Source organism: Pelobates fuscus, chromosome 11 (genome assembly GCF_036172605.1).
Source record: "Pelobates fuscus isolate aPelFus1 chromosome 11, aPelFus1.pri, whole genome shotgun sequence".
Classification (NCBI taxonomy): domain Eukaryota; kingdom Metazoa; phylum Chordata; class Amphibia; order Anura; family Pelobatidae; genus Pelobates; species Pelobates fuscus.
In genome coordinates, this window is record NC_086327.1 from 75,535,051 (window position 1) to 75,607,139 (window position 72,089).

The 72,089-nt window shown below is 39.0% G+C and overlaps 1 protein-coding gene across 2 annotated transcripts; it reads left to right on the plus strand.

Moving 5' to 3' along the window:
• The first annotated feature begins 5,333 nt into the window (after positions 1-5,333).
• TBCEL (tubulin folding cofactor E like) lies at positions 5,334-60,178 on the plus strand. 2 transcript variants are annotated; one of them, XM_063436301.1, is made up of 8 exons: positions 5,334-5,614; positions 20,638-20,779; positions 22,598-22,737; positions 26,694-26,875; positions 28,023-28,279; positions 32,079-32,205; positions 42,573-42,689; positions 58,330-60,178. In XM_063436301.1, exons 2-8 carry the CDS (start codon positions 20,647-20,649, stop codon positions 58,646-58,648), a joined length of 1,275 nt encoding a protein of 424 aa, XP_063292371.1. In that variant the 5' UTR covers positions 5,334-5,614; positions 20,638-20,646; the 3' UTR covers positions 58,649-60,178. The 2 variants fall into 2 exon arrangements, with proteins under 2 accessions (XP_063292371.1, XP_063292372.1); XM_063436302.1 differs by lacking the exon at positions 5,334-5,614 and adding an exon at positions 5,621-5,748.
• Positions 60,179-72,089: the final 11,911 nt, after the last annotated feature.

Here is a 72,089-nt window from a genome sequence, read left to right on the forward strand (position 1 = left end):
GTCCCCAACACTTTTGAATGGCCTTTTCCTGACAATCCTCTCCAGGCTGTGGTCATCCCTGCTGCTTGTGCACCTTTTTCTTCCACACTTTTCCCTTCCACATAACTTTCTATTAATGTGCTTTGATACAGCACTTTGGGAACATCCAACTTCCTTTGCAATTACCTTTTGAGGCTTTCCCTCCTTATGGACGGCGTCAATGATGGTTTTCTGCACACCTGTCAGGTCAGCAGTCTTCCCCATGATTGTGATTCCTACTGAACCAGCCTGAGAGACCATTTAAAGGCTTAAAAACCCTTTGCAGGTGTTATGGCTTACTTAGCTGATTAGAGTGGGACACTGTGAACCTAGAATATTTCACCTTTTCACAATATTCTAATTTACTGAGATTGTGGATTTGGGGTTTTCATGAGCTGTAAGCCATAATCATCGCACTTATGACAAATCACAGCTTGAACTATCTTGCTTTGCATGTAATGCGTCTATCTCATATATTAATTTCCCCTTTTACATTGCATTACTGAAATAAATGAACTTTTGCACAATATTCAAATTTTTTGAGTATCACCTGTATATATATATATATATATATATATATATATATATATATATATACACACACACACACATATATACACACACACATATATAATATATATATTTTTTATTATTACATTTTTTATTTTTGCAGTGCATATTAGGATAACATACAGGCATGTGGTACCACAAAGGCATTCCACTTGCGTAGTTCAAAACATAGGTAACAATGAGGTATATAGGAACAGTGCACAATTTTATACTTTTAATTACAAGAGGATCAAGTTTGGAGCATGCTAGGTAGGTATGTTTAGAAGTCACGAGTTTATATATAGTGAACATGCTAGTCAAACAGGTCAAACTAAGAACAACTGGCTATGCTATAAAGCGATGTGGAACAGTGGGGAGGCAGCGTCAACATCGCTTAAAATGTAGAATGAATGGATGATGGTCGCTTATTATAGTCTGAGTCTTAGGTTGTATTATGCGATGTACGGGCTCTATGTGTTGTGAGTAACGGGCTCCCTGTAGGTTGTGGGTAGAAATGGGAGACATCTGCGTAAAACATAGGCCTAAGCTTAACACAAAAATGATAATTACGGACATCTAGGTGTCGCAGAGCATGCTGGCCTCAATCTGCAGTGCAGGCTATAGTGGATTATTCAGGCAGTGTAGGTCTATTGGAAAAAAAATAAAAATAACTAGGTAGGCTTGTCTTAATTCACAAGAACATTACATTTCTAACCAAGGTAAATACTGATACAAGATCTAGGGTGAAATTGATAATTTCTTGGTGTGTGTCTAGTGGCGTTCTGAGCTATGTCCTGAGAAAAACTTATGATTTATGATTTAACAACCAAAGAAAACAAGATAAAACACATCCGTTAAGATATGAGTCCCTAGAACATGGCTGTCCTGTGTGAGGGGAGACAAGGGGCCTGCTAGATATGTCTGGCAATGAGGTGTGTCATACATTATATACTCAACCATGCTATAAAGTAGGCAACTGTAGGATTAATAAAAATAAATAGAAAACAATAGAACGCTAAATTCCCCTGGTTAAATATATTAGGCTGTTGCTATTGCTGGGTGAGTAGCTCATTATAGAAAAGGGAAACAACTCATAGATAGCATGTATTATGAACCATGAACTGTGAGAACAGCATTTGAACAGCTCAGCCCTGCAAGACATTGCATAATGTGTGGCGGGAGCCGGTATTGCAACCTTTAAGGCAGGTTAAAAGAACCTATGCAAGCAAATAAGAGTGTGCTCCTAGCGCTCTGCCTGTTAAGACCTGAGTGTATTACAGCGTAAAGGCAAACAAAGGGTACCCATTAGATATATATATTTTTTAATTTACATTTATTTTTTTACTTTTATTAACTTTTTTTTTTACCAGCAGGGAGACTGCCTGTCAGTTCATGCAGTCCCCCTGCTGGCAGCACTGTGGACACCTATGGGGGCCATGTGACCGCTCTATTAGAGCGGTCACATGGCCCTGGGTGTCTTAAATTGGAGAGGGGGGGACTCTCTGGGCTCAGTCCCGAGAGTCCCTCCTAAGAAGACCGATCGCCAGCCGGGGAACGGCGGCAATTAGTAAGTAGATGGGGAGGGAGAGTAGGGGTTAATATTTTTTATTTAAACATTTTTTTTAATTTAAATTGTACTATTACTAAGTGACTCGACCCCTCGAGATACTCAGTAAGGTAAGAGCATTGGAAGCCTGCTAAAGGCTTTCAATGCTCTTACCTACAATGCCGGACGTCACGTGTGGCAAACCCGTAAGTGATCGCTCGGGGGAAGCGATCACTCGGGTGCCCGGCAGTGTAGGGGGGTATTACACGATGCCTCGATATGCCAGCGCTCATTATGGCCGCGGACATACCTGGTATGTTAACCGTTTTTTGGCTGACGTACCCTGTACGTCCGCGGTCACGAAGGGGTTAAACAATAAAGATTGACTTTTTGCACTTGACAATTTATTTGTGGTGTGCATCCTTTTGCTTTTGTATCATAATAATACTGTAGACCATTAGTTTACACTGCATTAAATGTTATAATAAAATTATGAAAGTGGTGGAATGTGGTAAAAGGGACATTAGTTTTTAACTTACATCCCTAGACTAAGAGGGCTTTTTTTTTTTTTTACTAAAGTCTAAACGGCCCCGAACTGAATGTGTCAAAGCCATTCGGCTGCATCCAGGGCCAGACACCAAAATCCAGACACAAATTATGGAATTCCTCAATATCCAGTCACAGGGAGGCAGTCACACACACAAAGTTACAGACAGACAGTCACACACACAGTTGCAGGCAGTCTCACACACACACACACACACACACACACACACACACACACAGTTACAGGCAGACAGTTACAGACAGTCACACAAAAATAGTTAGTCAGTCACAGGCACAATTACATGCAGATAGTCACACACCCAATTACACGCAGTCACACATACAGTTACACACAGTTACAGATAGACAGCCACACACGCAGTTACAAGCACACAGCCACACACGCAGTTACAGGCAATCGCACACACATTTACAGGCAAACAGACAGACCGCCAAACACACAGTTAGAGACAGTCTCACACACACAGTTACAAGCAGTCACCTACAGTTACAGTCACACACATAGTCACCCACAGTTACAGACAATCACACACAGCTATAGACAGTCACACAGAGTCACAGACAGTCATACACACAATCACAGAGTCACAAACCAAGTAATTCACAGAGAAAAATGGTATGAAAAAAAGTGCACTTTGATTAGTAGAAAAATATATGTAGACTATAAGTACATGGTAGCAAACTGCCATGGCAGCCCTTATAATTACTACAGGTTGTACAGGTATGACATATCGTACAAACTACATGGTGTGTTGAAGTGGCATAGGTTTTCAAGTATAAGCAGCAAACCTAGGCAGAAAAAAAAAATGTGAAAAAATATATATGCGTTTCGCACCCCCTTGGTGCTTTCTCAACATTGTGCCACTTCAACACACCATGTAGTTTGTATAATATATGTCATACCTGTACAACCTGCAGTAATTAGGAGGGCTGCCATGACAGTTTGATGCATGTACTTCTAGTCTACATATATTTTCTACTAATAAAAGTGCACTTTTTTCATATTTCCGTTTTTATCTGTGACTTATTTGAGGGCTACCCATGTTTGTGTGGACTATTGTTTATCTTTTTTCTTCACCTTATCAATTCACTAATTTTCTGAAATTATCTGAACGAATGTTACAGAATCGATTGGACTGACTGAATCCTGACCACATTTGACATTATGAGAACTACCAAATTTTATCCATACGGACAAAAGCCGGTGTTTAGTGAATAGCCCTGTAAAAGTTACCAGCTTTCCAAGCGAAGGACAATTTGATTTGAAAATACCAGTTCCTCCAAACATGGGCCCACTTGGGAAATATAAAGCTGGCATTACATATATAAAGTTAACCTATGGTGTTATAACATGTACAACCTACTGATAAAATCATTAGAAAACCAACCAAATATTACAGGATTCCTAACTCTGTACCACCTGCAGGGCCAGTGCTACCAATTAAAGGACCACTATAGTGCCAGGAAAACAAACTCGTTTTCCTGGCACTAGAGTGCCCTGAGGGTGCCCCCATCCTCAGGGTCCCACTGCCGCCGGGCTGAAGGGAGAGGAAGGGGGTTAAACACTCTCCTCCTCCCGACGTCATTGGCTGAATGCGCATGCGCGGCAAGAGCCGCGCGCGCATTCAGCCAGTCCATAGGAAAGCATTCTCAATGCTTTCCAATTGAAGCTGGTGTCTTCTCATTGTGAAAATCACAGTGAGAAGCGCAGAAGCGCCTCTAACGCGGTCAATGAGACAGCCACTAGAGGCTGGATTAACCCTAATGTAAACATAGCAGTTTCTCTGAAACTGCTATGTTTACAGCAGGCAGGGTTAATCACTTGAGCTGAAGTGGTCTGGGTGCCAGCATAAGGCACACGGGCCTGCAGTACAATATCTGGATGACCAGAGGCAAGGGTGTGCACAGAGCTCCGTCTTGCCGCCAGTCACTCTCTGTAGCATGGCCTCGCCGTTTAGGGAGGTAAAAGAGCTTCTTCATTATCTATCAGGTCTTAAAAAAAAAAAAAAAAAAAAAAAAAAAAAAAAAGGAGCTCTTTTACCGGGATCCGCCAGACCAACTACAACAGGTGATTGGCTCCACAAAAGCAGGAGGAAACTGTAAGACACACTAAGTGTTTGCGGTGGTTGTATAAAACACTGGGAGAGTTGTAAGAGTAACAAAAATTAGAAAAGTGTAAGAGTCAAACTAAGGGGGTGTAAAAGACACTAAAGAGGCAAATGGTGGGATAAGGCACACTAATGTGGGATGAGACAAGACACTTATAAGTTGGATACACTATACACACAAAAAAAAACAGTGGTAAGATGTGAAAAAACATGGGTATGAGGGGCAAAATCGGGGTTAACAGACTGGCAAAATGCCTTTTAGTAACGATACAAAATTCATCTTTGCCTTTGGAGCCAAAAATCCTTGTACAGGCTCTGACTACCTGCTGGTCCGCTTATGGCACGATATTATCTGTTGTCAATCGTGTTTCAGGAGATTTGAAATTGGCGTGCTGTTTACAACAGTACAGACTGGCCGCTTAAATGCATTATAACCTAATTTAAATATGTATGTTCCACACTAGCCCGGTAGGGTACACTCTGGCAAAGGACAGTTCCAGCTGCTATTAACTTTAATCCCTAGAACGTTCAGGCATCCTAACAAATGTGGTAACCAATGGAGAAATAATACAGTGTTCGAACAGCTGCTGTGCCATCGCCAGACCGTCTCTCGCATACAACGTAACGAACCCGTCGCAATCCCTGAGACAATGACTACGCCACCTCCGGTTTTGTGATATGAGATGTGAGGAAGAGGAAGTGATGCTGTAACTGCAGAGAGCTACCAGTTTTTACTTTAGTGGTCGTTATGGCCATTAATGTTTTCCCTTACTGGCGTCCCGGGGCACTATTACGACGTTTAGTGCAGGAGAAGCACTGAAGCGAGGTAAGGGGAGCAGTGAGGTTGCACAAATACGAATTATTGTGTCCCATTTGCTCCTCTGTTACTTCTCCCCTTAGCCGTTCGCCCTTTACCTTTCATTTTGGGGTATCTCTTCTGTTTCACCTCAACAACCTAGGGTACATGACCTACTTTAAGCTTTACCCCTCCCCCAAGCATGAGAAGTGTTTTTTTTTTTGCATGTCGCCCCCACCCTCCGCATCGTCCCACATTTCCAACAAACATTTGTTTATTCCTTGCTGTATTACTATATCATATATATCTCATCTATTTGTACTACTTTAGTATTTATGTTTCGTCTATCTCTTTCTCTTTTTAAAATCATAAATATAGAAGTACTTTTGTGTTGAAAGAAACACTAGTAATGTGTATTCCTAATCTTTGGTGTGCTAGTCATTGTTTATGTCGCCACCTCCTTAAAGGGATATTATAGTGCTGTGAATACAAAGCTGTATTCCTGGCACTATCGCTCCTCCTGCCACCCCCCTCCCCACTCTGGTATAGAAAGGGTTAAAAACCATTTTATTTACTTACCTTATCCCAGCACCAATGTCGCTTAGCACGAAGAGCGGCCTCTAATGCGCATGCACGGCAAATGTCGCAAGCACATTAGACCTCCCCATAGGAAAACATTATTATTGGTATTTATATAGCGTCAAGTAATTACGCAGCGCTTTTCAATGTTATGAAGGGGGGAGTAATTTACAATCAATGAGTCAATTACACAGTGACACAGGAACAATAGGTAGATGAGGGCTCTGCTCAAACGGGCTTACAGTCTAGAGCAGGTGGGGTACAAATACACAATAGGGCAGCAAGGATGACAGCCCCCAAACGAGGTGGAAAAGTAGCAGAACTGGAGGTGAGAGTGGAGTGTGCCTCTTTATGAGAGCAAGAGACAGATATGGATAAGTATAGAGAAATTACTCTCTACTAAGCATTTCTGAACAGATGTGTTTTGAGGGACTTCTTAAACAATTGAAGACTAGGGGAGAGTAGGAAGGGAGCTGCCCGCGAGAAGCCCTGCAAAGTGAGTTAGTAGTAAGGGTGTGAGCAGCGGACAGGAGAAGGTCACTGGAAGAGCGGAGAGACCGAGAAGAGGCTTATCTATGAATCAGTGAAGAAATGTAGAGTTGGTTAAAGCTTTATAGGTAAGGGTTAGGATAAAGGAAGCCAGTGTAAGGATCGACAAAGGGGCTAGGTATGGGAGGAACGACATGTGAGAAAGATCATCCTAGCGGCAGCATTCATTACTAATTGTAGCAGGGCAGTTTGGCTTCTGGGGAGACCAACTAGGAGAGAATTGCAATAATCCATGCAAGAGATTATCAGAGCATGAACAAGATCCTTGGCAGCATCTTGTGTGAGAAAGGCAATTTTTTAAAGGTGGAATCAATGCTTTCCTATGGGTAAAAATCTGATGCTGGGTGTCCTCATGCAGAGTGTGAGGACGTCCAGTTTCAGATACCGGACCAAAGGTCTTTTTCGATCCAGGAAGCACCCTCAGTGGCTGTCTGGTAGATGTTTTTACATTGCGGTTTCTCTGGAACTGCATTGTTTAACATTTCTGCACTAAGTGCAAAAGGGACACTGTACCCAGACCACTTCAATGAGCTGGAGTAGTCTGGGTGGCAATAGTGTCCCTTTAAGGTTTTAAAAAAAAATTTTTACTCATCTTTTTTTTCTCGTCTCTCTCTGCGGTTTGCCCTGCTTTCCTCGGCTGAGATCAGCAATCTTGATCAGTCCAATACTTTCCCACCAATCAGATGGTCTCTATGAGACCATCAGATTGAAATAGCACATGTCTTTTTCATCAGAAGAGTCTCTAATGGCTGTCAGTGTGAATTTTTACTCTGCAATGTAAACATTGCAGGGTCAAAATGACGGGAGTATGGCACCCAGACCACATTGTTGAGATTAAATGTTGTGGGTACGATGAAGTGGTGTGGGTGCAATGAAGTGGTGTATGTGCCTATAGTGTCCTTTAAGAAGTAGACCATCTTAATTACACTTTATAAGTCATTTAAGAAACTGAATTTTCCACTGAGCTAATGGAAGTGGCAGGCACGCTGTCCTAGTATGCCTGCCACTCCCTTCCCCGTCATATTACCCTCTGAGTAATTCCACAGGGCTCATTGTGCCTCAGAGCTACTGGTACCTGCATCCTCCTTTGCTCCTTGCCTTTCCCTTGCACCAATGACCACTTTCTTGCTTGGGGTATATTTACTAAATAGTAACCCCCCTCCATGGTGTGTGTTTTTTTTAGTTTAACTCCTTCAGGACTGAGTCAATAGTACACGTTCTGATCAAAACAAAACGTAAACAAAAACTGGAATTTGCGCTATATGTCTGTTCACCCGTAGTTCCCCTCTTTCATATTATATGCACCCACACTTATTATATATCATTTTGTTCAGGAGAAACAGGGCTTTAATTTACCATTAACTATTCATATATGGAATATAATTTATTATGAATAAAATAAAAAAAACTGTGAGAAATTTATTTATTTTTTAAAAATGTGTAGTTCCGCCTCACATTTTTGCTGTAAATGTCATAATACTGTTAGGTTTTACTGCAACAAAATGCACATATTTGTAATCAGCGATGTCTCACGAGTACAACAGTACCCCCCATTAACAGGTTTTATGTTGTTTTGGAAAGTTACAGGGTCAAATATAGAACATTACATTTTCAAATTGAAATTTGCCAGATTAGTAATGTTACCTTTGAGACGGTGTGGTAGCCCAGGAATGAGAATTACCCCCATAATGGCATACCATTTGAAAAAGTAGACAAGCCAAGGTATTGAAAGTGGGGTATGTTTAGTCTTTTTTAGTAGCCACTTAGTCACAAACACTGGCCAAAGCTAGCGTTCATATTTGTTTTTGTGTGAAAAAAGCAAAAAACGAATATTTGGCCAGTGTTTGTGACTAAGTGGCTACTAAGAAAGACTGGACATACCCCACTTGCAATACCTCGGGTTGTCTACTTTTGCAAATGGTATGCCACCATGGGGGTAATTCTCATTCCTGGGCTACCATACGCTCTCAAAGGCAACATAACCAATCTAGCAAATTTCAATGTGAAAAAAATGAAACGCAAGCCTTATATGTGACTCTCTAACTATCCAAAACACCATAAAACCTGTTCATGGGGGGTACTGTTATTCTCGGGAGACTTCACTAAACACAAATATTAGTGTTTTAAAACAGTAAAACATATTACAACAATAATATAGTCCATAAAAGTGCTGCTCGTTTGTAAAAAATGCAAAAAACGTCACTTTTATTTAAAATATCATCGTTGTAATACAATTTACCAGTTTGAAACACTAATATTTGAGTTCAGCGAAGTCTCCCGAGTAAAACAGTACCCCCTATGTACATGTTTTATGGTGTCGTGGAGAATTACAGGGTCAAATATAGTGCTTGCGAATTAAATTCTCTGCACTTTCTCCCTGTGTTGTCAGGCATGTCAATCAAATTTTAATTAATCAAATCACATAATTATGTTAAAAGATTACTTAAATATACATGTAGAATTTTAATATATATACATATATATGTATTTAAATTCTACGTGTATACTAATGTAATCTTTTATGTAATTATATGTATTTATCTATATATATATATATATATTTGCGGTTATTTGTATTTTATATATAGATAGATATATATAGAATGTCATTCTAAGTGTATTTTGTTACCAATATATATATATTAATAACAAAATACAGTTAGAATGAAATTACATATGAATATATAATTTATATTAAATTTTGTTTCAATATTTTATTTATTTATTTTATTATTTTATTTATTTATTATTTTAATTATACGTATATATATATATATATATAATATATATGTACATCTATTATATATATAATATATATACATATTATATATATGTAACATCATTCTAAGTGTATTTTAATGCTAATATATATACTTATATTAGTATTAAAATTCACTTTGTATGACGTTACATATACATAATATGTATATATATATTATATATATAATATATATACATATTATATATATATAAAAATATTTTCAATTTATTTTTTAACATGTTTAATTTCTTTTTTTATACTTTCTTACCAGCAGGGGGACTGTCTGATATTTCAAACAGTCCTCCTGCTGGCAGATCCATAGCCAGCTATAGGGGGCCATGTGATCGCTCTTTGAGAGCGATCACATGGCCCCCGGGGGCCTCATTTGCCGTGGGAGGGCTGCCTGGGCTGTCAGGTAGCCCCCCAGAAGAGGATCGTGGCGGAGGTAAGTATAACTTACCTCCTGGGGCTCAAAGCCGTTACGGCGTTCCATGCCGCCGCAACTGCTTTAAAGCCCATTATAATGGGGACGGCATGGAACGCCGTAACGGCGTTAACGGGTTAAACCGACATGGGCCCAATGATCTAAAATAACTGTTTTTTTTTTAAATTGTCACATAATTGTAGTGGTTTACAATCTGAATTACAAGATTAAGGCAGAAATTAATAATTTTGAAAATTGCATCAAAACATCTGTAGCCACAGCTTGGCTCTTTTAGCCTACATATAGCCTAAATCTTGCAATACCATTTTCAATTCCTTACAGTTCAGTGTTTAGGAAATAAACCCTAATGTGTGTGTATCACAGTATGTAAACTAAACATTGTACTGATGGTGGGTTATTTATATATAAAATATATATAAACAGTAAATTTGGTATTCTGCTATCTACGGGTACTGGATATATCAAAATAAAACAAGATACTGATGTTATAGATAAAATGACAAATTGTCATATGGGATGATGCATAAAATAACCTGGAATAAACTATAACTAGCTTGGTGAAATATAATCTTAAGTGAAATATAAAACAGTTTGGGGTTTAGAGAGGAAAATGTACTTGTAAATAGAACACTTGAAATTCAAAACAGAAAGAACAGACTGGAGAAAGTGTTGATGTGGGTAGAAAAATTCATAACTAACAAATGAAAGCTCTGGTTTGTCAGACATATTATGAGGCAGATGACATGGTGACGGAGGAATGAAGCACATGAAACAGAAATAAACCTACCAGTAATATATTGTGTATTGGTGTATTACAGAACATCACTGCAATAATAGTGATACATTTTCAATAAAAGTGATACATGTTTTTGTTATAATATCTTATGTACTTAATACACCGCCCACATTAAATCCCATTGTACAGCACTACGGAACTTGCTGGCGCTATATAAATAATAATAATAATTACAGTGCCACACGGCAACAACACACACAATAATTAAGCAGTGCCCCTGTTGATATTGGGCACTGGATTGCCACTGGTGTGGACCAAGAAGCTGGGTGCTTTATTTGCCCATTACACTCTGAGATGTATTCCTTGATGTGTTCCCAAGTGCCCACATCTGTAAAAAAAAAATAGACCACACTTTGTGGGAGAAATAAAGCTTTATACACTTCTGCATGGTAATGACTTCAGAAGTAGCAGTTTTGTAGATTCAGTAGTGACACACCTGCTAGAGTAGGAAGAGCTCTGTGCCAGAGCAGTGTATAAAATACATTTGTCTTACCAATGAGACTTATACGAGATTTAGAGGGCTGTTTAATTTTAGCTGGTGTCAGCTGTGCTTTATATTTCTTTTTAACAAAATGTTCATTAAAGTTAAATTTTTTGTTAGGGGCAAGGTTTGTGTGTGTTGGTTTTTTGTTGTTGCTTGTTTTTGTAGATGTTGTTAGTTACTCATAGCAACTACAGAAAAGTATCCAATTTCTCTATTTTCTCCCAACTGTAACCATCAAGATCTCCAGGGCAACCTGGAAACTGTCAGTTGCATGAATAAATAAAGGCACTCACATTGTTTTAGTGTGGTTTACAATGTGGTCCTGGGCAGAGGTACTGACTTGGCAGATGGTAAGTTTGTGTTATATTTCTGTTATAACGTTAATAATTATATATATTTTTTGTAACACATGATTTATTCTTCTTTGCATCATTTACATTGTTTTGCATTTGGAAAGTTTGTTAGTAAAAAGTAATCTTTCTCCAGTAAATAGTTAAGCATCAGTAACTATGCATGATCTTTTATAGTGTATTGTATTGCACTTCCAATTTTGCAACAAACTAGGAAAAATTCCTTCTTGATCCCAGAACGGCAGTCAGATCTCTTCTTTAATCAAGAAACTATTAGCCAACAAATTACTTTGAATGTTATGTTTTTGCAAGTATTCATCTAATTGCTGTTTAAACATCTGTACAGACTCTTTAGGTCAACATGAATGAACAGAAAACACTTGTATTGGTGTAAAATTTTAATTTCACTTTAAATCCCTACCAATTGGCACTAAACAGGGTTATTCACTAAATTGAGAATTCAACACGAGTTTCAAATTTAATTTAATTTAATTTAATTCCTTACAATTAACTCATAGGTGAATGACTCTAAAAAGTCTACCTATTTATGATAAACTGTATAGTTTCTGCTTTGGGAGCTGTTATTGTGTTGGGGGAACCTGGAGGGCCTGGTGCACTTTAAATTAGCATAACAAAATAAGTATTCCTTGTTTCAAAAACAAACAAAACAAAACAGAATGTACAGAGCTGTTGTCCTGTAAAATAATGACACTTGTTACCAAGCTACTTAGTTCTGTATCTGCCCATGTTTTTGTTATTATGTAAAGGATTGTGTGACACAGCCTGCTTTCCCTCATCTGAGATATCTATACTGTATTTTGAAAATCTAATGTTTTGCTTTTAAAAGTGTAATTTAAAAAAAAAAAAAAAATATATATATATATGTATATATATATATATATAGAGAGAGAGAGAGAGAGAACGAGAACAATGTTGCATTTAACCCCTTAAGGACTGAGCCAAATGTACATGTTGTGATCAAAACAAAACGTAAACAAAACCTTGAATTTTACCATATGTCTGTTCAACCGTAATTCACTTCTTTCATATTAAGTGCACCCACACTTATTATATATAATTTTATTCTGGGAATACAGGGCTTTCTTTTAACATCAGATATTTAGCTATGAAATATAATTTAATATGAATAAAATATAAAAAAATGGGAGAAAATAAGAAATGTTGTTATATTTCTTTTAGTCTCACGTGTAAAACAGTACCCCCTATGTACAGGTTTTATGGTATTTTGGGAAGTTACAGGGTCAAATCCAGCATGTTACATGATTGGTTATGTTGCCTTTGAGACTGTCTGGTAGCCCAGGAATGAGAATTACCCCCATGATGGCCTACCATTTGCAATAGAAGACAACCCAAGTTAGTGTTAATATTTGTTTGTGTGTGAAAAATGCCAGTGTTTTGGCCAGTGTTTGTGATTAAGTGGCTTCTAAAAAAGACTGAAGATACCCCATTTGCAATACCTTGGGTTGTCTACTATTGCAAATGGTATGCTATCATCGGGGTAATTTTCATCCTGGGCTACCATACGGTCTCAAAGGCAACATAATCAATCTGGCGAATTTCAATGTGAAAAAACGGAAACGCAAGCCTTATATTTGACTCTGTAACTTTTGAAAACACCATAAAACCTGTACATGAGGGGTACTGTTATACTCGTGAAACTTAGCTAAACACAAATATTAGTGTTTCAAAACAGTAAAACGTATCACAACAATTATATCGTCAGTGTAAGTGCCATTTGTGTGTAAAAAATGCGAAAAATTAAACTTTCACTGACGATATCATCCTTACACAAATATTTGTATTCAGCAAAGTCTTCCGAGTAAAACCGTACCCCCCCCCCCCCCCCCCCCCCCCATGTACAGGTTTTATGGTGTCTTGGAAAGTTACAGGGTTAAATATAGTGCTAGCAAAGTAAATTCCCTGGACTTTTGGCCTGGGTTGTCAGGCAGGTCTCGCAAATTGTAATTAATAAAATTACCTAATTATGTAAAAATATTACATAAATATATACGTAGACTTATTATATATATACGTGTGTATATATATATAAAATACAAAATCCTGCGCACTCGCTTATTCACCAATCAATGATTTCAAATCTTAGAGATTGTAATAAAAGGAAAAAGAGCAGAGATAGAGCCAATGCTAGGTACACTGGAGAACAGGGGGTAACCCCAAATAGAAAGTTGAAAGGCAAGGATAGTGTACCTGAGGGAACTGGGATGGAAAGTGTTAACTCAGATGAGTGTCAAATGTTACTATAGAGAAGTTTTATCAACGGTACTGATCTCAGTACCTAGTTTTTGTTCACTGTTTGTACATAAGCACGTTTATATTTCTTTTGTTATAATGTGCATTTGACTTAATAACATTTATTTATTTTTTGCTTTTATTAGTTAAAGTACTTAGTCTGGAAGCGATTTTCCAGTAACATTTGACACTCATCTCTGAGTTAACACTTTCCATCCCGGTGCCCTCAGGTACACTATCCTTGCCTTTCAACTTAGAGATTGTAATAGTTTTATTTAAAAACACCTCACCTAGGCAAAAAAATAATGGGGGTTTAGTTACATTATATGATCATATATTGCATAAGCCTGCCACAACGTCAGTGTACCCCATTCTTGGCAGGTCCTAGTCTAGCAGCCTAGTGCTTGCTCTTATGAGATTAATCCACTTACTTAGGAAATACTTCCTTACTGGGACTCTCTGCAAGTCAAGGCTAAATAGGTTTCCTGGAATGAGGCACCTGTGACAGGTAAGGGTGCAAAACCAAGCAGTTGGCCTGGACTCCCAAATATATAAAAGAAACCAAGAGGGCTGCACTCACCTGAACACCTGGTTTCATATATGTATATATTGATGAAAAAAGGCTTGCGCTCACGGTCTTGTAACGATTAAATAAGCTTTTCTTTATTCTGAGTTATTCCATAAAAACATCAACGTTCACCCCTCATCCGGGGCTTTCTTCAGGATAAACTAACAATACATAACTAACATAGAGTACTGTGTTATATCGCCAATAAGAAAATAAATTGACTCACCACATATATATACATTAATAAATCTCCACGAAGAAAGGCACATGCTGGGCTTTTTGAAGAAAATTATTTGTCTTTAGTCATAACACACGGGTTACAGCAAATCGAAGTTTCAATCCATCATAGGACTTTCATCAGGATCCGGATCCATCCTGATGGATATTTATGTTATCCATATTTATTTATGGATATTTATGTTGATTTGGCTGAAAGAGCACCGTGGCACTTATACTACAAATGTGAGTGCGGGATCGTGGATTATATATATATATATATATATATATATATATATAAACAAAGAATAATCCAGGATGCACTCTCAGGACTTGTGAAAAACAGTGTTCCGTTTTATTTTAAATCATATGCAAACAGATGAACCAACGTTTTTCACAAGTACTGAGAGTGCATCCTGGATTCTTCTTTGTTTATATATTGAACGCATTACCGTTTGCACCCAGGCAGATTTACTGGATCACAAGTAAGGAGAGTGCCAAGCCACCTATCTTTTTATTTATATATATATATATATATATATATATATATATATATATTAAAATACACTTAGACTGTGTATTTGTATATATATATATATATATATATATATATACACATATACTTAGATCATATATATGATCTAAGTATATTACATTTTTTTAAAAACAGTTTTAAACTGTATTTTTTTTTTCAGGCAGCAGGGGGACTACCTGTCATTCCAGGCACTCCCCCTGCTGGCACTGCTATGGACGGCTATGACCTCGCGATCACATGGCCCAGGGGGGTCAGAACGGCAGCAGGGGGGCACCCTGGGATGCCAGGTGGGTCCCCCCACCGCGATTGCCAGCATGGGATCGCCGGAGAGCGGATAAGTACATAGGATGACGGGGACGTGCTATGCCGCCCGCCGGCGTTTAGAGCCAGCTCACCAAGGACGGCATAGCACGCCCGCCATCCTAGTTTGTTGCAAAATTGGAAGCGCCATAGACTAGGTTTTTTGCCTTCTTTTGGATCAACAGCAAAAACATATGTGAGGAAGGCTGAACTTGATGGACGCAAGTCTCTTTTAAGCTATGTAACTATGTAACTGGGTTTTGGAGAGGCCTGCTTGCCAGTCTCTTGCCCTGTGACTATGGCCCCTGGAGTGAATTGCCTTTAAAAAGCACTATTTGTGCATACGGGGACTTGGCACAATGCCCCTTTCAAACATGTGGCGTCGGCCATCTTAAATTGTCCAGCAGTGTTTTGTTGTTGAGTGTATTTTGGATATGTTGTTCACCCAGATCGGGTCTATCGGGATATGTTGTATTTTGGGGTACTTTTTGGGGCTTGTAAAAACATATGTTTTTTCTGCTTAGAGTTAATTGAGTTAGTCCATTGTCTTCGTTAATTATATCACAGGCAGAGGGGAGGGTTTGTGTACATTATCTGGGAGTGTCTAACTGTACAATACTGTTTTGATTGGTTTTGTGACTTTGTGTCCTGTGCGCCACAAGGTCCACCTGGGTGGTAACCTTGTGGGGAAAACTGTATAAAAGACAATAAACCCTCAGATCTGCTGAGTTCCTGTTTTACCCTCAACATAGAGCCTCGTCTCATGTGTGGGGGAGAAGGCTGCATCTATATCACTATACTCCCCAGGGATTATAATCACAAAGCTCTTTTAAGAGCTTGTTCCTGCTACTCTCTCTTGGAGGAGAAGTTCACCCACTGGTACCTGGAGCCTTGTCGTAGGTCCAGGGTGGGTAGACGACGGCGAGTTCCCAGCCAAGCTGCGGTGGTTCGTGGGATCTGCAGTGCTTATGGTGCCTGGTGTGGTGCTGATGGTTCTTGGTAAGCACTAGGAGCATCGATTGACGGAGGGTCCGTCACAGGGGTGATTGGGAGAGGTAAGTTATTAGTAATACCAGTAAATTACAAGAGCAATATGCTAAATAATTGGGAGATAATGGAAACCCTTTGCCGGTGCCAGAGATTTAAGACTCCAAAAAAAGGTGACCCATGTCATGTAAACCATAACTTGACAACCTACAGCACTGTAGGTGCTTGACAACCCACCATGGTGCTTGACAACCTACAGAGTTTTCAGCTCTACTAAAGCCTGTAGTGGAGGCAGGGAGAGGCGCCTGGCAGATACAAAGTAAAAAGTCAAACTATAAAAAAAAAAAAAAAGTTATGGTTCTTGGAACGTTCTTTTAATATTGCTAGTCACCAAGAGCTGACTTAGATAAAACAATGAAAAATATATAAATCTGTTTTTTCAATATGAAGAAAGAGAAGGCGGTACATGCCTCAGATCCAGAGTGTCTCCAGGGGAGTGAAAGGGAAGCATACCTACCTTTGGTTATTGTCCAACCCCACCCTCCATTGTACTTTTTATTGCTGGGGAGGCTTTGCATTTATCACACATTATGATGTGTTCATTTACTGTTGAACATTGTGTTCTATGTCACACAAACACAATCTATTTTAGCAAAGCTAATATTTCATTATACCCCTCAAACGTTGTGATATTTGTACTTTATATGTTGTAAAACTTGCATTTTTTTTTTGTCAATCAGTCGTACAGCCATGAATTTGAACCATTACTATCCTCAGGTAGATACTGCCTGAGGATGATGGGAGATGATGGTATGATACAGACCATCTGGTACTCAGAATGATGGGTTTGTCAGTTACCAATACACTATTTTTAGGATTAGCTTAACCTGACAGAAAGCGCCAGTCACTTTCAGGTTGTATGGCAACAACTTGATATCCCCAAGTTTTTTTTATGGCACTTAATGCAAATTTGTAGTTTCTTAGGAGTTAATGAATAACTGAGTTGTACAGTTGCAATACATGATATTGCTTTTTGAAAAGATCTGTTTGTTTTCCAACCTTTTTTAAATTACATTTTACTGCAAACTTATTGTACCATTAATTAATGAATGAGATAAACTTTTTAACTGAGCTTATATAGAATTTGTTTGTTCTCAAAACATTCCTTTTCACATTTGTTTTAAAGAGGGTTTTATTTTAAACGTTGCATGTTAACTTTATATAGACTTTGAACTAGGCTACACACCTTTGTATTGGAAAGATAACATAAAATGTATCAAAGCAATACACATGAAGCGGTGCTGAAGGATTAAAGGGCACCTAGACCGCTTCATCTCTATTTTTTTTTATACTCTGCAACAAAAAGAGGACCAGCGTGCCACGTCAATTAAAGCAAGTTAAACTTGTATTTTTTTTAAAACTTTGATGGGCGGGATGATGACACCTATAATGTTAGAATACATGTCTGTATGTGGGTATGCATTGGGCAACCTTTTAGTAGTACTGTGCCAAAACAAGATTTTGAAGTCTATTGGCGTGCCAAATCTCTTTTTGTTTAAACTGTGGTGTGTTTGATGCCATATTTTACTTGTGTTATTTATGGGTGCTGCAATTCCTTTGTAGCATTGTACTTGTGTGTATGTAAGCTATTATATTGTACGGTATAGGCTCATGAGTAGTTTGTGGTATTGTGTACGATACCTATAAATGTGGGCTGCTTGTTTAACCCCTTAAGGACCAAACTTCTGGAATAAAAGGGAATCATGACGTGTCAGACATGTCGTGTCCTTAAGGGGTTAAGTGTATGTGTAGATAATATGTCACATTGTGTGTTTGGTGTGTGTATGTGTGGGACTGCTTGGGGTATTGCATTTTGAGAGGCTGCCTGTGGGGTTGTGTGCGTGTATTTGAATTGTCAGTGTTGTTGTGGTTTTGGAGACTGTTTGTGTGTGGGGTGTTTGTATTATTTGTATGATGGGGAGGCTTCATCTGCAGCTCTGTGTATATCAAGCAGTGTGTGTCGCATCCTGTGGGGACCAGGCTGGCCAGATACTGGTTAAGGGCAGGAGCTGCGATTGCTGCTGCGGGCTGCACTACTCCAGTGCAGATTCCTGTTCACAAGTGCTGGATTTAAGTGCTGGGAATTACTTCTCCAAGTGCTGCAATGCGTAAATTGAGGATTTCCCCTCACCACTCAGTTTGCACTACGGACTCCTGATAGACCACAGCCTATTTGGTTCTGACAGCCTAGAGTGCCATGCATGGTACATGTGGCATAGTTTGTTGACCTCTGGTCTAGTGGGAGGTGGCGGTGATATTAACGTAACGTACAGGGACAACTTAAAAAAAATATTAGATTGTGAGATGACTAACACTGAAGCAAGGTAAATGATTTTGCAACTTTTAGCAAACTGCAAGGCATATTATGAAGTGAAGAAGGAATTTTTTCCTAGTTTGTTACAAAAATGGTAGCGCTACAAACTAGATTTTTTGCCTTCTTTTGGATCAACAGCCAAAACATATGTGAGGAAGGCTGAACTTGATGGACGCAAGTCTCTTTTCAGCTATGTAACTATGTAAGTGGATAAAAAAAATTCAGAACAGGTGGATTTTGAAACTGTATTTAATCTCTTAAAGTCATACAAACCTGAATTCCTAACACTCTTGTAGACAGCCACTAAAGGTGTATTTAGTCCTGCAATGTGAGCATTGCCGTATCTACTAAACTGCAATGCTGTACATTGCAGGGTTAAAACTAAAAGACTACTGCACCCAGACCCATTATTATGGCTGCCTTTAATGGTCCTTTAACCCCTTAAGGACCAAACTTCTGGAATAAATGGGAATCATGACATGTCACACATGTCATGTGTCGTTAAGGGGGCAGCTTAAATTTTTTTATTTTTGTACCTAAAGTGGGACCCCATCCCCTCCCCCGCATAAAGAGTATTTCATAAAGATAGAAAGTAAGTAATTTAGTAATTTAGCAGCAGGCCATGCTTTTCTTATAAGTTCAATAGCCATCACAGAAAACAAAATTGCCATACAAAAGTATATATTTATATAAAGTAGACATCACAGGGTATATATCTAGCAGTACGTTGACAGTCCGGGCACTGGGAGCCCTATAGATGTGTAAGTAGTTGTGGTGGCAGTCCTGGCACTGGGGGCCCTTCAGATGTGTAAGTTATTGTGGTGGCAGTCTGAGCTCTAGAAGCCCTATGGATTTGTAAGTAGTTGTGGTGGCAGTCCTGGCACTGGGGGCCCTATAGATGCGTTAGTAGTTGTGCTGGCAGTCCTGGATCTTAACATGTATGTAAACAGCTTGAGAACTGAGCGGGGACCAACCGAAGGGCAGGCAATTTCAGCTGCTGCCCGTTCTCAGTATTCTCTTGCGACCCATTTTTTACTCTCCACAAGTTTAAAGGGATAATCCAGACGTGGACCCCTTGCTCACGGTGCCTAGGGAGATATCAGCTATGCCTCACTGATGATGCCTAACAAGGCTGAAACGATTGTCTGGGGTTGCTGTGTCTCTCGTGCAGAGGGAACTTGCTGGCATTTCGGATCTGGACCGCCTGTATGGGTGGGACCAGTCTGATATGTTTCAGAGAAGTTCTCTCTGTAATGGCACAAGATGAGCAAAAAACAGCTTGAGAACTGAGCGGGGACCGACCGAAGGGCAGGCTATTTCAGCTGCTGCCCGTTCTCAGTATTCTCTTGTGACCCAATTTTTACTCTTAACATGTATAGCTTGGAGGAAAGACAAGACAGGGGATATGATAGAAACATTTAAATACATAAAGTGAATCAACACAGTAAAGGCGGAAACCATATTTAAAAGGAGAAAAACTACCACAACAAGAGGACATAGTCTTAAATTAGAGGGGCAAAGGTTTTAAAATAATATCAGGAAGTATTACTCTACTGAGAGGGTAGTGGATGCATGGAATAGCCTTCCAGCTTAAGTGGTAGATGTTAACACAGTAAAGGAGTTTAAGCATGCGTGGGATAGGCATAAGGCTATCCTAACTATAAGATAAGGCCAGGGACTAATGAAAGTATTTAGAAAATTGGGCAGACTGGATGGGCCGAATGGTTTTTATCTGCCGTCACTTTCTATGTAATATTATGTAGTACTATAAAAAGGTTAAAATCTAGAAATCATTTTTTTTCAAAAATATGCAAAATAATTCCTTCCTTGTCTCATAGGCCATTACCATGGATTCACCATGTGGAAGAAGCTTCATGCAAGTACTTAGTGAGAAATACAGCCCAGAGAATTTTCCATACCGAAGAGGCCCAGGAGCTGGAGTACATGTCCCTGCAGGACCACATGTATCTCCTATTAAGGGTAAAAACATGTTGAAAAAGCAGCTACATGTCGGAGGGGCGATGGTTCCTAAAATCTTTGTCTGATAACAGCTATGTACACTACGTTCTTTCAATTTTCTGTCTTTTTATTATTGCTACTTGCTATATCCATGGTTATCTCTTTTAATTTCCAAGGCCTTCTAAGCTTATCAGTGCCAACTAGGGTTCTATTAAGAATTTGTGTCACTGCATTCATGAAAAACCTGGATACTCATTCATTGCATGTACTACTACCACTTGTCATTATTGAATGACTTTGTGATTTCATTATACGTGCCTCAATAAAAACCTTGATTTACAAAAAAAAAACTACATTGGTCATAGTAAGATTGAGATAATTTACAAATGAAACAGATTTCTCCTTACTTTGAACTAAAATCTCAAAGTCCTAATGATAGATTAAAAGCATTCTTAATTTAATACACAAATAATGCAGTTTAGTTACATTTTTCACCTTATTGAGCTTATTTATGAAGTTTCCTGTTTTTAATGCTGCTCTTCCAGAATCCTATGCAACATCCAATACTAGTATTTGATTTACAGGAAATGACTCCTCAAACTCATACTTGGCTGTCATATTCTGGAAAAGAATATTGTATAATAATAAGAGAATGAAAAGCACTCAACATCTGTTCATCCTGAAGGTGGAAATGTCAAAATTTTCCTTGTAAATTTTGTTTTAAATTATGTACAGACTCTGGAAACGTTTTGTGTTGAGACTTCAATATCCCTTTTAATTTATCTATAAAGCCCAGTATGCAGGAGGGGCACATATACAAGGGGATGAGAGCTGGACAACCTACCCACAAGGATTGCTGCCCAAGTTTATTTGACCACATTGTAGTCACCTACCATGAATATACTGAAAAATACATACCCATCACATGATCTGGAAGTATCTCTTTCCGATTAAAAATGCTGTAATCAGAACCTGTAGTAAGACTACCACATACAGAAGCACACTGGCAAACAAACAAACACAATATGAAAGAGCAAGCAGGGAGATGTTCATCCAATGAGACTTGAAGAGTCATACTCCTATAATAGATGAAAGGGTTATTTAAAAATGTGGAAATCTCTGACCAAAGAGGTTGTTTTACCAGATCCTGTTGATTTGTTTTTCATTTTTAGAAAACCAGAATATTCAAGGTATATTTACATCACTTGAACACTACCACCTCTATTGCAAATTAAGCAACAATTTATCCCTGAAGTTGGGACTCGCTCAGTACATCTTAAACCTCCCACCCTTCTTTTCTGTCTGCAGTGCAGTATGAGGAAGGATCAACCAGGCCGGCTGATGATAGGCTAAGAGCATAAGCTGATGCTCTCATCTTGCCATCAGACACCATTGAGAAAAATAGTACATACAATTAATTTTCAGTGAGCTAATCCTACCTTGTACTGCACTGCAGAGAAGAACAGAATGCAGAAGTGCTGGAGCCCCAACTTTGGGGTTAAACTGTCTCCTTGTAGAGAGGTGTAAGATGACACCAGATACTCCTGAGAGATTTGGCCCAAATTATAGTCTTTCTTCTCAAGAGAAAGACACTTGGTCAGTATGCAAGTTCATGGCATTACAAGGCAGTATGCTACATAGTTTACTGAAAGTTCATATGGACCTGCTTTTTACAAAGATACAAACCTCAGTGTGTGCATAAAATATTTGTTTTTAAAATATTTTTGGGGAGGGTGAAGACAACACACAATTGTATAAATCATAAAAAAAATCATCAATCCAGTGTTTTGTCAAACACAAAAAAGTAACAACAATTTTTTCTCTATTCTGACCTTTCAGATCGATTGAATCTTCCTAGCATTCTTGTCCTCAGTGGCTGTGGTATCACATGTGCTGGAGAGGAGAGTGAGATTGCTGCCTTCTGCTCTCATGTATCAGAGCTGGATCTCTCTGATAACAGACTTGCTGACTGGCAGGAGGTAGGACAAAAATACATGGAAAATCTATGATCAAATCTTTTGAAATGGTATACCTAGAACTGAGGACGGTGCTCACAGCCTACTAGCATCTTAATCTCTAATATGGCATGCAGTCGTTAAGGTGTTCAGGCTGTTCCTTTAATTGAAATAAGGGATACTGTTCAACAAGGATGTCAAACTCAAAGTCTAGCACAGGCCACATAAGCAAGGTTTAAGTTTATGTGGGCCGCAAAAAAACTGTTCAACAAGGATGTCAAACTCAAAGTCTAGCACAGGCCACATAAGCAAGGTTTAAGTTTATGTGGGCCGCAAAAAAAACCCAAAAAACGTAAATTTTCATAGAAACGTAGGTTTATTTTGAAACGTACAGTATAAAAAAAGCCCCCAGCATCCCCATCTACTAAACCACAGCACCCACCTCTTCTAAATCCCAGTCCCCCCCTCTGCTAAATCCCAGACCGCCCCCATATACTAAATACTAGTACCCCCCTCTCGCCAACAAGCAGACTCCACTCACATTGCTGCTGCCAGTATGCGACTCCGGAGTCTGACCTCTGGTATACCCCAAATGGCGTCGTCCGATCCCACTACTGATCCTCCCACTACTTCTTGAAACCCTGTGAAGGTGGAGCACGTTGATGTCACGTCGGAATGTGACGTGGCATTGCGTGCCTCCATGCACCTCCAGGTTCTCCACTGTCCAGTCGCAGCCAATGCAACACTGACCAATACACACACTAACTGACAGACACACTCACTGACAGACACACAAAGACACAGACAGACACTTACAGACAGACACACACACACTCACTGACAGACACACTCACTGACAGACACACAAATACACAGACAGACACACACAGACAGACCCACTAACTGACAGACACACTCACTAACAGACTCACTCACTCACTCACAATCAGACAAAAACAGACACACACACTGACAGACAGACACACAGACACTCACTGACAGACACACACTCACTGACACACACACAGACATACTCACTGACAGGCACACACACATTTTCTTTGTTGCTCCCTACCATTTGGAGCTGATGTGGGGCCTCTCCCTGGGGCCCAGTGGGGATCTTCTATCTGCTCCACACTGCTCCCTCGCACGGTTTAATGATGCCGGGTGCTGGAATATGACATCATGTTCCGGCGCCCGGCTTCACTACAGACGGCGCGCGCGAGGGAGCAGTGAGGAGCAGGAACATTGAGCTCCCTCGCTGGCACTCCTTCCCGGCCGGGTAAGTTTTAGCAGAATAGACACCTGCAATGTGGGGAAAGCAGGTGCCTACTCTGCTATAACACTGAGCATGTACTCGCGGCTCGCCGGGTCACAAAGATTCCCATCGTGTTTGAGTTTGACATGCTTACTGTACAATCTCTAAACTTCTGCTCATGATTCTATAAAAGATATACTTTGTTATATCAATATTATCTTTAACTTTAGCAAAAAGTATTTATGTAATTAAGTAATTGAAATGTTTATTCATAGAAACAAGCAGCTTGTCCCACTATGCCCTAGGTCCCACTTAAAGCACAAAACGACTTTAGCTTAATGAAGCAGTTTTTGTATAGATCATGCCCCTGTAGTCTCACTGCTAATTCTCTGCCCTTTAGGAGTTAACTAATTAATGACCAAGATTTATATCTTTATGTAGTGCAGGGCTCAACATTGGCTGAAGGCATATATGGTCATGTGTTAGTATCAGCAGGGTTAAATCCCTGTTGGTACCAGTGAGCCCCAGGTATCTCTGGATAATTAGTGATCCCCTTTATGCAGCTTATCGCCATTAACATCCATTGAGGACAGTGGCTGGGCAAATCAGACTCAGCTATGGTGAATTAGTGCTAGCAGGAGCGCAAGAGAGACCCACAGAGTCTGAATAGACCCTGACAGGGTCTGACACCATGGCCCCATTCCCATTGTGATTGGTGCCCAGCATCAATCACATTGTAATGGGTATGCCTAATTTTCAGCATTACATTAATATTCCTGTAATACTTAAAACAGCCAGTAGATGGCAGCAATATGCCACTCTCTACTGTTTTAACTAAGAAACCCACGTGCTGATATCAGTTCTGATATTAGCAGAGCTTTTCTTTTGAATTATGGTAGGGTTAGTGTTGGGTTAAATGGACACTGTAGGCAACCAGACCACTTCATCTCATTTAAGGTGGTCTTGGTGCACTGTCCCTGCCTTCCTTAGTCCTGCAATGTAAAACATTGCTTTTTAGAGAAAATAAGATTGCCTCTTGTGGCTGTCTACCAGTTTTAGGTTTAGGGGGAAGGTTAGGGCAGTTGTAGAGTAATTGTAAGCATCTGGTTAGAGGTAAAGTTGGTTTCGCATTGGGGGGAGGGTTGATAAAGGGCTAGTGTTAACTACCAAAACTGTATTTATCCTAGACATATGAGGCATTAAACAATCAGGAATGACACATTAATTTATTTTGATCTTTTTGGATTTAGTTGCAGTGGATGTGTAAATATTATTATAAGGAAAATTGTGAAACAAAATCTGTTTTGTTTCCCCCATTTTTAACATTTTGCACACTTACAGGGTTATTTATTAAAGTGAGAATTCAAAGTGAATTCCAAATTTAAGGACAAAGTAGTAAAACTGGGGGGGGAAACAATTTCAGCTATGTTTCTGTTTCAGCTACTTTGTCGTTAAAAATGAAATTCACTTTAGGAAAATAACCCTGTAAATGTTGTGTTAGGTATACATAGAGGATATTAAAAGAAAAAAAACACTATATATATATATATATATATATATATATATATATAGGCACTTAAAAAACACACATTCTAGATTTTCTTTTAGTTTAGAACTTTGACAATTGCCCATGTCCTTAAGGGGTTAATCAGACACATGAGGCTTCTGCATTTTCTAGCAGACAATTAAGAAAGCAGGAGATAATAAATTCTAAATTACACAGACTGTTCAATAAAGGATGTTTAAAAATTAGATCTTTCTTTACAGGAAGTGTGTAGAGAGGCTCTGTAAGTAACAGATGGGAGGTGTTGCTAGGGCTGCATTAAAAAGGAATTTAGCTCCTAAATGGCAGAGGATTGAGCAGTGAGACTGCATGGGCATGGTCTATACATCAATCAACCACTTAATTAAGCTAAGGTTGTTTTGGTACTTAGAGTGTCTTAACCCCTTAATGACGTCTTTCAAAAGTCCAGAAGCCTGTCTTTAACGGCAGAGGGCGGCATAGAACACCTGGCATTTAAAACAGTAAAACTTATAATGATTATAATATCAGTGAAAAATATGAACACAATCTTGGGCCAGGATTTGTGACTAAGTGGCTACCAAAAATGACTGGACATTTTTACTTTTACAAATCGTATGCCATGCTGGGGTTAATTTTTATTCCTGGGCTGCTATACGGTTTCAAAAGCAACATAGGCCAAGCAAAACAAATCAGGCAATTTCAATGTATAAACCGAAATGGCAAGCTCATTGTTTGACCCTGTAACTTTCCAAACACCATGAAACCTGTACATGGGTGGCATTGTTGTATCCGTGGGACATCGCTGCATACAAATATGTGTTTTATTGAAGAAAAAAGCTAACAGTACTATGGCATTCACAGTTTAAATACCAGCCAGAACTTGAAAAATAGCATTTCTTAATTTCTCAAGCATTTTAGATTTTATTCATATTAAATTATGTTTTATATATAAATATTTGGCGTGAAACAAAAGCCCTGTTTCTCCTAAAAAAATTATATATAATAATTAAGCTGTCAATTTCTAGCTTTTGTTTACATTTTTTTTAATGTGATTTATGTGACATATATTAGTTGTTCTTGAAAAAAATTTGCTGTAAGAATTTGGTTAAGGTGTGACTTAAGTCACTTTTAGACTGAAAAGGTTACCATGAAAGGTCCATTCATCTAAGTTTTTTTTTTCTTGCATATCTTTTCCAGGTAAGCAGGATTGTATCTAATGTTCCACAGTTAAAATTCCTGAATTTGAGCTCAAATCCTCTGCATCTATCAGTGCTGGAACGAACGAATGCTGTAACATTTTCTGGTATCCGTAAGCTGGTCCTTAATAATTGCAAAGCATCCTGGGAAACTGTGCATACATTGCTTCTGGAGTTGCCAGAGTAAGCATAACAACATTGTAAATAATATAAAAATAAACATATCACATTGGCAGACAGAACATTGAACTGGAAATGTGCATTTAACATTTATGAGTTAACAGAAGATAAAGTTATAGAGACACTATTGGCATCAAGACCACTTCAGCTTATTGTCAGTTTAATCCTGCAATTGTAATTATTGCAGTTATTGAGAAACTGCAATAATTACATTACATGGTTAACTCCGCTTCTAGTGGCTGTCTACCAGATAGCAACTAGAGCTACTAGACAGCCACTAGAGGTGCTTCAAGGTCATTGGGCGACTTTTGGTTACCTAAATGAACCTGGGCGTCCTCTTGCTATGCATGAGTACATCCAGCATCAGGTACAACCCCATAGAAAATCATTGACTTATTCTTATTGAAGTAGTCTCGGTGCAGTGTCTCAGTCCATCTTAGCCCTGGAATGTAAATCATTGCAGTTTTCGAGAAACTCACATAATTACATGGACTAAGACTGCCTCTAGTGGCTGTCATTCACACAGCCACTAATGGATTTTCCTGGTTGCTAAGGACAGTCGTCTAACTGACGGTGGACCTTTTCACTCTCTGAATAAGGAAATCCAACGTCCATAAAATAAATTATTTCCTTTAAAAAGGGGCCTAATGTGCTCGCCGCGCACGCACATGAGCTTTTCCCCCCTGGGGAGATGTCGGAGAAGGCGAAGCACGTAAGGGCATCGGCGCTGGAATCGAGTAAGTGAGTAAAGGGTTTTTTACGCCATTCTGCTGCTGGAGGGGGAGAGCACAGGGGACAGGGGGGACCAGATGGCTCTATTGTGTTAGAAATACAGAGTTGTATTCCTAACACTATAGAATTACTTTAACTTCATATATGTATGGATGGCTCAATGGGGAAGTGATTATTTTACATATGATGCCAGTAATTAAGGGGTTCGTTTGTGGGCCACACATATTTCTTCAAAAATATATTACTTTAAAACTGATGATTTAAAATAAAGACATTCAGGTACAACTTCCTAAAACCAGAACCATGACAGAAAACTATAGTGGTTGTGTTGTGTGGAGTGTCTCTTTAATAATGATATGACCTACTTTTATACTTCTTAAGTGCAATAGTATTGGACTCATGGACCTCTATATTACAGGTTGGAAGAGCTTTTCCTGTGCCTTAATGATTATAACACAGTCTTGTGTTCAACTGTCTGCTTTCAATCGCTGAAGTTGCTTCATATAACTGACAATAATCTTCAGGACTGGTCAGAGGTCAGGAAATTAGGGATAATGTTTCCATGTCTGGATACCCTCATTCTAGCGAATAATAATATTTTAAGCATTGAGGATACAGAGGATTCACTTGTGCGACTTTTTCCAAGCCTCCGGTTATTAAGTCTTCATAAATCAGGTACGTTTGTTACAAAATTAATCTCATATTTGTTAATGTCTTGACAAATACACTTCTACAGTATGTTTCTCAGATGACAACTGACAGAGCATTATGCTAATTTAAAAATGAAATTATTCTTAATTTTTGCATTATGCCAGATTCATAGTATTTGGGTTAATTACAAAACACTTGCACCCTGCTTCATAGAAGAAAGAATGAGAGAAGTTAGGAAAGTTACAAATAACTGTAAGAGCAAAATGCATATCTTCAATGGGGTAGATATGCATTCTAGAGCACAACATCTGTCTTTTAAATGGACACTCTTAGCACCATAATCACTACAGAAATCTTGGAAGTGATTGGACTCTTACCCTAACTATTGCACCAGACGGCGTCTGTTACCATAACCACTATAGTGTTTTGTAGTGGTTACGGTGCTAAGATTATTTCTTTAGTTAATACACCTTGAAAAGCCACTACAATAAATGACAACTTACACCCATACAAAAGCTTAGGGTAAGACACCTAGTTCTCATGTGTGTATATGTACTCTATTTACTGTTCTGGCAACATTAAAAGCAGTTATTCAGTTTTAAAAATTATTACTGTAAGAATGCTTCTTCATCCTCCAAAGAATTCTCAGCAATGAATTGCACAGTGTTTGGGTGAAATGTTATGCATATAATACAGCAATAAGTCATGTTTTCATGCTAGACTGGAAAGTATTTGATATTGTCAGCTCCCAATGAGAAAGTAAAACGTTACTGGCAGGTGTCATCTGCTTTATAGTTTGAGGTTTAGCTCAAGAATCTGCAACTTGCGAGGATTTTCAAAAATAAAAATGCATGGGTGTCAAATGTGAGAATTGTTGTATTGAGTTTTGTTTATTGTTACAATATTTATTGTTATCCATTATGTAACACATGAAAATATAGGTCATATCCAACCTAAAATGTCCATTAAATGTGCTGCTGTGCCTTTTTCCTGTTATGTTTACTTATCCATTAGAGGGACAATATAGTCACCAAAACAACTTTAGCTTAATGAAGCAATTTTGGAATATAGATCATGCCCTGCATTCTCACTGCTCAATTCACTGTCATTTAGGAGTTAAATCACTTTGTTTATGCAGCACTAGTCACACCTTCCAGCATGTGACTTACACAGCTTTCCTAAACACTTCCTGTAAAGAATCATCTAATGTTTACACTTCCTATATTGCAAACTCTGTTTAATTAAAAAACAAAATCTCCTCCTCTGTTAATAGCTTGCTAAACCATGCAGCCTCCTGTGTGTGATAAAGGTTCAATTTGCAGAGCAGGAGATAATTACTTTTAAAGTAAATTACATCTGATTGAAAATGAAACCATTTTCATGCAGGCTGTATCAGTCACGGTTAGGTGAGGTGGCTAGGGCTGCATAAACAGAAACAAACGATATTTAATACCTAAATGACAGTGAATTGAGCACTGAAACATCAGAGGCATGATCTATACACCAAAACTGCTTCATTAAGCTGAAGTTGTTTTGATGACTATCGTGTCCCTTTAATAAATAAGTGTTGGTGAGAACAGATAAATAAAATGTATAACATTACCTTGCATACAAAAACAATAAAGCAAGCGCTCAATTTTCAAGGGTTAATTTGTGAGCCATGCAGTTATATGAGTGTAGGGTGCTAAATGAGTAAAAGTGACCTGTGTCCCCTAACAGGTTAGCAAATACCATATAAGAAATAAACCCAAATCACATCAAAAGAGTATTGCACAAAAGATATTTATTCAAAAGGCGTTGTGCCGAAACTTGTCGAATCAGTGCCCCTGTGTCCATTAGAGAGCAGTGTTACACTGCATGAACATTGTTAACCTTGACAGAGATGAGTAAAGGGATTCTTTAGGGTGGCATTGATCACTTTTTAATGAAATATATTGATAATAATGAGGAGTAAAACGATATCAATGACCTGCTCTCGTTGAGATTTTGAAGCTTCTGTTATGAGTTTTGACCAGATTAGAAAATGACTAAAAGTGGAGCATTCTCTATTGCCTTGTTTCCACTGAGCGGATTGGTTCGGGTTGGTACAGTTTGGAAGGTTTAGAATGGACCAGCCCATTCTGGTGAGCGTTTCCACTGCAAGTCAGACCTTCAAGGCCATGCGGGGTTTAGAAAAAATGCTCTTCCTGTCCACCAATCAATGGATTGTATAGTAGATCCGCCCCAACCGAAACGTTCCATTTTCTATGGCCCTACATCTGAAGCAGGACCCTAAATGGATTGGTACGGTTCGCTTGTATGGACCACTTTCATAATTGGAAACACCCAAAATAGCGAAACGTACCGAACTGAACCGAACCGATCCGCTCAGTGGAAACGAGGCATATGTTTCCCATTGACTGTTTCAGTTTTAGTACATTGCCCCAAAATTATTCTTGAGTCCTATCATCATCGAGAATTTGATTGTGACCCGTGCATACTTTAAAAAACATTTTAAAAAATCTGCTTTTTTTTGTCTGATGGCCTGTTTTAAAGGGTTTGTACAAAAATCCATTTTGTAGTATTAGTCTGTACACAGAAATCACCCTCTCAAAAAAGACACATCAAGAACCATAATCGGTTATATTTTTTGCATAGACAAACTCTGTCATATATATGTTAAAATTTATGTAAAGGCACTAATCATGGGTCAAAATATATTTACCTTAAGGTAAACCTGTATTTCTCCTATTCATTATAAATGTTGTTGCTTGTTAAGATTATTATTTTTTGTTTATTTATAGTGGAAATTAGTACCGGTAATTGTTTTTATTTATCAATACTGAAGGCTAGTAAAAAGTATCTACTCAAGTACTTGTCCAAATTAGTATGGATATTGTCTTTGCTACTTCTTCTTAGTAGCTACATCCTATTTTTGAATCTGTGCAGTCTCCCAACATTAGATAATGGCAAGCATAGACCTTTGAGATACTGGGGACTAGTGACCTTTTGCACTGATTAAACTTTTTTGTGTGACTTTTATTGTGATGTTTGTTAGATCTTTAAAGGGACATTATAGGCACAGACTGTGGCAGGGGGTCACTGTAGTGTTAGGAATACAGTTTTGTAATCCTAACCCAAAGTGTTCTTTTAATATATTTTTTAAAAACAGAGCATCACATGGAAAAAAGTTATCATAAGACATGGGCGATTTTCATTAGTTTTATTAAATTGTGTCATTTACATAGATGTGACAGTTCCCTTTGGACTTTTCTTTTTCTTTTTTTCAGTAAGAGTCAGCATTAAAATTGAGATTCCAGTTTGGCAATTAATTAAATCTCTAAGTCAGATTGGTTAGAATTACATGTATTTTGCCAATAAGGCTTCAAATAAATATATCATTTATAATCTGCTGATGAAAGTAAAAAAGAAAAAAAAAAGTGTATCTGGTAAAATTTTCTCTTATTGAACTGTACATTGATCCAAAAAAAGATTTGGAATCACTGGCCTAGGGTCTCTGAAACTGCTATGTTTACAGCTGCAGGGTTAAAAGTAGGAGGGCCTGTCACCCAGACCACTTCATTGAGCTGAAGTGGTCTGGGTGCATATAGTGGTCCTCTAAATAATAATAATGTGAAATATAAAATTTCTTTCCAAAAAAAACAAATGTTTTTCTCCCACTCTATTTATTTATGAGTTATTTATTATGCAATAAATGGTGGTGATGTCCATACAGAAATGCAAAATGTCCAACTTTGCTAAGTCAATCTAAATATCTTTTAGTTATTTAATGGGAAAACAATGTACCGTATTTCTCATTTTATTAATTTGCTTATTTTTGTAGGTCTAAATTCCTGGGACGATATTGAAAAATTAAATTGTCTGCCAAGACTTGAAGAAGTCAGGTTATTAGGTATTCCTTTAGTTGAACCATACAGTACAGAGGAGCGCAGAAAACTGGTTATAGCAAGGTATGTGCATGGTTTGTTCTGTGCATTGGAACTTATTTTTGTACATACATATACACATTTAAATTAATAAATAAATGTAACAGAAAAAATTCCACCTGTGAGGATGGGTCCAAAGGATAGGAACCGTCTCACTGGTGGAAGAACACCTTAATGGACACTCCAGGGGTGTCCTGGGGCTTAACCCCTATAACTTAGAGAACAAACAAACTACTCAAACAGCTGGAGTGATCCAGACTGGCCGAGTATACTACTGGATATGATAGGGAAATAAAGAAATTAATGCAATCTAGTAAAAAAACCAATAGATAAATAAATGTGAAAACTTGCCTTAATGGCTCACCTCTATAGATATCAAGTGATACCCTAGTACCTACAAAGCTCAAAGGAATGCTAACTGGCTAATGACTTTATTGGGTAAAAGAATGGTCAAGTCCAGAGCTAAGAGCGTAAAGGGTAGGTGTATGTCATTCAGCTGACATGGGTATCTGGGGTATGGTCACTTATGTAGAACCTCAAAGGTTCCTGTATGCCGTGTGGCTGGTAAATGACTCCAAACTTATAGTAGTCTATAGATATGCAGTTTACAAAACTGTAGTAAATCGAGTCATAGACCAAGCTGGCATATGGGGCAGCATATAGCAATTCCCTGTATATAATAAAAGGAGAGAATCTAGCATTTGGGAAGGAATTCGAAATATCCCCCAGAGTCTATTGCTAGGCAACTGTAACGCTAAACAAATAATGGTTACAGTAGATACAAGGGAGACCCCCACCTATTCTGTGAGAATAAATGCTCTACAGACAGTCATAAAGTGACCAAAACCCAAGGAAAGAGAGAGGTGAAAGAGACAGAGATTATAGTGGCTCCATGTGCAGAACCATACTTAGAATGTTGGTTGCCTGCACATGGTGATAGATAGCCCTAAGTGAAATAAAGTGAACGAAAAGAGCCCATAGAGCCCGACGCGCGTTTCGGTGCTTGCTTAGATGCACCTTCGTCAGGGGCCCCTGACGAAGGTGCATCTAAGCAAGCACCGAAACGCGCTGACGAAGGTGCATCTAAGCAAGCACCGAAACGCGCGTCGGGCTCTATGGGCTCTTTTCGTTCACTTTATTTCACTTAGGGCTATCTATCACCATGTGCAGGCAACCAACATTCTAAGTATGGTTCTGCACATGGAGCCACTATAATCTCTGTCTCTTTCACCTCTCTCTTTCCTTGGGTTTTGGTCACTTTATGACTGTCTGTAGAGCATTTATTCTCACAGAATAGGTGGGGGTCTCCCTTGTATCTACTGTAACCATTATTTGTTTAGCGTTACAGTTGCCTAGCAATAGACTCTGGGGGATATTTCGAATTCCTTCCCAAATGCTAGATTCTCTCCTTTTATTATATACAGGGAATTGCTATATGCTGCCCCATATGCCAGCTTGGTCTATGACTCGATTTACTACAGTTTTGTAAACTGCATATCTATAGACTACTATAAGTTTGGAGTCATTTACCAGCCACACGGCATACAGGAACCTTTGAGGTTCTACATAAGTGACCATACCCCAGATACCCATGTCAGCTGAATGACATACACCTACCCTTTACGCTCTTAGCTCTGGACTTGACCATTCTTTTACCCAATAAAGTCATTAGCCAGTTAGCATTCCTTTGAGCTTTGTAGGTACTAGGGTATCACTTGATATCTATAGAGGTGAGCCATTAAGGCAAGTTTTCACATTTATTTATCTATTGGTTTTTTTACTAGATTGCATTAATTTCTTTATTTCCCTATCATATCCAGTAGTATACTCGGCCAGTCTGGATCACTCCAGCTGTTTGAGTAGTTTGTTTGTTCTCTAAATATATATATAAATATATGTATTTAATACCAATGTATGGGTGTGCATATATATATATATATATATATATACATATCTATATCCGTGTATGTATGTATATATATATATATATATATATATATATATATATATATATGGAAGCAAAATCCAAAAAAGTCATGGTGGGGAAAAACTGTGATTGAAAACCCTTTCCACCTGAAGTCTGTGGATAATTAATACAATGTTAAGTAAAAATCTGCACACCAGTCAAGCCATAAGACTTGCTTTTCTGACAGAAATCACAATACTGCAGTGATTCATGTGTGGGCATATGCAAATTAGTTCTAGGCCATCCCCATTATAATGGGCTTTAAAGCCGTTACGGCTTTGAGCCCCAGCGGCTGCTCTCTACTCACCTCCGCCACAATCTGCTTCTGGGGGACTGCCTGACAGCCCAGGCAGTCCCCCCTCTGCAATTTAGGCCCTGCCTGGGGGCCTGTGCTGGTGCAGGCATTGAAGTTAGGTTGTCAGCCGCCATTTTGCTGGGCCCAGTGCGGGCGGAGTGTGAACTATATTGGGCCACAGGAGCCAGTAGCGGTGTGTGTGCCAGGTCGGTGGGAGGGGGGGGGGACGGAAGCTCTTAGTATGATCTGCCGAGAGTTGTGGCGGCAGGAGAGCGGCCATCTCCCAAGTGCCGTCCATGCATCCAGGCCGCAAGAGTTGTACGAGCGGAGCTGCTAGGGGTTTTCACCTGTGTGGTATCTTCATGGAGGGCATGATTTCCCCCGTCATTTGTCAGCCAGCTTTTGTCGGGTTTCAGCTCTTGTTCGGGAAGAATTTGCAAGATTTGCAGTATAACGCAAGAGTTGTTGTAGCAGGCGTCTGCTCTGCTTTGAGATCAGGCCCTGCCCCCGGACATACCCCATTTTGAATATCATGGGTTGTCTACTTTTACAAATGATATGCCTAGGGGTTAATTTTCATTCCTGGGCTACCATACGGTTTCAACGGCAACATAGGCCAAGCAAACCAATCTGGCAAATTTCAATGGAAAAGCCCTATATTTGACCCCTGTGAGTTTCCAAAAACTCATAAAACTTGTACATGAGGGGGTACTGTGGTACTCGAGAGACATTGCTTAATACAAATATGTGTATTTTATTGCAGTAAAATCTAACAGTATTATGACATTCACAGTTAAAATGTCATGCAGAACTTGAAAACTAACACATTTTCTTAATTTCTCATACTTTTTAAGATTTTATTCACATTCAATTATGTTTCATATATAAATATGTGATAAGAAATGAAAGCCCTGTTTTTCCTGAACAAAATGATATGTAATAAGTGTGGGTGCACTTAATATGAAAGAGGTGAATTACGGTTGGACAGACATATAGCGCAAATTCCAGGTTTTGTTTACGTTTTGTTTTGATCACAACTTATACAACTGGCAACATCCTTAACCCCTTAAGGACCGGACTGTTTTTGCGATGTTGTACATTTGCAACCAAGAATCTTTTTACACTTTTGTGGTGTTTGTGTTTAGCTGTAATTTTCCGCTCTTTCATTTACTGTTCCCATACAAATTATATATTGTTTTTTTCAGGATAAAAGGGGCTTTCTTTACATACCATTATTTATATAATCTCATGTAATTTAATTTTTAAAAAATGAAAAAATATGATGAAAAATTGAAAAAAATACATGTTTTTTGACTTTTATGTGAAAAATCTTTTACTCATCTACAAAAGCGAATGAAAAAAACTGCTAAATAGATTCAACATTTTGTCCTGAGTTTAAAAATACCCAGTGTTTACATGCTTTTTGCTATTTTTTTGCATGTTATAGGGCTATAAGTACAAGTAGGATATTGCGGTTTCAAAACATACATTTTTAAAATGTATCAATAGTGACATTGTAACACTATTATCTGTCATAAATCTCTGAATAACACCCCACATGTACATATTTTTTGTAAAGTAGACAACCCAGGGTATTCAATATGGGGTATGTCCAGACTTTTTTAGTAGCCACTTAGTCGCAAACACTGGTCAAAGTTAGCGTTCATATTTGTTTGTGTGTGAAAAAAGTAAAAAACTAAATTGAACGCTAATTTTGGCCAGTGTTTGTGACTAAGTGGTTACTAAAAAAGACTGGACATACCCCATTTGCAATACCTTGGGTTGTCTTCTTTTGCAAATGGTATGCCATCATGGGGGTAATTCTCATTCCTGGGCTACCATACGCTCTCAAAGGCAACGTAACCAACCTGGCCATTTTCAATGTAAAAATATTTGACCCATATATTTGACCCTGTAACTTTCAAAAACGCTATAAACCCTGTACATGGGGGGTACGGTTATACTCAGGAGACTTTTCTGAACACAAATATTAGTGTTTTAAAACTGGAAAATTTATCACAACAATTATATCATCAGTAAAAGTGCTGTTTGTGTGTGAAAAATGCAAAAAAAGTCACTTTCACTGACAATATCATCGCTGTGATATGTTTTACTGTTTTGAATCACTAATATTTGTGTTCAGCGAAGTGTCCCGAGTAAAACAGTACCCCCCATGTACAGGTTTTAGGGTGTTGTAGAACGTTACAGGGTAAAATACAGTGATGGCAAATTAAATTCTCTGGACTTTTGGCCTGGGTTGGCAGGCAGGTCCCTTAAATTGCAAACAATAAAATAACTTAATTATGTAAAAATATTACATAAATACGCACGTAGAATTTAAATATATATGCATATTTATATATTTGAAGTCTACGTGTATATTTATATAATTATTTATGTAATTTTGTATATGGACATATGAATAGTTCGTATTCTTTTTATTTATTTATATATACATAGATATATATACAATTTCATTCTAAGTGTATTTTGATATAAATATATATATTAATATCAAAATACAGTTAGAATAAAATTTCGTATAGATATATAATTTTTTTTTCAATTTTTATTATTATTTTTACATGTTTAATTTAATTTAAATTACTTATTATTTGTATTTTATAATTATATATATATATATATATATATATATATATATACAATATATATAGTTATATATATATATATATATACGTGTGTAATTATAAGTGTATTTTTATATTAATATATGTACATATTAATATAAAAATACACTTAGTATGACATTATATATATATGATATATAGACATATATTATATAGGTATAATATATGTCTATATATCATTTATATATATACACATATATAATTATAATTTTTTTATTAACTTTAACTTTTTTTCTGATTTTACAGTTGCAGGGAGACTGCCTGTCAGCACAGACAGTCCCCCTGCAGGCAGATACACAGACACCTATTGTGACCATGTGGTCGCCCTGTTGAGCGATCACATGGCCACAGGGGTCCTAATCTGCCATGGGGAGACTGTCTGGACTGCAGGCAGTCTCCCCACAACGGGAGCACCGCCGATCGCCGCCGGGGGAACGACGGCGATCGGGTAAGTAAATCTTAAAGTTAGGACGGTTCAGGACCGTCAGCGGACGGCAATTGAAAAATGCCAATGACGGTCCTGAACCGTCCTCCGTCCTTAAGGGGTTAAGACCGCAGGACGTTCTATGCCGTCCTTATTTTGGTGGCTCTAAACGCCGCAGGGCGGCATAGAACGTCCTGCGATCTTTTGTACTTACCTGGTCGCCAGCGATCCCACGCCGGCGATCGCAGTATGGGGGACTTACCTGGGAGCCTAGGGAGTCCCCCTCTGTTCTCTTCGGCCCCCCAGGGCCATGTGATCGCGAGGTCCTTGTCCATGTCAATGCCAGCAGGGAGAGTGCCTGTAATGACAAGTACTCCCCCTGCTGTCTGAAAAAAATAAAAAAAAAATTTAAAACAGTGTAAATATAAGATTATATATACTTAGATCATTTATATATTATATATATATATATATATATACATATATATATATATATATATATGATCTAAGTATATATATACACATATACACATAAATATACATACACTGTCTACGTGTATTTTAATATTAATATATACATAATTATATATATATATATATTAATATTAAAATACACGTACAATGATATTGATTAAATATATATATATAATTTTCATTAACCGGGAAGCACCCAATCATTCACCTCCTCTCGGTCATGTGACGCGGAAGTATATGCCGGGTATCTGACATGCGCAGATACGCTGAGTGCACGCCGAAAATCGGAATGAACTGATTTCAGCTGAATAGGTGAGTGTCTATTGGTTATGTTATTTCAGATGTCCTATATAAGTGTGTTTTTTACTATATTTAATGTCTTTGGTGTCCTGATGAAAGCTCCGACCGGGAGCTGAAACGTTGACTGCAACAATACCTATTTAAAATAAATTGGAAAAGGAAATCCACGAGTGCCGGTAATACTTTTTTGTTACTTATAATTTTCATTATATATATATATTTATATATAATAAAAAATAAATAAATATATAAATACGTTTAAAAAAAAAAATAGATACAAAATATATAAACATGCATAATTTCGTTCTAACTGTATTTTAAAATTAATATATATATATTGATATCGAAATAATATATATATCTATATACATAAGTATATAAGTATATACGTATATATCACTATATATATACCTATATATAAATAAAAATAATAAAATAAATTATATACATATATATATATATACACATATATATACACACACATATATATATATATATATAATAATTCTACGTATATATTTATGTAATAATTTTACATAATAAGGTCATTTTATTAATTACAATTTGCAGGACCTGCCTGACAACCCAGGCCGAAAGTTCAGGGAATTAAATTTTCTAGCACTATATTTAACCCTGTAACTTTCCAAGACACCATAAAACCTGTACATGGGGGATACTGTTTTACTCGTAAGACTTCGCTGAACACAAATATTAGTGTTTCAAAACAGTAAAATATATTACAACGACGATATCGTCAGTGACAGTGAATTTTTCACACACAAATGGCACTTACACTGACGATATAATTGTTGTGATACGTTTTACTGTTTTGAAACAATAATATTTGTGTTCAGCGAAGTCTCCTGAGTATAACAGTACCCCTCATGTACAGGTTTTATGGTGTTTCCAAAAGTTACAGAGTCAAATATAAGGTTTGCGTTTCAGTTTTTTCATATTAAAATTCGCCAGGTTGCCTTTGAGACCGTATGGTAGCCCAGGAATGAAAATTATCCCCATGATGGCATACCATTTGCAAAAGTAGACAACCCAGGGTATTGCAAATAGGGTATGTTCAGTTTTTTTTTAGTAGCCACTTAGTCACAAACACTGGCCAAAATTTGCGTTCAAATTAGTTTTTTGCATTTTTAAATATTAACACTAAATTTGGCCAGTGTTTGTGACCAAGTGGCTACTAAAAAAGACTGGACATACTCAATTTGCAATACCTTAGGTTGTCTACTTTTTCAAATGGTATGCCATCATGGGGGTAATTCTTATTCCTGGGCTACCATATGGTCTCAAAGGCAACGTAACCAATCTGGCGAATTTCAATGTGAAAAAACTGAAATATGTAACACGCTATATTTGACCCTGTAACTTCCCAAAACACCATAAAACCTGTACATAGGGGGTACTGTTTTACACGTGAGACATCGCTGAATACAAATATGTATATTGTATTGCAGTAAAAGCAAACAGTATTTTGACATTCACAGTTAAAATGTCACGTAGAACTAAAACAATTTAAAAAAATCTTATTTTCTCCCATTTTTTTATATTGTTTTCATATTAAATTATGTTCCATACCTAAATATTTGATTTAAACGAAAGCCCTGTTTCCCCTAAATAAAATGATATAATAAGTGTGGGTGCATTTAATATGAAAGAGGTGAATTACGGTTGGACAGACATATAGCGCAAATGCCAGGTTTTGTTTAAGTTTTTTTTGGATCACAACTTGTACATTTGGCTGTGGTTTTAAGGGGTTAAGGGATTAAGGGATTATTGTATTGTATTGTGGTGGTTACATTTTGTGTGTGTGTGTGTAGGGAAGTTTGAGAATGACTGATTGTTGTGTGTGTGTGTATACGTCCCCCCTGCTCACCCTTCCTGGTAGAACAGTGGAGGGTGTGCATGATCCCTAGTGGTCCAGTGGCTAGTGAGTGGATCCCTGATTGTTCAGTGGTGGAACACCATCAACTGCATCAATATCAGGTACAGACCATTTTAAGAGCGCCCTCCACCTTTGGACACTCATTCAATGACTTGGAGCGTCGGCTGTGGTGCTCTGAGTAATCAACAAGCTCCAGGGAACCGCGAAGGACCACTTAAAGTGTTCTGTACCTGATATTGGTACAGACCACAACTCTCCCTCAGAGAACTGTAGATGTGAGATATTTTGATCTCACTGCCAGCTCAAGGAGGGACTTGTCTGAGCCCAAGGCCATAGACTGTCGCCTAATGGGAGATCCTGCTCTGTACTGATGCGTGAGACTTGCAGTCTACAGTCTTCAGACTTTCATGCACTTGCTTTTGGAGAGCATAGCCTGCAAGTCCCTCCATGTCAGCAGTGATGATGTATATTTGCCCCAGTTGCTGTCTAATCCCTAAATAAGCTCTGGTGCTATCAGTTACTTATAGAATACACATACTTAAAGGGATATTCTACTATAGTCATTTTATCTCACTGAATTGATTATAGTGAATGGCGTCCCCGGCCATTGTCTGTCCATTCAATGTTCAACATTTTTTTTACAGCAGTTTAACAATGAGTGAGTTTCCTTGGCCAAAGCACAGCCCCCACTAGAGGTACGACTAAGGCAGAGATTACACACTTTCTTACTCATACCAATTCATAACAGCAATGGGTGGCTGTGATAGATTGGATGCAGTCACCTGACACTCGCATTTTATCACCACCTCCCAATGCTATAGAGGCAAATGCTTTTTCATTAGCACAAGCAGTGTAGAAAGGATGGGCTGCTGGGGACTCCTGTTTATAAACAGTTAAACACTGAACAGAATGGCGGTGTAAGAGGACTCAATGCACTATAAGGAGAAGGAGACTTTACAGTGTCTAAAGTGTCCCTTTAAGTAAATGGACCAGTGGGCATTTATCTCATAATCCCGTAATTGTCGCAGCACAGCATTTTGCTGCGCATGCGCAATAACCTCCCAATGCTTTCCCATAGGAAAGCATTGCAATGGCTGTGATTGTAAAATTTGAAGATCTCAGCCAAGGAGGCGGAGTGTGTTGGATCAATCTTGAGGAGACCGGGGCAGCGCTGGAAATAAGGTGAGTAAAATAATCTTTTTAACCGTGGGCAAGGGGGGCCAGATGCCTAAAAATTATGTTTACAACTATAGTGTCAGTAATAAATGTTTGTATTCATGACAATATAATGTTCCTTTCATTAAAAAATATATTATTATAGTATTTATTTAAAACATGGAATGCATACCTAACATATATACATGTAGAATAAAATAGCAGTTTTATGTAAAGATTGCGGTTTGAAGATATATGAATAATAACATTATGTCAGTTACACAGTAATTGTTGATTTATTTGTTCATCTTTTACAGAAATATGTGGGGAACATTTTTTTGAAAATGGCATGGTGTCCATTTTCTTGCAGTATTTGAGAATGTCTAAAATATTTGCATACAAATAGAAATGCAATTTTTGTAATTTACGTTAGTTGTGCAAAAATAGATATAATTACCCAAATACTCAGTTTATGCTCATAAGTACAGAACCTGATGACGGCAATGTAGCTTAATAAAATGCCAACATGTAATAAGGCTGCTGGTCAGGATGAAGTTATTCATATTTTGACTAATAATATTTGGTTGATAAACTTTTCGATTGTATGCAAAAAGTTTTTGCTCTACCCATCCAGTCTCTCTCCATCATTTGCTCATCCTAGCTGTAAATACCTTCATATAACTTTCTTATCCACAAACCCAGCTCATAGAAATCCTCCGACTCTTCATTTTCTCTAAGCACTACCCCCCCACCAGCACCCACAGACTACTTGCACTGTAACCACTACAATTATCTGCAGTGGTTCTAGTAGCCTGTTCCTCTAAGTATCTATAATATGGAACTGTTTGCTTTGCTTTCCACGTTCTTCAAAAATGCATGTAGTTAACATTTCCTCAAAAGAGTTTAAAATGTAACAAAACGTTCTTGCTTCAGTGCATGCCTGTTTAGCAAAATAATTTTCAATACAGTTTTAAAAAATGTATTCAGTTGCTTTTAATATTAGTTGGGCACATACAGATTTTAAAATAAAAATGATTGATGTACATTAATTCTTAACTTCTTGCTATTTGTGTCTGTATGGGGTCATGACAGTGCATTTAAGTATTTTGGCAAGGAGATCTGAGAGCTAAAGCCTATTGATTTCACGAAAGGCAGATAAGAGCATTCTACTCACTTCATTTTATTGCAGCATAGCGATGGCCTAGCTAATCTTTTCCTCTCATGTGAACTCCTAGATTGCCGTCTGTTTCCAAACTGAATGGCAGTGTTGTCACAGAAGGCGAAAGAGAAGACTCCGAAAGATTCTTCCTGCGCTACTATATAAATCTCCCAAAGGAAGACGTTCCATTAAGGTGAGACCTTGAACAAAAGGGAAATGAAAGAGAGAGAGAGATAGCAGCAGAGGCTGATGCCTACACACAATTTACTGTCTTGGGTCGAGGGAACGTTCCAAAGTGTATGGAAAGGGGATATCATATTGATCAGGTGGGATAATAGTGACTATTGTTGTCGGCTCATATCTTATCCTTTAGTTAATGTGATCAAATCCAGCAAACCTGTTAACAGATACCATTAAATTGAACGCTTTCTGATTAGAGATGTCAGTCAATCATGTATATATACATCCATTTACCAAGCTGCTTCCTGAATCTGACTCTGCCTGGCAACCATGGATTGGGATTGCTACAGAAATGTAAAGAGATGTTTGTTGAAAAGGACATTGGAGAATTACGCTATAGATATCAAACAAGTAAAATTAATTCTAACTTTGATTTCATGCTAAACAGGAGTGGTAATGCACAGAATATTAATCATGTTTGTACAGTGCAAAAATGTAATCCATTTAGGATAATCGTGGTTGTATTTGTAGTAGGAAAGAGTTGTATATTAAGGCACATTACAGGTTTATAGAAGTTAAATATTCATTAATAATATCAGTTGTGGTTTTATTGGAGTGCTGCAGATGCTATAAATCTTCAATCCCTTAAATAGCACCCCTGTCGTGGATGGATTTCGTATTTGGGCAGTAGTTCCCAGCCTGTACAAATTAATAGTATGCAGTCCCGTTGGAAAGTATAAATATTTATACTGCCTGTGGAGCAGTCTGCAACAGTGCAAGTGTTCCCTTTGCAGTTGTGTGCAGCATATCACTCACTATTGGCTCTTTAGGGAGGTAATTTAGATTGAAGGTTGGCACTTAAGATGTTGCAGTCCACTTTCCCTAGACAGCAGTGAAGGCACCCCTCCTACGTTTCAGCAGTAATGAAAAGTGGTTAAAATAGTATCCATAAACATAAATGCTTCCATTTAATATTATTGGATACGCTTTCCAAATGATTTAATATTTTTAGTTAAAATTACACTATAGTCACCAAAACAACGTTAGCGTAATGAAACAGTTTCGGTGTATAGCTAATGTCCCTGCAGTCTCACTCCTCAATTCTCTGAAATTTAGGAGTTAAATCATTTTTTTTATGCAGCCTGAGTCACACCTCCCTGCATGTGACTTACACAGCCTTCCTAAACACGTCCTGTAAAGAGTAATTTAATGTTTACACTTCCTTTATTGCAAATTCTGTTTAATTTAGAATTTCTTAGCTCCTGCTCTCTTAAAAGCGTGCTAAACTCTGCAGGGTACTCCTTTGTGTAATTAAAGTTTGATTTACAGAGCAGGAGATAAAAAACATCTGATTGAAAATTAATTTGGTTTTTGTGCAGTGAGTGACAGCCAGGGGAAGTGGGGCTATGGCTGCATGGACAGAAACAGGAGTGATTTAACTCCTAAATGGCAGAGGATCGCGATTTCTGTGAGACTTCAGAGGCATGATCTATACACCAAAACTGATTTGTTAAGCTAAATTTGTTTTGGTGACTATAGTGTCCCTTTAATTCTTAAAATTATGTATTCAAAAGATTAAAATATCAAAAATATGTCATATATAGAAATAATATCAAAATGTTAAAAAATTTCAATATTTTTTATAAAACTGAATCATTTTAAAAGTTTTTGAAATATATGAAACATTAGAAAAGTTATCCATCAATATTAAACTGAGGTCATAGTTTGCTTCAAAAGGCATGTGTATGTGTCACATGAATATGTACTTGTGTGTATATGTATCAGCAAGTGTTTGTGTGCAAAGGACTAAGTAACTGTAATTATGTGCAAGGGAGAATGTAACTGTCTGTGTAATTGTGTGCCTGATAATAAATATCTGTGTGTGTCTTGGAGTGTGTATTTATGTGTGAGTGTATGGGACTGTGTTTGTGTGTTTAACTGAGTGTGTATGTAAATGTATTTGTTTATGTGAATTAATGTACTTTTGACTGTATGGAGAAATGAGGCATGTGATTTGGGAAGAGGGGATATGGAGAAGGTTATGTGGGATAGGGTGGTATAGTGCAAGTGATATGGGAAGTGATGATGTGAGGTAGGTGACATAGCAAGCCAGGGATGGGCCATGGCAGATCAAACATGCTAAATGAAGGAATATCTCATGGAAATCCAAAACAATCACAGTAATGATTTGATATTAAGATTTCATCATAGAGCTCAATGGCTATCCAATTCACATATCATTTTTTTGTGGATAAATGTATCAAAGAGCAGCAGCTTAACGGCACAGTGGGGGGGCCCATTGCGTAGCTCGTGCATTAGGGCCACCCGATGGGTATTGCTGACAGGGGCCCGGAAAGGCGCCGCAGCCTTTAAACTACACGACCAGCGTCCTATAGTAATGGATTCTGGAAGAAAGTGAACACAGGTCACTTCTTCCAAGATATAGAGAGTGCTGAATGGGAGGGAGAGGTGGCATAGGCAGCAGTGGGGAGAGAAGCAAGAAGTGAGCTGCAGAACCCACACACAAGCCTCTGCGACAAGCACCCCAAGTAAGCCACCCTCATGCAGACAAAAGGTTTGCTAGCAGAAGTGTGGCTGCAAATATCTGTATGTCATTGTGTATCTGTATGTCAGTGTGTGTATCTGTGTGCATGTGTCAGTGTATCTGTGTGTCATTGTGTGTATGTGTATCTGTGTTTCAAGGTGTGTGCATGTGTCAGTGTTTGTATTTGTGAGTCTATGTGCATGTATGTGTCAGTGTGTGTATTTGTGTATCTGTGTATTTATGTATGTGGCAATGTATGTACATACAGCCCAGCGATCAAACCCCAAAACAACATGCAAACATACTGCTGCAATCAAATGCAGAGATTACATGAAAACACACCCCAGAGGTTATCAGAAATTTACATTCTTTAACTGTAATCATATACTATCTTCCAGGACATTATTTGGCTGAAAATAAAAATTTCCAGTGGGATTTTAAGAATATTATGGTAAAGCTGATCTTATAAAATATGCTTCAAAAAAAGGACACTCCTCACTTACCGACCGGATTCCGTTCCTACAACCAAGTCGTAGAATTAATTGATCGATAAGTGAGGAGTTAAGGGATTTCTTGCTCTGCTGCGTTCTTCTATGCTCGGGGAAGGGTCCCTGAACATAGACAAACGCAACAGAGCAGGGAATCCCTCTAATCTATGTTCGGGGAAATTTCCCTGAACGTAGATTGAGGGATTCCCCGCTCTGGTGCACATGTCTGTGTTCAGGGACGCACAAGAGCAGGGGATCCCTCTAATCCAGGCGTGGGCAATCTTTGGCCCTCCAGATGTTTTGAACTACATCTCCCATAATGCTCTTAGGGCCATAATGCTCGCAAAGCATCAAAGGAGATGTAGTCCATAACATCTGGAGGGCCTAAGATTGCCCACCCCTGCTCTAATCTATGCTCGGGGAAATTTTCCCGAACATAGATTAGAGGGATTCCCTGCTCTGTTGCGTTCGTCTATGTTCGGAGAAATATCCCCGATCATAGAAGAACGCAGCAGAGCAGGGAATCCCTCTAATTCCCACGACGGCTCAGACTTACCACCCTATGAGAGAGCTGGTCGTAGATCGTAAAACGAGGACCACCTGTAATCATTCCTAACTTGATGATAACCTTAGATTATGTTTTGAAAAAATGGAGCATAGTTTAAACCCAGTTTCAGTAGGGTATTAAATGAGAATCATTTCCAAATTCTTGTTCTTTTATCCATTCCCATGAGAAACAATAGGGGAAATACACAGAACCAGTGCCATCTTAACAACATTATGGGCCCCCAGGCAAAGCAGTGCACTGGGGCCCTGCCTACACAACCACTCACAGGAAAAAAAAAATTAGCGACAATTTTGAACTACAGTATTGCACTGGTTTTGGTTTAATTTTATTGCTATAGGTGTATTTGTTTTAACTGTGGATATAGCATTGATGAAGTTACTTTGAAAAATTCTAATCTTTATTTTACTTGTTTGGTGTATGTTGCTTTTGTTAGTGTGAATGCACTCATCACATGGTCATTTTGTGTGATTTATATTAATTGTGCTTCGGTTTTTAAAGCAAAATGGCAATTATTGTGCTGATCTATAATTTTTTTGGGGGGGGGCAGGGGATACAGTTCATTATTTTCACTTCTGTCATGTTAGTTTCATTTGCATTGTCCTGTTCTATAATATTTTATGACATTTAACACTAAAGCTTAATTTTGCACCTTGAAGTTGACAAATCTTTGCCATCTCCTTACTATTTATATCTATCCAACAGAGAAAGTACAATATGATAAAACCTTTCAATCTGATCTTTTTATTCATTTTCACACTTACTGTTGACCACATCGGATTATCATTTCTGGGTCTCCAAAGCTCTTCGTTAATTAAAAGAATCAATTGCTGGTAGCTTCAGTGATACCAATTGACTAAATTAATGACTTTAGTTATGACATGCTTCATGGAGAGCAAGCACATCTCTTTTCCTTGTTTTTGTTATATGTCGCCCATGAAAAAATGCATGCATGGTTTCATTGGGGGTATATCAAACAAGTAGTGATTTTTTAAATGTATTTATTTATTTTGTGTTTAGGCAATGGATTGTCCCTTTAAGAAAAAAAATCACTAAGTAAATGTTAAATTTTCATTATAAAAGAGGGTGTAGGTGCCTGTAAGTAGTGTCCAAGCTATGATGTCAAGCTTATCTAAAACTTTAAAAAAAAAAAAGCTGAATATTTTAGTTAGTGAATCGTAAGGGTATTGCCATTATTAACAGATTGCCCCACTGGTGTCTTTCGTCTGGAACTGGTAGTGCCTTTGTGAGGGTTTTCTGTTATCTCCTGACCTAAAGTGGACAAGGAAAAATATGTATAGACTTTTTGTTCCTTGGCAGGGCACTAGAAGACATTATAAGTTCCCTGAATTGTGTAAACAGGCAGCTCTGGCAGTTTGGAGATTACTTTATAGATGTTTTCTGGACTTCAGTCAGCTAATTTGTGCTTACCACAGACACCAAGATTCCTTAGGAGTACCTTTTCTCCAGGACAGGTCATATCTTTGCTTCTTGGCATCTTTTGATTTCTCTGTAGCTTACTGAGCCAACTCAGAAGTTGTCTGAAGATTCTCGTTAAGTTTCTTCACATACTGGCCTCCCTCCCAAATATAAGAAAATATAAGAAAATAAGGAGAGAATCCAGTATCCTCATATCTGGTACAATTGTAAGCATGAATTAGGGTCTCAACATGTCTGCTACGTGTTCTCTGCTCAGATGTCTTCAGAGTCCACCAACATATCACGCAGGGTTCTGTTAAAGTGCTCTGGGCGTGCATCTCCTTGAGGATCATATGGAGCTGTCCTAGTCTGTTCAATATTTAACATCTTCAAGAGCTCCTTTGTCAGTTTGCTTTCAAAGTCTCTCCCTTGATCTGAATGCAAACAATTCGGGAGGCCATTATGAGCCAAGAGTTTCTTCCACATTATCATGGCCCTGATATATCAGTCTCTTTACAGAGGGAGTCCATACACACCAAGTCCATGGGACCTGAACATTTTTCAAATCCCCCATGTGTGCAACCCTCACAGGCAATGTCTTCCTCTGGATACATTTCTTGCATTTCTTGCTAGTACAGTAGGTTTCTACAGATTCTCCGTCCTAAGCCAATAGGACCAATCTTGGACTAACCCCTAACTATTGTCAACTATGTGGACTATGGCAGTCATGCAGGGACCGTAGTACCATTTCCTGATATTTTTGTGGGAGGACTAACTACTGTCTTCTGGGGTGGCCACTCTCATTCCGAAATCTACTCTTTTACTTCCGGAACAACAAGGTTTCCAGGGGCTATGCCTTTAGTTATTCTGAGTTCATTGCCTTTACAGCCTTTAGCAGGGATCCAAATATCGGGTCTTGGAGCTGGGCTTGCAGTTTCTCAAAATGTTTAATTACGGACTGCTAAGGGAGATGGATTTTGTAACTAAGAGTGTCAGGTATTGCCTCAGCGGTGCAATCCATGCAGTCTATAAAACATAAGTCTAAGAAATTTGCTGCTGTAGTCTGATAGAGGGCTCTAATCCCAGGACCTGGAGTTTCTTCCCACTCCTTAACTTTAAAGACTGGAGGCCTTCTAGATAAGGCATCTGCACCCACATTTTTGGGTCCCATCTTATACTTGGGGCGGCATTGTAATTAGACAAAGCAGCTAGCCATATATGTCCTGTGGAGTCTAGTTTGGCCATCATCAAGATGTATGTGAGTGGATTATTTTCAGTTCTCACCTCAAATTGTACCTCATATAGGTAATCTTGTAGATTGTTGATTATCGCTCATTTTAATGCCAAAAACTAAAACGTGTAAACTGGATCCCTTTTTTCACTTGTCAGACTTCGATTGATAGGCCACATAACTTAGGCCTTCTGGATACTCTTGCTAAAGAACTCCATTCAGGCCATTCATGCTGGCACCCACATGGATGATGTATTTCTGTATTGGGTCAGCATAAGCCAACACTGGAGCCTCTGTCAATTTTAGAGTCACAATTCATTACAGCAGCACCTCCATCTGTAGCCCCTTTTTGCTCCACCTAAGAAGAAGTATTGGGAGATTGGGAAATGTTGATATTAAACAGCGCCTCCACCTTTCTACCATTAGGAGAATCTGGAAATAAACCAACAACACTTTACTTGGTAGATCAATAATAGTGATTCAACATCCACTGGTGAAAGTTCCACTCCTAGATAATACAGCTCTCTATAACCTCTCACCTCAGATAGTCCAGAATGCCCACCCTTACTGTGTGGCTGTCTCACTGCAGGTGATGAATTGCCGCTGCTTTGGCAGGAGTAAACAGTCCTGTTTTCTTGCATTCTCTCTCTCATCTCAGAAACTCTCGCCAAAAAAAAAGAAACATGGCAGAGCTACTTGTAAGAAAAGGGGGTGGATCTACATATAAAATGAACGGAGTCAAGTCAGAGACTCGAGGGAGCTTACCGGCTACATGTTTGTATTCCTAACACTATAGTATTCTTTTAATATAAACCTAGTCTGTAGATGTTACACTGGACCGAAAGTTCACCTTTCAACAGGACAATGATCCTAAGCACACAGCTAAAACAATGCAAGAGTAGCTTATAGGCAGCTATGTGAATGTCCTTGAGTGGCCACCCAGAGCACAGATTTGAACTCAATCATATATCTCAAAAGACCTAAAGTGCCTGGGGCGTGGCAGGAACCCGAGCCGGATGGTCGCAGACTGAACCAGCTCCGCCGAGAAGGCTTGCTAAAAGCATGATTACAAGCTTCAATTCTGCAAAAAAAAAAAGCCGCTAGCAATAGCTATTAGAGCAAACCAGGATATTAAAGGGGTCACCATAGGAGGCAAAGAATATAAACTTAACTTGTTCGCGGATGACATCCTACTCACCCTGACCAACCCATCAATATCACTCCCAAACCTACACAAAGTAATACGAGACTACAGCAGACAATCATATTACCAGTTAAACCTAACTAAAACTCAGGCCATGTGCATAAACATCTCCAAAGAGGAGGAGCAGAGGTATCGACTTACATTCCAGTACGACTGGAGAGATGACTTCCTAACATTATTGGGTGTAAAACTAACAAAAAAACACACGGACCTCTTTGCTACTAATTATATTAAATTAGCCAAAGAAGTAGAGCATATACTACACTCATGGCAGAATAAATTTCTATCATGGTTGGGCCAAATAGCGGCTATCAAAATGACAATCCTACCGAAAATCCTCTACATGTTCCGCTCCCTGCAGATACCCCTGCACAGACATACCTACAAAGACTACAATCTAGTCTGATTAAATTCAGTTGGGGGGGGGGGGAAACATCCAAGGGTCCCTAGAACACTACTCATGAGACCGTCAGACAAAGGGGGTCTCGGATTCCCAAACCTTAAGGCGTAATATGTGGCAACTCAAACAGCTAACGTCCTGGTTATGCACTCCAACTCCTACACCCCCAATGGATAGAGATAGAGGCCAGTTGCAGTGGGACAGCAGACCTTGCGGACAGCAGACCATGTGGATACCCAAACACCTGTGGCGCACACCATTAAGCACTCTGCCCACCACTAAACTTCTGCATAACATGTGGGATAATCACAGAGACACGCTTTGCTCCGCCAGACGTGGTCCCTGGCAACGCCACTACACACATTTAACCTCTGCAATGATACATTCCCACATAGAGCATGGAAAGCGTGCAACCTCACGCACCTACACCAACTGTGCAACCCACAAGGCATACACACGCTCCCGACCATACAGTCCACACACGATCTACCACAGCGGCTAACGTTTTCCTACTGGCAACTCAAAACACTAATAAGCAACACCAAAGACAATGATCCCACACCCACGTTCTACACCACTTTCACTACCTTCGAGAGGATGTGCCTACACCAAATCCCAACCCAAAAAACATTGTCGGTATGTTACAAACTGATTACCGCACACAACAATGAATCTAAGTGGCGGTTCCAATCAGATTGGCACAAAGACATAGGCAGGGACCTCACACTGGATGAATGGAACCGCATCTACGCAACCCACAAGGGACTCACTTCGTGCGCCTCCCTTCTGGAGTCAGCCCGAAAATTACTCTATAGGTGGTATATGACACCCGCACGACTTTGTCATTATGAAGTATTGCATGTAGATTGATGTGTGAGGAAAAAAAATTATTGAAACATTTGCAGCTTAAGGCTGCAACTTAAAAAATTAAGGAGTCTGAATTCACTGTATGGGATCCTTGCACCTGTAACTATAGAGCCACAACAGTAGTGTTGTGAGTGGTAATTTTTTTTTTTTTTAAGTCTCACCACATTCCTCCTGGCTGGTAGGTGTCTCCTCTCATTCCTGTCTGTGGCTTTTGACACTGTTGATCATCAACAGCTTCTTCTCATCCTCCGCAATATTGGTCTACAAGATATTGCTCTCTCCTGGTGCTCCTCCTACCTCTCCCAGCGCTCTTTCAGTGTTTCTTTCTCTGGCTCTGCTTCTTCTCCCCAACTCCTCTCTGTTGGTGTCCCCCAAGGTTCAATCCTTGGTCCTCTACAGTTCTCCATCTATACTGCCTCCCTTGGTAAACTCATTAGCTCCTTTGGCTTCCACTTCTACCTGTCCTCTCCTGATCTCTCCCCGTCCCTCTTGACTAGTGTCTCTGACTGCCTCTCTGCTGTTTTTAACTGGATGGCTGCCCACTTCCTTAACCCCTTAAGGACACATGACATGTTTGGTCCTTAAGGGGTTAAACTCAACTTGACCAAAACTGAAATTCTCCCTCAAGTGTTGTTACTCCTGTGTCTGTCTCCCTCCAAGTCAACAGTGCTACCATCAGCTCCACTGCGCAGGCTTGCTGCCTAGGTGTTCTCTTTGACTCAGACCTCTCCTTTAAGCCTCATGTTCAATCTATCACCAAATCCTGTCATTTCCATCTCAAAAACATTGCGCGCAACCGCCCCTACTTAACGCCAGATGCGACTAAGGTGTTGGTCCATTCCACTGTCCTTTCTTGCATTGACTACTGTAATCCGCTTCTCAGTGATCTTACATGCTCCCAACTTGCGCCGTTACAGTCCATAATGAATGTGGCAGCGAGGCTCATCTTCCTGTCCGCCTGCACCTCCCATGCCTCACCCTTCTGTCAGTCCCTACATTGGCTTCCTATAAAATATAGAGCTCAATTTAAAATTCTGGTTCTTGCCTTCAAATCTCTACATAATGCTGCTGGGACCTATCTATCCTCCCTTATAAACAAGTATGTTCCGTCTAGGCCCTTACGATCTGCTGAAGACTTACGTCTATCTTCTGTCCGTACTCCCACCTCTGATGCTCGCCTTCAAGATTTCTCGAGGGCTGCACCATTGCTGTGGAACTCGCTTCCCTCCTCTGTTAGATGCTCACCCAGTCTCCACTCCTTCAAAAAATCATTAAAAACCCACTTCTTCATAAAAGCGTATCAATTAAACTGTTAATAGCTCCTGAATGATTCCTCTTCTCCAATTGTCACTAGTCTAATACTATCCTTACCTTTTTGTGTAATTTTACCCCACTCCCTCTAGCAAGCTCATTGAGCAGGGCCCTCAATCCCTCTGTTCCTGTGTGTCCAACTTGTCTGGTTACAACTACATGTCTGTTCGCCCACCCATTGTAAAGCGCTGCGGAACTTGATGGCGCTATATAAATATCATAATAATAATAATAATTCCACAGAGGAGTCTAGTCGATAATCATGGAGGTAAGTTCATTCTATCAGTTTGTCTGAAGGGGGATCCGCTAATCTCATTCAAATTGGGTAAAGAAGCTTATTAAGCTTCATCTCAATGGTCATAAATCAGACACTGCCATCTTGAGGTCTGAGCCAGTCAAACCTGTTTCTTTCACTGTTTTCCTAAGCAGGGGTGTCAATTCCTCATGATACATTATTATTTTCTCTGCTCATTTTACTAGCCCAATGGCTATTTTTTTGCTGTGAAATAGACTTGGTAGTCAAGAGCTAGAGTTTAAGCATCAAACAGCGTTAGTGAGTAGCCTTGCCCCTTACTTAGGCGGTAATATATAAAACTTATCATCGTACTTTTTCCTAATTGTACCAATGCAAAATATTCCTTCCATCTCATTTTTTTTTTTGTTCATAAATTCATAGCTTCCAATATATAAAAAGCATTGCAAAATTGCAATTGACACATTTTGAGTATAAGGTTTTCTGAGACAGGTAAGCAGCTTTCACAGTCTTCCTTTTTATTTAAATAATACAAAAATTGCAAATGCATATTTTTTTCTAATAATTGTAATAATTTGTCATATTTTGGGAATGTAATTGATGGTAAAATCATCATGATTAGGTTAAAAAACAAACCATAGGAATAAAAAGTGTCTGAAAAACTGATTATTTAGAGCATTACAGAAAATGCATTAAAATAATAAAAGAAAAAAATCAATCAGTGTATGAAGGATGGAGTAACCGTTTTATTTACAAGAAAATGGTATACATGCACAAAATTAGCGCAAACATGATAGTGAATGGGATGATTTTTAGACATAATCCCGTTCGTTCTCAACATAATCTTTAATAGTTTTATCAGGAAAACATGCATTAAAGTAGCTTAACCCCTTAAGGACACATGACATGTGTGACATATCATGATTCCCTTTTATTCCAAAAGTTTGGTCCTTAAGGGGTTAAAGGACATACTGTTTTTCTGTATTATGATATCCAAATAAAATCAAGTTTATTTAAGAAAAAAAAAGTCTTCAGTACATACATGTATGCAGCAATTTTATTAAATGATTCACTGAGAATTTTATTAGGTCAATAATCTTGATTACTTTCCATTCTTTTTTTTTTTTGCCTTTCTATAAAATCATTTAGGTCAGAATAATATACATAAAGAGTGGCTACATGAATATAATATGGGAACATTTATTTAGTCTGATCATACGTTCAACATCTATGTATTTGTTTTAGAAGCTACACTGTGTGCTATAACAAAGACCAAAGTACAGTCTCGACTCACATGCCTCATTCAGTAGGATGGGAATCCGCTTCAAATAATATGCAGCTTTAAATCCAGAGCCTCCACGCAGAGACCAACTACTCTGCTATCAATGAGTCCTTTGTCTGTAGCTCTCCATCTGTGCAATGTGAAAAGGAGACACCGAGAGGACTTGTGCAGCCATTAATGGTTGAGTCTTTACAGTTCACAGAACCAGTATGCTTTCCCTTGCTGCCTCATTCTCCAGTTACAGGTTGCTGGGCTATTCTCCCTTGTGCATCATCAAATTACTGAGATCAACATATTAAGGTCTCCACACATTTATGTCAATTTACATTTCAACTTAAACAGTTCAAAGGTACAATTATTGTTATGGAAATAAATAATATAAACTCAAAATCAACAATGTGTGGCCACAGAAAATTTTGTGACATAGCTGAACAGAGCACTTTGAAAGTTTTTTCTCATTTCTTACTGCAATCTTTTATCATATCCTGTAAAGTACGCTTTCATCTTTTAAAGCATTTGGCATCACATGTCTTATGCTTCACTTGAGGTTTTTCCTTCTCTCATATTTCAAAATTGGTCATTTGGATGAGCTGCTCTATATTTTAGATTTTTTTTTTTTTTTTTCACTAATGTGCCTTTATAGGAATACCTTTGATAAAAGTAAAGTTAAATTGAGCCAGAATGGCTTCTGGAAAATATACATTTTCAGTTTTGCAGTCCTATACATTGCTTTTTGCTGTTGTATTTTATATTAATGCCATCTCTGCAAATCCGTGTGTCCGCAAAATAGTTTTTAATTGCTCAGTTACAATACAAGTCCAATAAAATAACCCACTTAACGGAGATTTCTTTAGTGGTAGGGACTTTACGCCAGGGTTGTCTAAAACGTAGAAACCTATATGTTTTAGAACTTCAACTTTCTTGATTATTTGCTTTTCTAAAGGCTTGCAAAGCATCATAAGCTATGTAGTTCTACAATATCTGCTCACCTACCTTTTGGACACCCCTTTACGCAGTACCCACTTATACCTTGCATGTAAGTAAAGTGTTGTGTAGTATACCCTTATCCCAAATTAATGTAGAGGAGAATTGTTTAGATGAGAATTGTTTAAAACATATGCCTGATGTGTAAATATGAGTAATATATATAATATACAAATAACATATTTGCATTTGGATTTAAGCAACACATGTGAAGGAATATATTTGTATTTTTATCCAAGATAGTAGGAACACTTAGGAGTCTCTTCCCAAACAGTGAGTTGTGATGAGTTGACAGTAGGAAACATTTCTAAATTATTTTATATTCCCCAGCGTGGCTAGTTTGGTCTAAATTTCTAAAGTCAATAATCACCTCACCTCAATAACAGTATTTATGTGGTATGTGGTATATGTAGGTAATGTGTTTCCTTGTTGTAGCTACAGACTTTTCAATATGAGTGATAACATTCATAAGTCTCTTTCACAACAGGATAACCATATGTATCCCAATGAAGGTCTTGTCTGTTTATTGCACCAGGGAAATCCACACACTTTGTTGAGGTGACCTCATATGCTAGACAAAGGGCTGCTCTGTTGTTCCTACTTTTATGGTGAATCCCTTGGAGAATCACAAACAGCGAGGCCCCTGTCAGCTTGTGAAAGTGCCATAAGCCTGATGTCATTTAACATGTATTTTAACTCCCTAGCATTTTACATTTTATCATTGTTTAAGTAACAATGAGCATGAGTGTTTTTGTGTGTATTTGATGAGTCATAAAAATACTTGGGAAGGAGAGGGAAAAAATACTTACCAAGTTCTATGCAGGGGTTTCAAACAGATTCATGTTTCTGGAACCGCAGACAACTAATCTAGTGGAAACTATTTTGGGTAACAATCCTGGAGATGACAAAGAATACTTGGTCTCATGGTAGTAGCAATGGATTCCCTTGCCATATTCCACGTCGGGCCTGTTTTTCTTTCTTTACGCAGCGTGGCAGGGATTATGGCTAACTCTCTAAACAAGGTTATCTGGTCCCATAATCTCTTCTGAATGTTTTTTTTTTTCATCCAACTGTTCCATTCACAGACTCAGTTGGTTAGAGGTAACCACAAACACCAAATCACTGGTTTCCTGGTCCTGTGACCTATGTTTAATAAGGCATTTCACACAACATCCCAAATCTAATGGAAAAGTAGTATCATGATGTTGGACAGTGAGCTTCTCCATTCTGTCAGCATACCAGTTTTGATGTGAAGCTTAACAATAGACAGGGCTGCACCTTCCAGTATTTGACCACACATGTAAGCTGCAGTGTACATTCTATGTACTTTCTAGAGATGTGGACTGGACTAGATGAACTATTCAATAATGTGAATTAGTGCATTAATCAGGTGACAGACCTTGGCGGTCATGGTAACTTGGTGTTCAAAGCCGCTATCAGTAGTTTTCTTGAAAGCTTATGAATATTTGGTCCAAGAACATAATGAAAATTAGAATACTGGTGTAGTGGAGCTACTTGTACCTCCGCCAAGGACTGCTTCCAAGCTGGAACAGGGGACAAACAGCAGCACTTCTGCCCACAGTTGCCGTGGCTTGACTGGGGCTCTGCAACCGCTCTTTCCTGGAACCGAATGGGGAATTCGTTCTAGCAACCACCAGGCACTGGATGACACTCAGTCCTGGGAGCTCTAGTCCTTACAAGGACTTTCCCTGTTGAAACCTCCACACTGCAACAAGCTTGAACAGTGATTAGCCCTCTCCCTTTCCAGTAACCAGACAACACATAGTTCTGGGAGTACAAGCTGGAATACTTTAATGACAACCACAACTGGTCTTATATACATGTCCCCATGCAAGTGGGCGGGGGGTCCCCCTGGACCTGAGCATAAACCACAGTAAAAGTAAAAACATATGCACAATTACATTGGCTCTCAGGTCCAGAACAAAATCAGGTAATCCCTCCTCTGTACCTGGGAGACGATTGGATTAGGAACTGTGCTAATCTAATCCAATTATCTTTAAACACAGAAAAAAAACATACTTTTTCACAAACACCCCAAAAGTAGCCTAACAATACATAAAATCCCCACAAAAGTTATATCCCCTGATAGCCCTGATCTGGGTGACTAGCAAATCCAAAAATCACCCAGATCAGTTCAGGGGTTCAGGAATTTCCTGGAAGTCATATATTTGACCGATATATTTGGTGCCATGCCCAAATCAGTTCCATAGAATCAGGGATTGCGGTCGGTCTAGTTCGGTAGTTTAAAAACGAACAAACTACCGAACATAGTCAATAGTCTTACCCTGGAGCTTGTTCCCCCCGTTCATGGGAACGTTTCCACCGAAACAGTGTCTTTCTAAGTGTTGTCGAACCGAACGCAGGAGATCATGGAAGTCCAGCGGTGTTCGGGAGTTTCAGTATCCGAAAATAGTTCCATGAACTCGACAACCAAACAACGCTGCCTGCATTCATGCACACAAGATGGCCCCCACCTCGTGGTTGTTCATAGGAATTTCGACCACACAGACAAACACTTAAAACACTGAGGTGGAAATTGTTACAAAGTATCAATTAGGCTTAACAAGCTCCAGGGTGGTCACCGGTTCGTGCGGCTGTTCAGTTCCCGAACCATACAGTACAAATAGACGAACTGAGACTTTTATATCACATTTTAAAAGGTCCATAGTCTGTGGGCAGGAGGCTGGCTCCTCTAGGAACTCGTGGTAAACTCACTTAAAAAGAGAGTTTGTCTAAACTTTATGTGTATTCTATTAGGATGGGAAGGTACTATTGAGGCTTGATTGCTAACCAAGGAAAAGATAAATGCCTGCACAGTAAGGAAGTGATCCTATCTTTGGAGAGAAAAGGCTTTGATATTTACAGAATAACATAAAAGATAAAATAGGAATACACTGTACAATAAAACAGTAATAATTCATTAATTTTAATTTCCTCTCCACTGCTAGAAACACACCAGGCTGTAATGCAACTTAAAGTTTCCACATATATATATATATATATATATATATATATATATATATACATATATATATATTGTATTTAAAATGGCTAATGGACACATCTGTATGTTTTTGTTTCAGATATCAGGAGCTGGTGACAAAGTATGGCAAGCTGGAACCATTGGCAGAAGTTGACCTTAGGCCACAATGTCGAGCAAATGTTGACATTCACTTTGCGGAAAAGGTGGAAAAAATGAGCATCCGGGTAGACCAGACAGTTGCTGAATTTAAGAAGCAGCTAAAGACTTTGGTCCCTCTATCTACAAACAACATGCGAGTCTATTACCTGGACCACGAAGCTCCTTTTGGACCAGAGGAGATGAAGTTCAGCACACGTGCTCTACATTCATACAATGTACGAGATGGAAACAAATTCTACATAGAACCTAAAATTAAATGACCTTGCCTTGCTCCTCTAAAAGTAACATAATTATATGTATATCACACATTTTTTTTTTTAATTTGCCCCGATTGCTTTTGTTCAGTCCATTACTGCCACCCTGAGGTGTTACAGATCTGAAACCACATCACCAATGCAGGGGGCATGCCAGAACATAATCCTCAGTTTTAGACTTGCAGTATACAGATTACTTGGGTATTTCACCTCATCAGCTAAAAATAGCTAAATAAAATGGGAGGACACTTCTGGGCAGCCCGATGCATTTGTGGTTGTGCATGGAATATAAACTTTCTAGCCAAAACTGCAATCACAAACTAAATACGCTAGCAGTATTGTGAACTGAACTCTTCTGCCTTGCCTTGGACATAAAACATCAAATGTTTTTAAGGATATACTTCCTTTTTAACAGTGAGATAATTAAATGTTTTGTAAATTCTTTTATTAATTTATTATGAAACCATTTCTCTTGAATTTTATTATTTACCTCATTCATGTTCTCAATGCTTAAGGGGCACTCCAGGTTGGGAATAAACCATTTAATTGTTTAGATAATGCATCTAAAATATATGTGAAAACAAAATCTAAAACAATAAAATATATTCACATTGTAAGTTACTGCATGTTTCCAAGTTTTGCATTAACTGCAAGTTAGCATTCAGATATGTTTTTTTTGGGGACACTTCAAAGTGCCATACCTCCCAACATTTGTAGGTATGGATTCAGGCCGCGGACAACAGGATAACAGACAGCTGATTCTCTCCCCCCAGAGCTAAATTAGTATGCCATGACAGTACACTAACAACAGGGACTGTCCTGCCTAAATCAGTACAGTCCCTAATTTAGGGACAGCCTCAAGTGCTACACCAGGGCTTGGGTGTAAATTTTAGTTCAATTGTTAGATTATTTTTGACTTTTGGGAACTGTTCACTGAAATACAACTTGCAGAATTTTTTTCTGGTGTTTCTGCTGATAACTGTCTAATTAGAGAAACACTGCAGATTAAGAGAAACAGAAAGGGGTGACATCATATTTCCATTACTTGAGCCAGCAATAATTATTTTATAATTGCTGAGATGAGGAACAGGGGTGACTGGATTAAGACGCAGAATGCTTTATGCAAAACTTACACAAAATCGAACATGAAAAAATAGAAGTAATTATTTAGTCCAAAAGTTGTAAAAATGCATACAAGTGATATTGGTGCCTGGAGTGTCCTTTCAGTCTTTAATTGGAGTGTAATTCACCTCTTGTTGCTACTTCTCTATAGCTTTCAGTTGTTTTCCCTCTCTACCTTTCTTTTGGAATCCAATCCTCTATTAATTTGGATTGGAAATTATCCTTTTTATCCCTACACCTGTACTATGCATTTCCAAGTTATTAAATAGAAAGAAAGGCTATGTTACCACAACTATATAGTGAAAAACAGTGATCAGGGATAGTAAGCAGACACATTGCAGTGTCATAGAAAATAAGTGCTTCAATAAAGAAAGTTAGGAATCCAGTTATAAAATATTCAACTTCACGTTCCTACATTGTGTTGTCCATTTCCTGTTTAAGTATTTAATCAGTATTTAATCATTGTAGAAAATATTTCCTCCTGGACAGGTGTTCCTATTTCACAATATTGAATGCATTCCTGTCTAATTTTCATTTTTCATTGTGTTTACTATTCTTTCCCTCTTTCTTGTTGTCTGCTCACAGTAGCTGAATTCTCTGTTCTAATTCCAATACATAAACTTTCCTCATTAAACTCTGTAAATTTTATTTATTTATTTTGCTCATCATGCTACAGTGGTTTTTCTTTTTGATGGTGTTTGGAAGATTTTGTTTCCTTCCTGGTTAAGCAAATATGAAACAGCAACAATGCCATTTGTGAAACATTTTCTCCAGGGGCATTGCTTCAACTCACATTTCACTCCAAGAGGTCACAGAAACAAGAACTCTTAGCTGTAGAAGATGAACAGTGAGTTGGAATTTAGCAAAAAGGAAAATAACACATTTGCCTAAGTAACTCTGCTTAGTTTTGAAGACTTGGTAATTAACCCTTCAGGAAATGTGACCATATATATTTTTATCTGGAACACAATTACAGGACCACTGGAAAAACCTAATTATACAAATATGCCTATGAAGGTTTCATCTGATTCAGTTTGTGTCATATAAAAATAAATTGAGAACTGATATTGTGTGCGAATAGTCACATTAACATTTTTGGGTTTATCCCTTAATTAAGTTTAATCTACATAAAAAAAAAAAATGTTTAGTAAGTTTTTGTTTTTTTCCCCCTCTGGAAACAGGGCTGTTCAAACACTGTGATACAACACAATTAAAAATAAGTTGGGAAAAGTTTATCAGCACTTTTACCGTATATGTTTTAAGGGCACTTTAGTAAATGTATATATGTATCAAGCATATTTGTATTAAGCATAGAAACTACCACTTTCAAAAAAATAATATTCAATTATATAATTTTTCAACTGTTGGGTGATAGCTCCTTGATCCAAGGACAAATCTGACTGCCATTCAAGTCAAGAAGGATTTTTTTTCTAGTTTGTTGCAAAATTGAAAGTGCTTCAGACTGGTTTCTCTTTGCCTTCATTTGGATCAACTGCAAAAAACAGATGTAAGGAAGGCTGAACTTTAAGAATATGTCTCTTTTCAGCCGATGTAACTACCAGCTCAATGGTTAGTTAAAATTAATTCAGCAGCAATTAAAAAGATAGTAAAACTAGTTTTAATTTTGTATTTAGCCACTCTTACCTTCCCCATTGCTGGTTTTCACAATGCAAAAGAAAAACAATCTCATTCCATTACAATTCTTCAGCTCTGTTCCGCTGCATTTATTTCAGAAAGGGCTTTCCCATGGCATTTCTGCCCAGGTTAGAGGGCTTTAACATTTCTATGCACATAGGCATATGATTACCTATTAATCTAGAACGCTATAATGGTTCATAACCTTTACTCTTTGTACAGTAAAAGGATCAGTATTGATAGAAAGTTTAGAATTGTGAAAATTGCATTAATGGTAAATCCTTCCTAATTTTAACATGGAGAATAAAGGCTACCTGCAAAGCATACTGCTTAATTGGCACAAGAGACTGTCCTCAATCATATGCTTTCTGTCATTTTAGTGGAGCACTGGTAAATGCAAAGATCAGGTACTTAGCCAAAGGAATCCGAATATACATAGGAAAAAAGAGAATTGTAGATTATGCTAACGTAGTGCACCTATAATCGTAATTTTGATGACAGGAGGCAAACATTTTGCATAACTCTCTTTACTTTAAAATCCAGCAGCACAGATCATAAGAGAAACAACAGAAACAAGTATCCAAATCCATAAAAGGCCCTGCCAGCTTGAGCATTTCCCTTTTTCTTTGTAGCAAACTAATATACACAGTCTAAAACAAGAACAAGTCCTGAAGAATAACGGTACAGCAAATAACATCCAGAATTTGAGAAATAGATGACCGGAAACACAACGTAAACAGATCCAGCCATGTGAAGAAGTCGATCACACTGAAAAGAAACAAAAAGAAGTGGAAGGCACCTGAAGTGACAAGATATCCACATTAATAATTACCATAATATAATCAAGTGAGGTAATTAAATAATTAAAATCAATCTAACCATTGCAATTCACCTAACTAAACTAGTGCGAAAAATAAAGACCCAGGGTGGGAAGCAAAGCAGGGTGGGAAAATATGCGCCTCCTGTCATTACTAAATGTAAGATTATAGGTACACCACATTAGCATAATCTACAATTTTACCACATGACAGGAGGCTTCATATTTAGCATTTTTAACACTGAGAATTTAGAAGTGAAAAAAAGCGGGAGAAGATTGTCTAAAGTAAAAAGCACAGAAAGTATATTCCTGTGTCCAATCCACACATCTCATAATGTCCGAGAGAGACGCACCCGCCGAAAAAGCATGTGATGCAGCCACGCCGCGGACAGAGTGGGCACCAAAACATGATTCTACCCCTGCCATGAACAACAACCAGCAAATCCATCTAGCTAAAGTCTACCTTTAGTGGTCATCTGAGGGATGTCAGGTCATGGAAAATCGAGCCGTCTAACTGCCAGTCGCTGGTGTCCTGCCAGTGGTGGGAGAACGAACCCGCTGTGAGGTTGGAGGTCCCTGGCAGATAATCCGCCCAAAGGGTGATGTTGCGGGAGAGACAGAATTTGTAGATGTCCTTCGTTGCCTCCGTCAGTGCTCGGGATCGGGCTCCACCGAGAAATGTTGTCCATGCGAAGCAGGATGCAGCAATTGGAGAGACCCTTGGCAAGGCTGCGGATGACGGTTCACAACGAAGCCTAAGGACTCTAGAAAGTAAATGACAAATTGCATCTGAGAGTGCAGGATGGACACTGGGTCACAGAAAATCAGCAAATTGTCCAGCTAAATAGGGCAACGGATGCTTTTTTTTTCTCAAAAATTTAACTTGTCCAGCTTCAGTAGATTTGTGAAGCACCACTGAACTGAGCTGAGGCCGAACGGCAGACACGTGAACTGGCAAGCCTGTCGCCTCCAAACAAACCATAGGAATCGGTGACTTTACGGTGCAATAGGCACCGAGAGATACACGTCTTTGAGATTGAGTCGGGTGAACCAGTAGTTGGCCAGTAGAAGGTACCGAAGCAGGTGGATAGCCTCCATCTTGAAGTGTTGGTATATCACAAAGCCATAGAGTTGAAGAAGGTTGATGACTGGTCAATATTCTACCATCTTTTTCTTTTATTTTTTTTGTAAATAGAATTTTTTATTGAACGGTTGTTGTATTATACATAGACTTATGCATGGGGATCAGACAGCGTGTATGGAGACTCGCAGGTCTCTACGATATATACCATGTGCCATATGCATCTGTGTGTGCATTTTTTTTTCTTTTAGGTTTATTTATTGTTGTATCATATAAAGATTTATGCATGGGGATCAGATGGTGTGCATGGAGACTCGCAGGTCTCTATCGTATATTCCACATACCATATGTACCTGTGCGAGCTCGCAGGCTCCATGGTTTTTAGTGCTGTGTTTTGGCTCGCGGGCCTCCTGTCTCGTGTGGTATGTGTCTTACAACCTTCCCTTTTTGCTATCTGTGATGTGCATTTTTTCTGTTGCTATGTGGGGTCTGCGTGACTATACGCGCGTGTCCGGTGGCCTCTCTTTTATATTAGGGGTTTGATATTCCCCGGAGTAATTGTTCTATTGCATTTTTGTGTGTCTATTTCCCTACCTCCGTCTCCCTGTGTTCTTCTTAGCTGTTAGTTAGTCTGATCAGTTATCGTCTATGGGTGTCTGGTAATTTGTTATTGTGCGTGGGCGGTGTCGTGACGTGAGGTAACGTCCCCATTCTATTAGTCGTCCGCCTCGTAGTCTTTAGCTGTTATTGCATTTCCTGTGTGTGTTATCTTGTCCGGTTTTGTCTGTTGCGTTCGTGTCCCTGCGTGTAAGTTAGTACGTGTTTGTGGGTGTTTGCAACTATATTGTGCATCTGTCATTCTCTCTGTGTGTGATGTCTACTTTTGTTGTTTCTTTATATGTCCCCTTGCGTTTTTATCTGTTTTTCCCATTTTTAGCGGGTTGGTATCCATTTGCTCTTTACTCCTGTTCCGCTTTCAGTTCCGTCAGGTGGGCTCCCTGCGGTTTCAACCTTCATTGTGGTTGTGTGCAATGAAGCTCTCTTTTGGTGTTTGCCCTGGGTTATATAGGGAGTTTGGGAGGGGTTGGTCCTGTCTTTTTCTTGACCAGTAAGATGTTGCTGAACAATCCACTTCCATCCGGAGCGAATTGGACGTCGAAGAGGGAAAGAATTTGTTCGTCCAGAAGACGGCTGTGTTACTTTGACACTTGTAGCGGATGAGGGCAGAAAGCTTGTGCGGGACACTTATGAAATTTGATGGCGTATTCTCGAACGGTCTCCAGGACCCACATATTTGTGGTAATAGTTGTCCAGTTCTGAAAAAAAGGGACAACCTGCCTGCAGTAACAGTGGTAATAGGAGCAGACAATGTGAAGCTCACCTGTTGAGAAGCGACCACTGCCTTGTCCTCTAGCACCTCACGCTCTGTCCAAGCCTCTGTGGAATGAGGGTCTTGGTGTGGAAGTCAGGAAAAAAGATGAAGACTGCTGATAGGCAGCCCGTGGACCAGAAATAACTAGTGGCTTGGCCCCGTTGCCGACCATCCTTCCCAAAAACACCTCTTGTGGGTGGGGAGCGGAAGACTTGCTTGAGCGAAGTTTGGGCCTTGTTCAAGGTGGTGAATAAATTTACCTGTTTCTTCAATTCCGCTATGAAAGGCTCTCCGAAGAGAAGCCCGTTCGCCAGAGGTGCCGAGGTCCAATAATTTGGAGTTGATCCTCAATAGTGCCGACTTCCATCTTTTGGAGCAGAGCGCTGCATTAGCGTTGTGCAACATGCATATGGCGCGTTGTGCCCATTCGTGCATGTCGTTGGAATCCAACTGAGTGCCTTGAGTGAGGGCCAAATCTGTGAAGTATAACATTTTCACCAACGGGCCGGGAAGGTCCGGTAACTTATCCTGTGCCAACTTCAGGCCTTTCTCAATGCCCTTACGTGGGTCCCGGACTGATCAGGACATGAACACCACCACTGTATAGAAATCGGGTGTGAGTACGACTTTGTCGGGAAGGAGTTTGCGGGGGCATTCGGCCTTGAGTTTGGCCCGTACTTCTCTCTCTAGCGGCTTACGGAGCCAAAAATGCACAAATTGTACTAGATGGTCTGGTAGGGGCCACTCCGATGACCTAGGGTGCCTGGTGCTTGAATCAAACAAAGGCTCCCTCAGGAAGACTCTTTCTTCCGTGCGCTTGGTCGGTAGGGCGTGGGTATCCGTCCTTTGGAAGTCATCCCCCAACACCATTTCCTTCATGTATAGGGAATCTGAGTGGGGTAAGTATTGTAAAGCACTACGGAATCTGCTATATAAATGGTAATAATAATAATAAGATCTCTCCGCTCGCCATTTATCCATCGTTGATGGTTATGGATAGGAGTCCTCATCTGAAAGGAAGGGTTGTTCCAGTCTATCCGCTCTTTTGAAACGTTTGAATGGAGTTTTGCCCTTAACTCTGGTTGATGGGTAATTTGCCCTTTTCCAGTGGCGTTTCGGACCTGCCAGTGAGTGGATTTGAGCCACATGTGCCAGGGTCCGGGTACAACTAGAGCTCGTCCAGAGATTGACCAATGTTAAATGTGACACTCTGGGACTATTCCTAGATGTCAGTGCCAATATGAGGGGCTCACCCTCTAATGTATGGAAAGGGGTTTTCCTTGCATGATATGGGAGACGTAGAAGTTTTTATATGTATATATATATATATATATTGGACACCGCTGATACTCCCAGCGTGGGAGGTCGTACCACTGAAGGCATTTCCCTCTTTAGAGTTGCCAGGTGACGCGTATGGAAAAGGGGGGTTCACCCCAGTTGTACGTCAGAGTTGTACTTCCGTGGTCACCAACAATTCATGTATATGTAGACAGCGTTTTCTGAACTGGGCTATATGGGTACCATGAGAGGGGGCTCTCCCCTGTAGCGTATGCCTGAGATTAACTGAAAAGCAGGCAAACACACAGCTCAGAGGTAGGAGACAGGTCACAGAAGGGAAATCTTAAATATAGTATAGAACTAGTTCTAAGAAGGGGATGAGAAGGAGGGAGGACAAAGAATCAATAGCTACTTAACTTCTTATAAAGTACTAGTAAAACTCAAACAATCTAAGGCATAATAGACTTAAAACAAGTAAGATAATCATTAGGTAAAATACTCTGACCAGTGCCAGCAGGAGCAGCAAAGAAAAAGGAAGTGATCAGGCTGGCAGGGCCTTTTATGGATTTAGATACTTGTTTCTGATTGGTTGTTTCTCTTATGATCTGTGCTGCTGGATTTTACAGTAAAGAGAGTTATGCAAAATATGGTGCCTCCTGTCATGTGGTAAAATTTGGGGGACACCCATGAAAAGCATTTCTTTATAGTGGGTACCTGGGTCTCACTGGGAATCTGTGGTTGCAGCTTCTGATTCCAGTCTTATTCAACCAGAGAAACTGTCAACATTACTTAAATAGTTTGACTATTCACACAGAGATAGTGCCAAAGCACCTATGTCACCATAACCTCTAAAACAGGATGTAGTGGTTGTGACGGACCGCCTGGCACCATAAGCACTGTAGACCCCACGAACTGCCGCAGCTTGGTTGGGGTCTCCCCGTCCTCCACCCACCCTGGACCCAAGACCAGGATCCCGCTTCCAGTGGGTAGGCCTCTCCTCTTCTAGAGAGCTTAGCAGGAGAGTATAAGAGAGTATAGTGATTATAGCAATCCACAGAGTGTATGTAGTTCTCCAATCCCCCAAACATGAGCCAAGACTTCATGAAGGTGCAAGATGATCTGAGAGTTTAATGGTACAGGTTGGATTTTTATACAACTTTTCAGGCCAGAGGAACACCCATGGACCTGATGGGGCACAGGACACAAATTGTACAGACCAATAGAATCAGTGTAACAATGCCTGACACTCCCACATACAGCACACAATCCCTCCCCAATTAAGGTATATAATGTATTAATGTAATTATCCCCAAGCATAAAAAAACATATATTTTACAAAGTCTCATAAGTACCCCAAAATACAACATATCCACATAAGGGTCACATCCCCTGATAGCACTGATTTGGGTGAACAACATATCCAAATATCACTCAGATCAGAGCAGGGGCTCAAAATTTTAATGGAAGTCTCTTTTTGACCCACCATGCATATGGTACCATGCCCAAAACAGTTACAGAGAATTAGGGCTGTCGGTCTATTTTCAATGTTAAAAGTGCACTATAGTACAAGGAAGGGTGGGGTCAGACAATAGCAAGTGCTGGTTGGAGATTAAGGAGAGACAAAGCAGCCAGTTTAAATTGGTCTGGCGGTGTCCCTGGGACAACGCCCTGCTGGATAAACAATAGGACAAGAAAAAGGGGGAGGGGAAGAGGCACATTTTCCCATGGAAGTCACTTTTTAACATGTCTTTTTGCAGGGCCCATAGTCTTTAGGCAAAAGGCTGGCCATTAGTCCTCTCTAAAAACCAGTGGTGAAATTGCTTTCGTCACATGGTTCATTCACCGAACAACCGCACGAACCAGAGACCACCCTGGAGCTTGTTAAAACCTATTAACAACTTGGAATGGGTCTCACCACAGTATTCTAATTGTTCGTCTGGATGGCCGCAATTCCTAAGTACAACCACGAGGTGACGGCCATCTTGTTCGCATGAATGCAGGCAGCTGTGTTTTTGCATGAATCTCATGGAACTAAAATCGGATACAGAAACTCCCAAACACCGCTGGACTTCCATCCTTGCCTGCATTCGGTTCTATACAAGTTAGAAGAGCACTGTTCGTTGGGATCATTCGTCTGGATGAAGGGAACAAGCTCCAGGGTAAGACTATTGACTCTGTTCGATAGTTTGTTTGTTTTCATACTACCGAACTAGACCGACCGCAAGCCCTGATGCTCTGGAACTGTTTTGGGCATGGGACCATGCCTTCGGTCGGTCAAATAAAATACTTCCATAAAATTTCTGAACCCCTGAACTGATCTGGGTGATTTTTGGATATGCTGGTAACCCAGATCAGGGCTATTAGGGGATGTAACATTTGTGGATATACTATGTGTTTTATAGAAATGTGTGTTTTTTCTGCCTGGAGATAATTGGGTTAATACAGTATCGGACTCAATTATCTTTAAGGCAGAGACGAGAGATTGTATGTTTGTTATAGGAGTGCATTTAAACACTGTTATTATTGGTCTGTGAATTTGTGTTGGAGTCCCCAACAAGGTCCATGTGGGCGTACCCCTTGCATGGGGATTGTCATATAAGGCCAAGTGTGGCACCATTAAAATCAGTTCCTCTTCACCCTCAACATATAGTTTCATCTCATCTGTGGAGGGGACAGCTATATTCACACTGGGGATCGCTATACTCCTTATACTCCCCTGGGTTCTAATCACTAGCTCTTATAAGAGCTGTTCCTGCTATGCTCTCTGGAGTAGGAGAGGTTCACCCACTGGAAGCTGGATCCTGGTCTTGGGTCCAGGGTGGGTGGATGACGGCGATACCCCAACCAAGCTGCTGCAGTTCGTGGGGTCTACAGTGCTTATGGTGTCTGGTGGAGTTCTTGGAGTCCTCGGTGAGCACTAGGAGCATCGATTAACGGAGGTACCCGGTCGGCGTGCCAGGTGGTCCGTCACATAGAGCTTATCAGTTAAGTTGTGTCCAAGAGAGGATCTGACCTTACTGTGAGCACAGCTAGATGACAGTCCTTGGGGGGAAGTGGCTGGGTAGCCTGTGGAGAGAGGTACTTTGAGTCCTGAGGCTGTCTATTGTGTAGCAGGGTCCTGGAGCAATGGAGTGTGCATGCAGTACCAGGAATGAGGCAAACAGAAGGGTCCTTAATCATAGCCAGGTCAAGCAGGTGAGTAGTCGGTAGGCAGATCAGGTAAAAATAGTTAAGCAGTCTGTGGGGGGCAGAGTCGTAATTTGTGGACAGTCTAAGTCAGCAGCAATAGGTCAGAAAGGCTCACTTTAAGGAAAGGCTTTAGCAGCACTGTGGGTCACAAGGTCAGTGGTCAGAGCAAACCACACATTTAGTTTAAATAGCTGCAAGGGTTTGGCGCTTGAAGGGTTTTTCACTAAAGTGAGAATTTAAAGTGAATTTCGCATTTAAACCCTTAAGGACACACGACATGAGTGACACGTCATGATTCCCTTTTATTCCAGAAGTTTGGTCCTTAAGGGGTTAAACTCAAAATAGTAAAACTGGAAAAAGTCAGCTATCCTCTCAGTTTGGCAACTCTGGACTTAAATTTAAAATTCACATTGAATTCTCATTTTAGTGAATAAACCCATTGGAACCAATATGCAGAAGAAAGCTATAAACAAAGGGAAATCCATGAACTCATAGTCCAAGTCCAAGCTAAGGGATCGGTCCAGGCAGCAAAGGTTCTTAGGAGGCAGGGTCACAAGCAAACTGGAATCAAAACAGGAGGGAAATAGCAGAATCACAGGTAGCATTAAAATGAGCACAGTACATCTGAACAATGAGGCCTGATCAGGAACATTTTGATATAAAGGTAGAACACCAAACCCCTTCCTGTGTCATGCCCAGGTCACGCCGTCACACTGTGACATCATTCCGCATATCACGCCATTGTGGGCACGCACACCACTAATGCATACAGGAACCACAGAGAATGTCATAATGGTGGACAGGAGTATGCAATGGTCGAAAAGGACCTGAGGGACCTGAGCCGTGGGTAGCAACAAGAACAAGGTAAGACCCTGACAACAGATAGTTATGACAGAAGGCACTATAAAGTATAAAAACAGGATACACTCCAAACAGCATATATGTGGTAAATCAGGTGCTAACTCTAGATTTTATTTCCCACAGAGTAGATAAGACACAGAATAAAAAGAGTATAGAGGAGCACAAACTTCCTCGGCCACAAGAGGTGCTTCCCTGAAAACAGAGTCAAACTCTTAGAGCAAAATTTGATTGGCACAGTGCAGCGATTGTTTGCTCCTTGAGCAACATTTTATTGGCGCAGTGTGGTGATTTGCTTCTCATGCTCACTAGCCATTACATGTTTTCTTATAGTACTAGATTGTTTAAAGCATTAATCTTGATGATCTCAGCCAGTGAGGCGGGTTGACAGCATGGAGAGCAGCAATGGAAGAAAGGTAAGTAAAACTTGATTTTTAATTTCTGATTGGGGACACCTTAACTGTTAGCAGGACACTAGAATGTTAGCATTAGACACTTCTATTCCTAACGCTATAGTGTTCTTTTAAGGAGTAGACCACATAGATTTTTATTTATTTATTTATTAGAAAACTTTTCATACTGATTTTGCTTCCTGTTTTGGGATGGATTAATTTATCACCCATGATGGTGTTTTTCCAATATGCACATGAAAAAGAGAAAAAAGCCTTAACTAGTTTAAATAAAAAGAAGCTTTTTTTTTTTGATAAGTACCCGTTTAGCTTAAACCACATAATCTCTTACATTCTTGGTTCTCTTGAAGATGAAAGATGTATTTTTTGCTTCACACAGGTGCCCATAGATTTTGTCACAATTAATTAATTCACTAAATATAGAATTGTATAAAAGAGCAAACTATTTTAATTTTTTAAATAATTAAATTATTTTAAATTTAGACTACAATAAAGTCACAATGTTAATATAGTTCATTCCCTAGGTGATTGTAAGGTAGCCTTTTGATAGCCCTTTCCTCAAAATCTATTAGGTATTTGATGAAGGTGTGTGTCATCACTTACCATTCTTCTTACTCTTTGTGTTGGACTGTGTGATATAGACTTTGTATGCTTGGATGGGAAAGTAATAAACTGTTAGGTATAGAGAAAAGAACAGTCTTCGGTTTCTGTTCATTCTTATAGTCCTATAAATTTAAGAAATCCGCTCTCACAGATAAATCTGACGTGGGATGACATGGATACAGATACTGTACACAATAAACCGGATTTTAGTACAGTATCCCTTCCAATTCTTGAAGCAATCATACATGTATTCAAATCACTTAATGATATAAATATAATATGAATTATTGTTGAAATCAAAACATTCTACAAAATCAGATATAAACAGGTTGACATAAGGAGGCACAATTTTGCTCCACAATTGTTCCCTTCACTTATGCATGAATGGTGCCGAATAAATATATAAAATATACAAATATATATATATATATATATATATATATATATATATATTTGTTACATAAGTGTAGCCAAGAATAAATAGGCCACTCGCAAGTGGAATACACAGTGAACTGACAGCTGAATAATAGAACAATAACTGTAACAAAGCTTGTTCATACTAAATATATAGCTTCCTTTGTGGTATCGCCACAGCCTGAGGTATCTTGGGGTGTAAGATTGTCATGGTCAGATACTCGTTGCAGGCGAAGGTCCAGTCATGAGGGTGACCCGTAACAAACCATTAACCAATACCAATAGGTCAACCAGGATTAGCATTAGGTTTGTCTGGTAAGACCATGTCTCTTAATGTGCTGTAAGCCGGTGGGCCTATAGTTGTCAGGGAAACCACCACTTGTTTATCAGTTTCTATGTTATTTGCTGTACAATATACCTCACGTAATTCAACCCATATTTTCAATTTTTTGGTGTCTGGTGCAAACATAGGCAAAGTGCCAATGAGAGCATTCTAGGGTCTGATCACAGATCCTTGTTGCAAGCTGTTGTTTCCTGTGTTATTACATTGTGTCAATAACTATCCACAAATATCACTGAGACTTTGGAACTCTGGAAGATGAGACTCTGGAACATGGATATCATTCAACCTTTTATTCAGTCTCAACACATATCCACACCAGTAGCTG

Coding starts and splice junctions, on each gene's coding strand:
- TBCEL (XM_063436301.1), top strand. CDS start 20,647: ATGGATTCACCATGTGGAAGAAGCTTCATGCAAGTACTTAGTGAGAAA. Junction 20,780..22,597: donor ACATGTATCTCCTATTAAGG/GTAAAAACATGT, acceptor CTGACCTTTCAG/ATCGATTGAATCTTCCTAGC. Junction 28,280..32,078: donor ATTAAGTCTTCATAAATCAG/GTACGTTTGTTA, acceptor TTATTTTTGTAG/GTCTAAATTCCTGGGACGAT.